Here is a 72,089-nt window from a genome sequence, read left to right on the forward strand (position 1 = left end):
CGCACTCGAGCACCGTTTGCGCGGTGAAGAATGACGCGTGCATGAAGCTAGCTCACTGCGCGGACGCTACCGCGCAAAACGCGCAAGGGCCTGTACGCGACGTTCTGCACACAAATCGCGCGGGATGATCGGAGCCGCGCCGGAGCGGCTAGCTTCAAAGAAGCGGTACATGTTCTCACCCGTACAGGCACGCTCACGCTCGCATCGCTCTCGGCGTATGTTTAGGTCATTCCTTCTACTGGACTTCTGCCCAAAGATTCGATATCTGTTTGGTATGGGCTATGCACTGTCGCGTGGTCTTTGGTTCTGCGAGAGAGCCGGGAATATTTTCCCCACTGTGAAACATAGCTGTGCGTGTTTAGCTAACATTTACCGTAGCAACCCATTCCTTCTTTTTCTCGACGGCACTCGTAAAGAGTCGCAAATTTTTACTTGCCAGTATAGTGTGTACTTCTATTTCGTGCGTAGTTATGTGCTGTGTGTGGCAGATTCTTAATCCGCGCAACCTCATTTTCTGTCCACATTCCCTTCTCACAGGTTACGTATGCAGTAAATTCCCAGATGCTAGTGTTCTACGCCAAAAGCACCTTGGCGTCGTGCAAGAGACACCCGTTGATATGTGGCTGATTCACTAGCAAGCTCGCATCTCTGTTGCCACTCTCCATCAAGTGGGATTTTCAACTATTTTTTGTGTTGCTCTGTGGTGTACTAGCTGCCGCATGGACGCTGTGAAGGCTTACTTTCGATTTGCTCTGGCGTTAAGTAGTAAAGGATGGGCTACCTTTTGAGGGGAGGCATTTACTTTTGTTTGTGAGAATATTTACCAGACTAACCAAGTGATACGTGGGTACTGTAAACAGCAGCACGAACAGAGGCGGACGACGAAATAGGTAGGAGCACACACGAGAGCAAGCTCTACTAAAAGTTTGCTTTTGATGACAAAATTATTAAACACACTGGTCAACTTGGCGAAGGTAAAAATCCGTGCATGCGTGGCAGAAACAGTCACGTGTGACAAGAAAAACATATGAAGCCATGTCATGTAGAATAAACGTGCGTGAAAAACGAGAACTATCGGTCAAATCTATTGAAAAAGCGAAAGATTTGTCCGATGAGTGATACTACCCAACGGGAAATACTCTTTTTAGTACAACTTTTCCCCACTAAGGACAACAGATAACTTGGTTATGCAATTGTTTCGTTTGTGATCAATAAATATTGCTTCTGGAACTCCTCTGGTGTTGCGGTATAGAGCAGAAAGAACGATTGTTTCATCACAAAGACCAGAACACAAGAGGACTTATGGAAGCATTATTTATTGATCACGAAGAAATATTCATAAGCAAGATTTCTGTGACCCTTAGTGGGAAAGAGTTGCTGCAGTACTTCTCGTTAATATCACTTACAGGAGAAACCTTTCACTTTTCATGTTTTTGTTAGTTTTTGACGCACATGTTTATTCTACAGGACGTATTCCGGTCCTTTTTTGTTGTGCCGGGCTGTGTATGCTGCGCATCCATGGCTTTTTCTTTGTGAAGTTGGCCAGTGTGTTTAAAATCTTCGTCTTCACGAATAAACTTCTACTTGAGTCAGCGTTCATGTGTGTTCCTACCTTAATTCATCCTTCTCGTCTCTGTTTGGGTGGTTGTGAAATATAAATGTACACCGAATTGGCGAAGTGTCCAAAGAATTGATACATGAAGTTATTTGCGCTGTTTATTTCAGGAAGAACGCTATAGGGTCTTCTCTTTGTTTTTGACATTGAGTACATTTTTCTAGTTCAATTTCAAGGAGTCTCCTGAGGAAGCCAATAAGAGTGATGGTAACTTCCTTTGTGTGTAAGATTTATGAATTTCATCCATTCAAGGCATGACATGGCACATGCCTGATTATAGGTTGCAAGCATTCGTAGTAAGATCTACTTTTTGGTTCTCATGACGCTTCTTTGTACTGCGCTGCATTCTCCAGGCACATGAACCTTTTTATGCTCTAAGTGCATGCGTTCTTTTTCTATATGTTGGAGCGAAAATTGTAAACTTAAATATGCATATATATCATTTTCCTTGTAATTTTTTTCAACATGGGTGATGTAGCTCCCTCTGTCTTTCAGTTACTGCTTTGTCCCAATTTTTATGCAACCTTTATGTATTTTATGCAGCAAAATTCTGGTGCTATTTTAATAACATTTTATCTGCGCAATTGAGGTAATTGGTGTTTCGTATATGCATTTATTGGCGTTTTTCACTGTCTCAGCAATCTGGCTGTCGAGTGATTGGAACCTTTTCTCATACTTTATGACTATTTCTGGGGTACTTGGTACTGAAAGTGCAGGTGACCATTTATTTGGCTGTTTGGAATTGTGTTAGCCATGTGTTACTACCAATTTTCTGTGCTAAATAATTATTTTTTCTCTTATCGTTCAAGGTATTAGCCTTTCCTTATCTCTTTATTGACTGAGGTAGTACTTAGTTGCTGGGTATAGGAAAAAAGGCCCCAAAAAGTGCTTTAATTAGCTTTGTGCAAGTCCAGAAAGATTACCTGAAAATGAGCTCACTAAATTGAAGAAATGCCACTAACGAACTCTTCTGTACCCCAAATTAACATAATCAAATGGTGTACTGTTTGTTCTTGACTTGTGCCAGGGAGATAAGCTGCTTACATTACACAAAAGCTTTACAAGTTTATTTCTGAAGAAAGCAATCCTGGCTTGTCAGAAACACGATTCAGGTGTTCATCATGCCCGACAACTTTCTAAATGATGTCTCGTCAAATAATAGCTAAGTTGAGTGATGTTATCTTATAAAATAATTGGGCAACATGAAAATATATATATCTCGAAGACAAAGCTCAGGCAAGTCTACTTTGGTACTTCATTAAGTTTTAATCGTGGTGAAAGACGTGTGCTAAAGGTTGTATATATTTACGTGAAGTCATTTGTTTCAAGTTGATTATTTTGCCTTCTCACAGTCAGCCGTAGCTCTTCCTGTGATGTGTTTGTGTGCGCAACATTTTAATGTAACATATTCAGATGTCTTTTGTGTATTCACATGCAAGCAGCTCCAAGTGTTCATGTGTTCAAAGTTGGTTGTTACAAGGGTATGCTTAAGCCCTGCCTTTTGAGTCGCTTTGCCTTCTAGTCACAAAGTTAAGTCGAAAGTGAAGAGCACAGTGATCGTTTTGATTGGATTCATATGTATAGGTTTTTTCAGATGTATTTTCACTGCTAGAGTGCTGTAGGTACTAGCCAATGTCTCAAGGTTCGATGTAGTGCTGCCTTATGTACTGTAATAATGTATCACGTGCACGCATCTTTAGTGTAAATAAAGGTACTTAAAGTTGATCAGTCTCTCCTTTGATTTTGTTTGTGTTTGGGAAAGTTACGAGCAGGCACCGGGGCATGCAAGTGTGAACAGCGAAGCAATTTCAATATATGAATAAAAATACACTAGCCCAACGAAACGTCAATCATATTTCAATGGCGACTTCTGAAATCTCAATGGTATCTCAATTGTGCCACAATATGCTTTTCAATGCTGTGGCAATAATAACTCAACAACAGGTCAACAGAACTACCACAACGTTAGTTCAACGCAGAATAAATGGTAACTCAACAACCATTCAACAAAACGAACACAACGGGCCGTATAAGCACAATGGACTTTCAATAGTAACTTAACAATTATTCAACGTTGAGGTACCCAATGGTGTTTCAATTCGATTTCACTGGCCAATATTCAAGAGTGCTCAACACTCAACCCAACAATTCTCCAACATACTCTCAATAATTCCTCAATAAAAAACTCAACATTGACCAACAATATTCCAATGCCTTTTCAATAATTTTTTTTGTACGGCCCACTACGACGTGCCTCATAATCAGATCGTAGTTTTGGCACGTAAAACCCTATAATTTCGTGTTCATGCCGTGATACACGTAAACTTTCTTAAAGATTGCATAGGTCTTTTTTTTTTCCTGTTCGCTTTGCGTTACAGACCATTCCCATTAAAATAGAAAATTTCCGCTCATGTGCGAACGCACATATACGTTTCCGGCGCGCGCCTCCGATGCCATACTTTATGACTTTATCCTGCCGCGCATGCAAGCTGGCTGTATGTCTCACTCCCAAGCACTAGCTGGGCTCGACGAAAACCGGTCGCCGGTTAGAGATAGTGCTAACTGGTAACGGGATATGTGCGTGTGATTGCGTTATAGCCAGTGGAGGTGATAACCTATTTGGCACGTAAATTAAGCTGCTCTTTTATACCCCCGTGGGTGTCGCTTTCTTTCCTGCCTGCTTGTTTTAAGCATCACTATTCCGATAGTACTCAGACACAGCGCGTCGACAACAAGCTGTTATTATTAGCGTCACATATTCTCCCTCTTTCTTACTTTTTCTTGGCCTGGGAGCGCGCGAAAAGCGTTGAGACCGGCTCATTAGGAAGTGCGAGGGCACTGATGTGCCGCGGCGACACCTTGGCCAAGACCGGAGGCTCTCGGCCACGTACGAGGCCAATCTGGCGCGCACCGCGGCCACTGCTCCACTTGGCGCAACTGACAGAGCCTCCACCTCCCATTCCTCGAAGGGTAGCGTGAGTGGCAGGGCGTGAAATCGCCGTGCACCGGTCAGTCAGCGTTATGAGAGATCGCTTCCTGAACGACGCCCGCTAAACGAGCGGCCGCCTAGCCGCTGCCATTGCCCATAATATATCGCTCTCCACTACTTTGTCACTCGTCTCGTCAAGCGATCCTTCCTCGAGCCGTCGGCACGCCTCGGAAATGCAGCACAGCGTGCGGCTTTCTTCTCGGGGGAAAAGCCGCTGCTGGTGACGGTATAGCGGTCTTGGCGGCTGGTTTAATGAGCCGGCGACCGTGTCCGGAGACGTAGGTCCGCGGTATCTTTCCAGGGCGATGCCTTGTTTCTCCGTCGGCCGGCCGGATTCCAACGCAAGCTGTCGTCGTGACGTCCTCGTCGTCGTCCGCCGGAGAAGCCGCGGGGCAGCGGCGCGTGCCGAGAGCGCCAGCGCAGCGCGGTGTAATTAGACGGGTTCCGTGCGCCGGCCGTTCGCTCGCTTGAGAGACGAACTGAAAAAGCGCAATCCATTATGACCACTGCCCGATAGAAATATCAAGGAAAGAGAAAAGCGCCGCTCGCGTCGTGTTTCCATACTTAGCCGCCCGCTCGACGCGATAATTTTTCCGCTTTCGCGTGGCCGGCCGGCGGCCGCGCTCGGCGATACGGGCACTGGGATCCGCGCCGTCCGTGCGGCGCGAGGGACGCTACCTAACCGCCCTTCCCCCCGTCGCCCTTCCTCAACCCTCGGGCTTAACTGAAGGAAAACGCATGTTGTATACCGTCGCCACAACCGAATAAATTGCGCCTTTCGCGTCGGCGGCAAGGTGGTAACACAAAGCACGGAAACGGTTGCACAACTTCATAGAGCCTGGGCGTGGGCACGCTTTCAAAGCGCACGTTTTTTTGGCGATGTTGTTTCCGTTGGGACGATCTGGGCAGCTGCCGCGCAAGGAACTCGGCTTTTCACTTCTTGATCACGCGCGGAATGCGAATACCGGCCGATGCTGCCGATAACGACTGCGTGGCCAACTGCTGAGGGCGACAGCAGCCTGGAAGCACCGTTCGTCAAACAACTCTAGGCGACGTTAGCGGAGGCGGCTGAATAGCAACCACTGATAGGGAGTTACTAGCTTTGCTTTTCGCTCCCTGTGTTTCCAATGAAATATCGAATACTGGTTCACAATACATCGGGGCACCTCGTTTACTTTTTATTAGCTATCTTCGTGGATGCTTGATTTTCCGAACTTGTGCTAATACTTATCATATTATTTTCTTTTGTTACTACTATGTGAATAGGAGTAGCCATCACAACACTAAGGGGCCTAAATCTCCTTATTTTCTTTTCAATGCAAAAATGGCTCAGCCAAATGCTCTTAACTTTCATTATGCCAAGTGGTATAGGCTTCAGCTCTCGGACGTAGTAATCCTGTAGGCCGCAATGTACTGCTTAGACGCAGATGAGGCGAAGTTTAATCGAAAGAGACATGGGGGCGCACTCAGAAACAGTACGCCATTTTCTCGCTAAAGAAAAACACGAGGCGTCCTTGAGGCAAACATTCAACAGAGAGTAAAGTTCACCATCGTGACAATTTGGGCTTGTTGGTATGCCACTACTAAGACGTTCGTAGCTCAAGTACATGTGGAAAAGAAATAATAGACAAAATAGAGCGCTATGGTCTTGCATTTCTCTCTTTTTTCCCATGTACTTGCGCTCTTAATCATTCAACAGACGCTGCGGAAATGAATGAAGCTTAAAATCGCAGCTGTGTTGGTCATAACAGGGCTTGTGGTCCGACAAGAATTCAGCGGCACTATGCGTTTTGTCCGTATTAATTGACTTATTCTGGATGATCAGAAATGTGTTTGTAGTGTGTTCCAAGCTTTACGTGGCATCTGCGAAGTCATTCCTATGTTTGAGTTTTGTACTGAGGCTGAATCCTAGCACAAGGGCTAGTGCTTTCTGACATCTCTTTCGCCTCGTACGTTGAAAGAGTACAACAACAAAGGCCACTGGGAGAACCTTACCCACCCACTCGTACCCTTCGACATCCGAACTCATTGCGATTGATCCCAAACAAACGAATGTTTTTACTGCTTCTCAGTAAAATAACAGAATTTTTCAGATGAATAAATGTTCATTGGATATTGGCTTCTCAGTCGTCACAACTTAACCACGTATCTTGCTTTACACGTGCATTCTAATAAGTGAGGATGTGCAAACTCCTGCGGACCCGAATGCACGAAGTTGTTTCAGCGGCAGCGCCTCACACGGTGCCATTAGCCATTCCGTCGTCGTTTTCATCACGACGCTCGCTCTGTTGAACCACGAACAAGTCAGGATTGATTCCTGCATGTCTTTGGAGACGGCGCTACACGCGAACTTGTCTTTCAAAACTTGTTGCGAGTTCGCCGAGCAGGTATGTTGACGTCAATCAAGCCTCTACCCTTCTCCATCTCGAAGCACGTTTGCTGGGCGAGAAAACCTACTTCTGTGGTTGAAATGTTCACAGACTGCAAGTAAGCACATGTCTTTCAGACGTCACTGGCTCTGTCAGAGCCGCCTCACGAAGCTTGTCTCAGGAAAGATCGACTTCGTCTCTTCGCTGACGAAATTTGAGGCCTCTGCCGGTATTGTTGCGCAAGTCCTCATGTGGACATATCGTTATGAAATAACGTACTCTTGTAGATGAAACGTCGAGCGTTTAACTCACGTAGATTTTTATCCTTAAGAACAGTTTGCCTTTGGCCGACCTTCTTCATTAATATTTTCGCCATGACTATTGGCTGGTCGTTGTTTTTGCCAACCGATGCTATGTACTAAATGCTTTGTGAACACAAGTTCACAGCCTAAGTGTAAGAAATGTTTGAACATACCACAGGAACTAACTTCAACTATACTAAACTTCGGTTGATTTTGCCGACATGAAGCTTTGCTTTTGTCAAACATTCCTTTACTTTGACTACAACCCACATAATCTGTACCTTAAACAATTATGTTCTAATAATAAACCGGCACCAACTCGTCCTTTGTTAAATATACCTAAATTCAAACATAATTGGGTCGAGAATTCCTTCAGCGATTAATGGTAAGTCTTCCAGATTCTTGTAGCGCAGACACAACGACACGGATATTGGCGCATCAAACACCACACAGCGCTAGGTACCGTGGTATCATCTAGCCCAGAGTTCTACTCTCCTGTAGTCCCACCTACACATTTCTGCGGGGCCCTGGTCTCAACGAGATACTTTAATTGTGCATGTTGTGTTTTTTTTTGTGTGTGTGTCAAATATCGTAAGTCATGTTTGTTTCATTTCATTTATCATCGTATCCTGGAGTAGCATGCTAGGCATGCCGCCAGGCAAACCTCTCCAGTTCTAATGCGAAGCATTCGTTTCCTCATTCCAGGCACTTTGCCTTGCGCTGGTAGGTTCCTGTTTCGCCTCCTTTCGGGCCCCTTCAATAAAAAAAGTGCGTGAGCGATGCTGGGATCTGTCTTCCGGCACAGCAACCTCATGCTCTAACCATTATGCCACCCTCGCACTCATTCTTCTTGTCATGCCACAGTCAACTATCTCTTTGGGACATCTGGCGCGTGCATCACGTGTCAGTGTCTCGCATTCTTCTCCCGTGACAACTAGCGCTTTGAGACGTGTTAGAGTGCACAGCATTCGAGATCGGCCAACATTCCTCAGTCATTTCCTCTTTGCAGCTAAGGAAGGCTACATATAAGCAGGTATGTTACGTTGTTCGACACAGGTTGAACAGGTTTTGACGTTTCTTCTTAGGAGTACAAATGGCATCGTAGTTTTAACAGAGAGATGAGATAGACATAGGGATAGGTATCCATACGACTGTGTAATGCGTAATCGTCGATGACGTCACCATACGTGTTTCTCGTATTACATCCTTCCAAAAAAATTATGGGGTTTTACGTGCCAAAACCACTTTCTGATTATGAGGCACGCCGTAGTGGAGGACTCCAGAAATTTCGACCACCTGGGGTTCTTTAACGTGCACCTAAATATAAGTACACGGGTGTTCTCACATTTCGCCCCCATCGAAATGCGGCCGCCGTGGCCGGGATTCGATCCCGCGACCTCGTGCTCAGCAGCCCAACACCATAGCCACTCAGCAACCACGGCGGGTTTACGTCCTTTCAGTTCCTATGTAGAACCAAACAATCCGCATATCGTACAAACTCGTGTCGAACGGCAGGAGCAGAAATCATGCCATCGCCATCCGATACGATCGTCGTCACTGTAGCCGTCGTCTTGCAGCTGTCGTCACACACACGATCGCCTCACATACAGAACTGGTCGCTTTACACGAACACGTTGTCCCACCTGTTAGCGCCTCGCGGAACCGCAAATGATACTGGATAGCCAGCTACTATGCTCCGACCTGACGTGGTGCGGTGGCTGATTTTGTAGCAGACGATGGCTCGGTCACACGATGGACGTCACACATGGCTGTCGGCGCCGGAGGGCGGGGCTTAGAGCCGGCGAGCTGTAGCTCATATTTTGGACAGAAATGTGCTCTTACAGCCCAATTTTTACACGAGTATAGCCATAATAGACCCTCTACTACGGTTTCTCACAGAAAACCGCTAATTGTTGGGTGACGTGTCGAGCCCCCTTTAATATGGTACATACTCTCGTAAATGGCTTTGCACTACGTGCGCTATGTGCATGCGGAAGTGCGACAACGCCTGTATAGGCTATAGCCCTTCGACGCCACCCTCAGCTATATATATGTATATATATATGATGGGACTCGCACTATCGGTAACCGCACATAAGAGGTGTCTCGCAGATACTTCAACTAATGAGCGCCAGTGATACGCCTGGTGTCTACTTTTTCCGCATGCGCAGTACTATATAGCTATTGCGGCCAACAGTAAACGAAGCTAGAGCAGAGCATGTTACTGAACGACTCGCTTTAACGCGGACCAACGTCCGTATCAGTGGAGGAAAGGCGCCGACAGGAGTGTGTATACAAAGCAGCCGAGGAAGCAGAGCGGGCGCATCTCCTATCGTCGTGCCGCCGCGGACGTGCGCGGCGAGACATTGTGTAACCTTCGAGGGATGACGCTACTCGACGTGCCGTGTTTTCCTTTCCTCCTGACAAGAGTGGGCTCCGCTTGCATGCGATAACCCACGGCGATGCTACACGCAGAGAAAGGGGTATCAGTGTGATCTCGTTTTAGAACGGATCCAAGGACGGATCTGCGGTTCACGAAATTTAGTGTACACTTTTTGCCTGCAGCTGTCTGCATGGGGAACAGCACGAGGAAGCGAGCGCAGGCCACCCGAAGCGGTGCAAGCGGGAAGCGATTGAGTCATGCCACGTTCGCCTATACCGACGACGCCGTGTCCGGTACCGAGGTCTATCGGGAGGCAAGTTTCAATCGTGTACCGCGTATTGAAGGCGGACCCATGCACGGTGTGCTGTACCAGCCGAAGCAAATTAGCGGCTTCCTTGGACATGTCAGTGTTTAATATGGACGCTGAAATACGGTTCGGACGAGGAAGTCGGTGACACGACACCGTAAAACACTCAGTGAAATGCGCGTGAGGCAATGGTAAATCGAACTTTCCTTTTGAGCGGATAAACTCGTTAGCGTGATTAGAGCGTGATTCTGCGGTGCACATCACAGTTATAGACTGCACCAGTCGAAGACAGCATGGGCAAAGAAAAAAAGCGTATGGACACAAGCAGACCGCTTAGTGGGCACGTTGCTCTCCTTTATGCTTAGCATATTCGCCGTTGTATATCTGAAGAACTGCGCGTTCCCGCGAAGGCTTCCGGTTAGCCTATTTGCGTCATGGTAGTAAACTTAATTCCGTAAGCTCTTCACGTAAACACCGTGTACGCTGACAGAAAAAAAAACTAATCTTTGAAATGTACTTGTTTTCGGGCGTATTATACATTATGGAGCTGCTCACATGTCATACAAAACGCGCGCATGGTTCGAGTAAGCAACTTGTTTTTATGCGTCGTTTGGGCTGATAGCTGGTATGCCTTTATGCATGTGGGTACGCTTATCTGTGCCTCTGTGTGTCGCAGGTGTTTTCTTTTCCTTTTTTTTGTGAGAGAACGGCCTAAAATGTGACAGTTCTTGGAGCTTAGTGAAACAGGCGCCCATGGCAATTAGAGCTCCACCCAGAAGAAGGTCAGGGGCTGCACAGGATTAAGGCGCACTGGTGGCGACGAGGCAGTTTAGGTTTTACTCTAAGCGCCGACGTACGGTGAGCAAATTGGAGCAAAGTGACCCGAATAAAAGAAACAATAATGCTTAAGAATTCCTGATTCTCGCAGTGCGTCTATAGCCATTCGTAGCGCTCGTAAAGCAGGCGGGCGCAAGAAAAGTGAGAGTGCTCGTGGTGTTTGTAGGCTAGCCCTGCTTCGAGAGTGAGCGTTCGTAAGCGTCATACGAAATGTTTTTCTCGCAGTTTACGACCGTCACTAGTACTTTTCGCACTACCACTGCAGCCACGTCGTATGCACACGTGTGCTCTCCCGCCTCCTTCCGCGCAACTGAACCAGCGCCGCTTAACAGTCGCTATATTTCCTCGCCGGCCCGTTATTTACGGTGGCACCTTCACCAAACGCCGAAGTGGGCGTCGCGCAGCGCTCAACGCGGTGACAAGTCGTCCGGACGACTTCGAGGGCGGGCGCCGCCCACAAAGATACGCTTCGCGTGCCTCCCAGCAGCAAGCGCCCGGAGTGAAAATGTAAGCGTGCACTGTTATCATCTAAGCGCACCGAGCGTACGATGCAACGCGCTCGCGATGCCGCCAGGAAGTCGTAGGACAGCGGATTCACGCACACACGTCAGCTGAAATGTCCCCTAGACATAAGTGTTTCGTTAGTTTTCCAACTCCATGCGAGCTCGTCGTCCTGCGGTCCCGCCGTTGACCGCTGTCGAGCGTCGCCCGGCGGCGTAACAAAGGGGACACGCCTTGCGCTGATCGCGGTTCCCGCGGTCGCCTTTGCACCCATCCTAGTTTCGCAATCTCTCGTCGTCCGACTATACAAACAGTTACCAAGATTCTTCGCGTTCTTTCTATGCCTTTCTTGCTTTTTTTTCGTTCTCTCACTCTCTTTCGCTTCGCTGCGCCACCTCTGGAAAGTATTCTTCATCAGTCACCTCGTTCCCATGCGACGAGCGACAGTGCGTATGCTGGCATGCCTACGTGGTTTGTTTGCAATTTCCATTGTGATTTGCTCGCTCAGTGGTGTCGTTTATTCTCATCTTTTCATTGTTTGCAAGCCTGGACGCAGAGAGGAGGCCAGCCGGAGTACGTTGGCCTCCTCAACGGCAAGATGAATAAAGCGAAAAATGAATACAAATAAAGGATATCAGCCTCAGTGGACCCCTGCGCGTGCACAAAAGACGGAATGAATTAAAACATCCCATTGGCAAGTAGAGTACTGTAGCAAAATTCTCTAACTTTATTTCGTGCTCAAAGCAACGACCCGCTGTGACGAAGGAAGCGCACCACACTGCTCTAAACTTTTCTTTTCTGTCTTCTGAACTGAGTTTTCCACCCGTGTTCTTAAATTTCCTTCTTTTGAAATGCTAGGTCTCTCTGATCGAATTTAAGGAAACCATCCAGTGCCGAGTAAATTTCTCGTCTCAAGTTACGTAATTAACACGGAATGATAATACGCAAAATAAATACAATATACTGGATAACGGGCTCCTACAGGCCATTCCTAGTGAAGATGACATGTGTTGTTTCTACTAAAAGAAAACCTTTATCCCCAGAATAGGCATGCTTTGCAAGCAGGGACATGCAATGCAGGTTAGCTGTTACCACGTTGGCGTGAGAGCATAAAGTGCCGTTTATTGTTTTGTCAAAAGTCAAGCGAGACTAAGGAAAGCTCATAATTAGAGAAGAAAATAAACCTCAGTAACAAGTTCAATGTCATGCCTTCTTTTAACTCAATAACGAATAGATTTTGCAAAACACGCCAAGCACAGCATTTTTCAACGCAAGTATTTCAGGTGAAAGCAGGCACACCCTATCCTGAGTTCAGATTATGTAAGTGGTCAGGCTTTTTTACATATATTTTTTCAACTAGGCTAAGTTAATATCTGCCACTAAGAATGGTGCGAACGTGGAATTCTGTCGTATCCTTTCATAAATTTCCACTGTGACATTGTAATTCCACATTCCTACGGAACCTGACACTGAAGAGTGAAACGCTCGTTAATTTGTGCACACTTAGACGAACTGAAGATCTGCTTAATAAATGTGAGTTCAGCTTAGTAAGCATTAAATAAAAAATTTTACTTTTGCTGAAGAAAAAAAAAAGGCCTCTAATCCACGCGGTGAAGGTGGTTGGACAGCGAACCTGTTAATAACTATAACGATTACCCATTGCGACGTAGGTTGAAATTATTCACCTGGCGTTATTCACATGCACTTTACCTAATTATTAGCCCAAGACGTTTCGACGGTCTGTAACTTGGCTTGCGCCACTACTTCGTGCACCTGCCTACAAAGAGTGCACCAGAGAGAAGAGAAATTCGCCGTGCCTCGTATGCACGCTGCTCTTCAGGAGTCCTCACTGTACGCGGCCTTCCCATAGTACTGCCGCAACACAGATCAGTTGGTAGGCGGGTCCTTCTTTTACGTAAGAAATGGCAGTTACGTCACTCCCTGCCTCGTATGCTACGGTCCAGCTGCCTTCACCGCGGCAGCTTGCGCAACCGTAATACCGGGAAACGTATGCGGGAAGCGCTACGTGCTTCGCATTGCGTATAGGGGCAGGAGCGCCTGATCATCAATTATGTGGTTCGGATGCGTTTTTTGAGCTTGTTCTTTATTGAAGCGTATGCCGTTCTGTATGTTGTACGCGTGAATCCAAAGAATGTACGCACTACTCGCTTAACTTCGCTGAGTGCTTGTAGCCTCTGCCTTTCGGGGATATGAGCCGTAGATGCTGATAGTGTTCTGTCGACGTTACGCCGCGAACAAATTCCGAGATCCTAGCCATAGACAGCATCGCTGTAAAATGCCCTTGTTGAATCTATGCTGGCACTGGTGATTCCGTGAAATGGGAAGTTGTCAGCGTGTGCGTAATTACAGCCTCATTTGTCGTAAACTGTATAGCAGGGTCGGTTTAACACAACGTCAAAATAAGCAACCCAACTTGGCGGCCACATGCTGTCTCGGCAAGCTTATGCAGCGCAAGCATGGACGTATAGTTCCTTTCCTTTAACAAATGGCCGTGCTTTAGGGCCTGTCACGAGTAAAGAATTAAGTATCGCTCCGTCATGCTTGGCAGACTTCAGTGTTTGAGCGAGTCTCTTAAAGTTGTTGATTTGTCTCTGTTAAAAACATTCCTATACATGGTCTTCGAAGTTAAAATAACAGTATTTCATTTAAAAAAAGTGGTGCTATATAACTAGGCAAAAATCTGCTTGCGCAGGCCGTTTATGCGCTTTGGTATATACAGTTTTCGCGAACAATTAGATTCATCAAATGCATAATTAATAAAAAACGTATAACTTTTTGCTATTTATGTATATGTTTATAGTCGAAACGTCAAGGCAATCTTATTTGAAGACAACTTCACTTTGTTTGATTCTCCTGAAGTGCTTCTGTTCCGGGTTGAATATTCATCTTCAAATTCAACGCTCGGTCAGCTAATTTCGCATTCAGGGGCACACGTCAATCAGTGAGGAAACGTCAAGGTGAGGCAAAGGGAGAAAAAGTCAGTCGTCGTTTTTGTTCGCCAGCCGATAGCAAGACTGTTATCAGCTTCGTCAGCTTGCAAGTGATATGCCACATGCAGTAAGGTAGGTCACGATGGGGGCTTGACGCTGTGTCAAGAGCCATGCTCCTGCATGCGAAATAGGCTGAATGAGTGTCAAATTTGACGGTGAATACCTCGGAACAGAAGTGTGCAAGGAGAATCAAACAAAGCGAAGTTGTATTCAAATAAGATTGCCTTAAAGTTTCAGATATGAACATACCTAACATATGAACATATATAAACAATAGCAATAGCAAGAAAATTAATGTAGGTGTTCTTGTTAATAATGAGTTTGGTGACTGATTTGTGTCGAAAATTGTGTCCGCCAAGAGAGGGAGTGGAAACAAAAGGTGAAAGGCAGAGAGGTTACGTAGATGAAGTGTCCGGTTGGCTACTCTGCACAGGGGGATGGGGTAAGGGCAGAAAATATACGAAAGCAAGAGAGGATATAAAAAAAAGGAACGCATCAGTTCGCACATTGTATAGTTTTTCAATGAGTCCCATTTCTGTTAAAAATGCACACTAACGCTTTTAAAGCAGTTGGGGCTGACGTCGGCGGGACCCAGGGTCCAAGAATTCTGGCTTTCGTGATGGGACGGTTGTCAATCTTCTGGAGCGTGGTGCTGAGGACTTTTCTCTGAGCATTGAAACGACGACAATCACACAGAAGGTGCGCTATCGGCCCTTTGCACCCGCAAACTTCACATTCTGTACTTGCGGCCATTCCGATGAGGTATAGAGTACGCATTAGTAAAAGCTACTCCAAGTGATAGACGACAATTATGAGAGTTACCTTCCGACGTGGTAAGCCATGTGGAAGGCGGAGCTTCAGATCAGGATCCATGGAACAAAGACGCTGGTTTTTGGAGTCTGCCGAATTACATTGGGTCAACGTCACCTCGCGAGCAAGAGCGCGGAGCTTTCTCGCTGCATCTGTTCTCGACATCGGGATAGCGACGCAATCGCCATTGCTATGTGAAGGCCGAGTGGCTGTGTCTGCTTGCTCGTTTCCAAGGATACCACAGTGACTTGGCAACCATTGAAATACGATACGACGTCATGTCCTTTTTCAACTGGACAATGGTAAATTTCGCGTGTGTCCTCTACAGGTCGTTCGTGGGATCCATGGACCCCACGAACGACCTGCATTACCTGCATTGCCTGCATTACCTGCATTACCTGCATTACCTGAATTATCTGCATTACGCCGTGCACGGCGTAATGCAGATAACAAACTCTGGAGCGCGACCTTGGAATCGCAGAAGATGGACAATTTCTGGGGAGTTTCTGATTGATCAATTGAATTGCTGCATGCAGAGCTGGAAAGTCGATAGCTGTCGTTGATGTTAAGTGTGTCGTCCTGAATTTCATCACTGTAGATATTGCTGGGACAAATACTGCAGCTGCTAAACCAGAGTGCATGACCCACCCAACACGTAGGCGGTCACTGTTGACTTCATGTAGTAGCAATAATGCTGTCCGCTTCAATGCTGCTGACGGCATTTGCGCCTCCTTCTTGATGCCTAGAATGGAAAGGCACATATACTCGAGGTGAATGTGATGCTCCATGAGTAGACAGGAAACGGCTAAAAACTTGTATCTGGCTTAGTTGTTGGCCGGCAAGCAAGATGGTGATTATCCTATCGACATGGCGAAAGTGCACTCTTAGAGCGTCGACTGTAATGTACGTTGCTATAGTGTGGTCACGCGCTATGGCAATTGTGGCTGCTACCCGCCGTGGTTGCTCAGTGGCTATAATGTTGGGCTGCTGAGCACGAGCTCGCGGGATCGAATCCCGGCCACGGCGGCCGAATTTCGATGGGGGCGAAATGCGAAAACACCCGTGTGCTTAGATTTAGGTGCACGTTAAAGAACTCCAGGTGGTCAAAATTTCCCGAGTCCTCCACTACGGCGTGCCTCATAATCAGAAAGTGGTTTTGGCACGTAAAACCCCAAATATTATTATTATTAATTGTGGCTGCTGCGGATGCATACTTAGGGAGGCCGAGGCAAGTCTGTAGAACTTGGGCTTGTATACTCTGGAGTGTGCGAAGGTTCGTTTTACGGGTGCTACCAAGCACAGGCAGGCTGTATCTTAGGAAGCCCATAAATAATGCATGGTATAGGGGTAGCATCGATTGCACAAATGCTCCCCAAGACTTTCCTACTTGTTGATTTATGTGTATAACATATGGAGTCATTGTTTTTCGTGTAAATGCGACTAATCGCCACTTTTCTTAGGATGGTCCTAGTCTGCCAAAGGGCCTGGACCACCAGTACGAGCAGGTTCTTCGAATCCAGCGTAGCTTTTTTATTTTTATTAAAGTTGCGGTTAGTTTAACTTTGAAGGCACTTGTGTTTATAACCATTAATCACGCTAAACATGCGAACACAAAGTATCACTTCAGGTTTACATCAAGCGAAATATAACTATTGGACTATTCAGTCGACGTTCGTTATTCTTTCGACTGTATAGTATTTAGTAGAATGGGTAACAGGCGCAATGTATTAATGATCTTACAGTGAACCGTAAGGATGTTCTGGTGAACTCTTTATTAAAAAAAACGACTGCTCGGGACGGGTGGCTAAAATATATTTATTGAGCTTGCACCGTTGTGCGTGCATGTCGCGATACAGGTGGAAACTAGGAACTAATGGCACAGCCAAATTGATCGCGTGTCAGAAATTCATTGATCTCAAATAGATAGTAAGAATCTTGTCGAGTTGTTCAGCAGCGTATCAAAAGACAACTGTCAACTTTCCTGAGGATGCGGTCGGATCCAGCCTGAGCCATCACAAGGCTACTCCTGCTATAGCTGGTTGAAATTCTGCTGTTAAGAGAACTACCTTAAAAAATGATTCTTACATTATGTAACCTGCTCGTTCGGGTCGGAACATGCTGTCACATGCAATATTCACACATAGGCCTTCACTCCGGAGTCCCTGGTGTTCTGGTCTTATGTTAAGCCAGCTGGTGCTCTCCGCTGAGGTCATAGTTCATGGCTTCACCACCAACCGCCGTATCCACCATAGCCGCTGTGGTATCCGAAGCCGTGGTAGCCGAGGTCATGGTGATATCCCGTGTGCAGATGGTGAACGCTGCATGTTTCAACAACGTTCTATATTGACACCGCCACACATAGTTTACATAAGGGCATGGCTTTCGCCACCTGCGGTTGCTATTCATGCAATGAGAAAGACATGGCTAAAGCTGATTGGTTGCTTGTTTGTTTGTTTCGAAAAGTATAACTTCTTCCCCCAGGATTGTAAACACGGGGGCTTAACACTATGTCATAGAGGTGCCTTCTTTCCAGGTTTTGTGATGGCTACAACAGACAGCCTCCTTTGGGATTGATGTTACCTGAGGGTATACCTTCTGGAAGTGCAAGTGTAAGCGGAGGTAGAGCACGACGGTTATCATCCACATAATTATTCCAATAGTGCCAAAGTTAAATATATACAGGGTCCTTTATATCCTATATAACGAGTCCACAACTACATAATTAATTAAAACTTCTGAATTTTAAAAAAAATATCATGATGTAGTACATGTGTACTTGAAGACAATCGTATATTGAAATACAACTCAATTTTATTTGTCACTCCTAAAGCGAATGTGTTCCAAAATATTCATTTTCAGAATTGACGCTCAATATGTTAATTCCGCATTCAGGGGCAGAAGTACCCACCCAAAGATTAACCGCCCTTGTCGCGCAGCTCAGGGTAGAGCTGATGATATAGCTACGTTTCTGCTCTCGGATGGCAAAAAAACACTAGTTTCCTCTGTTCCCCCGCAATCGGCTGCTTCAGAGGGGGCAGCGGGGAGGGGGGTCATTTTTGTATCGACACTACCGCCTCTGAATGCGAGATTGGCATACTTAGCATTTAATTTTATTATTAGCATCCCGGAACACAAACGCGCTAAATGTGCGGCAAAACGAATTCCTCTTTATTCTTTATTCCTTATTTCCCATTCTCTAGGATGGAGGAGGTCGAGGTAAAAGCCGCGTGCAAGCAGCTTGAGGAGCCCTCGATCCCTACACAAACAGCAACTATAAGAGGCATACGCATATGGTCACATAATGCTGGAGTACATTCACAGAGCATCACATAAATATAGAATATGGAATATGAATTACGATACAGAGAAAACAGAAATATATAGTACACAATTTAAGATCGTCTTATAGCTTCAAAACCAAATAATACAAAAATAGTTCTGGATCATTTGCACAGAGCAACAGAGCAATATGGATTGCAATACACTGGAAACCAATGTTTATAATGCAAACTTCAAGATGGTATTGTAGCTTCAAAATCAAACAATTCAAAAAAAAATTAAATTATGGGGTTTTACGTGCCAAAACCACTTTCTGATTATGAGGCACGCCGTAGTGGAGGGCTCCGGAAATTTTGACCACCTGGGGTTCTTTAACGTGCACCTAAATCTAAGTACACGGGTCAAACAATTCAGAAACACCTCAAATAATGTGGTCAGATTAATGCAGTGTTAAAATGTGTTAGCGAGTAGTGGAACATACTTACTGGGGGTGACGGTTCACGAGCAATTTAAATTCTGATTGAGTTTGGTTGTGAATTTCTACACCTCTATCGTGGAAACTGTTCAGAAGTTTTGGCAGGCGACGCCGAAGCATTTGATCACCATAATTAGTTCAAGACCGAGGAACTTTCCACATTTCTGTGTGACGAGTAAGTTGCGCAGGTTGACACTGTTCTAAATTAGCTATTTCAGCAGAACGTCTTGCAATGTCTGCAAAGATTAGATAAAATTTATTTAATAGCCTTTTGGTATGTATTTGTCAAATTGAAGGAAGGTGATACTTTGCAAAGACAGCTTCCGTGTGCTCTGTATATGGAAAGTTTTCAATAATACGCAAGATCTTTTTTTGTAGTAGTAACAGTTTGTTAATGTTCGATTCAGTTGTAGAACCTCATACAAAATGACAATACTATATATGGGAGGCGAATAATTCATTATATATTAATAGCTTTGTTGACGTAGGAAAAATATATCTATTTCGACTTAATAGGCCTACAGTGCGGCTAACTTTGTGAGCGACGAAGTTTTTAACTTCGTTGTCCCACATTAGATGGCAAAAAAATATACACCAAGAATCTTAATAGTACTATGTCAATCTGTGCTGAATTGAATGTCACACTTGTCTGGTAGAATACGTGTACTTTTAGTGTGGAAAATAACGGCTTTTGTTTTGGTGACACTAACTTGAAGGAAGTTCTGCATGGACCATGTGCTCAGTTTTCGAAGAATTACATTTGCTTGGCGAACTTGTTGCTCAAAATCCCCTTCTGCTTTCATATGCAGTTCATCGCCTTATTCTTTGGATGGCTATCCGCGCCTGCGCTTGCGGTTGGACCAACTGCTCCTGCATCGACGCCGTTACCGTTATCATCACCGCTCTTGATACCTTCGGCGACAGCGAGCGATTATGTCCAGTACGAACTTTGCCCTGGTGCCACCTTCCCATCATGGTCAAGCACGACATCAGCACTGCCACCGACAGTATCTTGCCGCGGGGATTTAAAGGACTTGCATCAGCTTTCCGCCTTCAGTGGGCACGGGAGAGCAGCGACGATGTGTTGCTCAAAATCCCCTTCTGCTTTCATATGCAGGATGGTGCAGCCCCGTCTCTTTATTGTAAACGTTCAAGCAACCGGTGTCTCCTGCTCTTCCCGTGCCCAAGTCTTGTTTGTGATACCTTGAATGACTGTATATTTGTTGTTAAACTTCTGATGCTAAGCGGTGACGTAGAACAAAACCCCGGTCCTCCCCAGCCTGACCCTAGCAAATCGCACGAGGAACTGCTTGATGCCATTACTGCCTTGTCAACAAAATTTGACAAGCGTCATACGGAAGTAATGGAATCTTTGGCCGAGTTAAAGGAAAACCAAGGGGCACTTACGCAAAAAGTCTCAGATCTTACAGAAAGATTGGTAACTTTAGAGTCTGTTGTTAAATCTATTGAAAATGCGTCGGCGCAAACTGAAATTAACCGCCTCGTTCATGAAACTGTTAGAAATAAAGATGCCGTACTCAACTCAAGGCTCGACGAATTGGAAGATCGGTCTCGAAGGGATAATTCATTATTTTATGGCATATCTGACAATGCTAGTGAGACGTGGGCGCAGTCCGAAGACTGTATTAAAGATCTGCTGTCGCGTCATCTAAGCTTGAACGTTACCGATAATATGATTGAACAGAGCGCACAGGCTGGGTTCCTTTGTGCAACTAAAGACTCGCCCAGTTATCGTCAAGTTTGCCTCTTTTAAAACCAAAGAGTTAGTTCTTTCTCAGAAAGCTAAGCTGAAAACAGCTGGCATCTCTGTAGGCGAAGACTTCTGCAGATCAACGCGCTTGTCACGAAAAAAAATTATTGAATACGGAAAATCTAGCGGCCAACCTTTTTCACTGCGCTTTAACAAACTTATCATCAACAAAAAGCGCTACATCTACTGCGCATCCACTAATAACGTTTGTGAAGTTGACTCCCCTCGTGAGTCACATGGTAATCGCAACCCACCTTTAAGCCCTACTGCCAATTCGTCTGCGTAGCTATCTTCCCGCCACGCAAATGATGTGTCTCTTCTTTTTAGCAATGTACGTAGTGTGCTCAACAAGCGAGCGGCACTCTCGGCTCATATTGATTCATGTTCCGCTGATATTGTTATTCTATCCGAAACATGGCTTTCTGCAAAAGTTCAAAGCAGTGAAATCTTTGACTGTGAAAAGGAATACGCTATTTATCAATATGACCGCGATGTTCGTATCGGTGGGGGTGTGTTGATCGCTGTTAACGAAGAGTTTCCTTCCTCAAGTGTCCCAATCGTGTCAGCTTTAGGAGTGGTGTGCGTGCGTATTACCATTGACAATAGGGATTGCATTTTTTGCGTATGTTACAGACCCCCAACTGCACCCTGTTCTTTCTGTGATGAACTTCATGATGTCTTAAATAATGTAGTTACGCGATACCCCACGTTGCCTTTTTTTCTGTTGGGAGATTTCAACCTTCCAAACATCTCATGGCACAGTGGTACCGCCACTATCACAAAACTTTCTTCGGAATGCGCACAGTTTCTTGGTGTTTGTTCCGATTTCAACCTCGCACAACTTGTTGATGAACCTACTCGTTTTACTGCAGTTTCCGCTAGTATCCTTGATCTCATTTTTACTACTACAGCTGATATGGTTTCCAAACTTAGTTATATCCCTGGTTTAAGTGAACACTTGATTATTCATTTCACTTTGCGCGCCCATGTTTCTACTAAAAAGAGCTTTAAGGTTGTTCGCGGTTACAAGCACGCCGATACGGCTTCTATCACGGCAGAAATGGAATCGTTCACAGTTGCTTACATCTCCGGTTTTGACGAACGCTCAGTTGAGGATAACTGGCAACTTTTCAAAAATAAACTACTATCTTTAATTGACAGTTATATACCTCAACGAAAGATACCCTCAAACACTAGATCGCCATGGTTCAACAACTCTCTTAAACGCCTGCGCAAAAAAAGAAACAGTTATTCCGCCGGGCCAAGCAAACAAATCTCCCCGCTCATTGGTCAACGTACCGTCAAGTGGAAACTTACATCCAAATGTCTAATAACGCTAAAACTACCTTCTTGAATGTTACACTGCCCTCGTTTCTTCAAACGAGTCCGCGCAAGTTTTGGAGTGTTGTTAATGGCACTAAAACAAACACTATACATTTAACCTACCCTGATGGCACCAGTGTTCCACCTAATCAATGTTGCAGCGTTTTGAATGAGGCGTTTGTCTCTTTCCTCAATGCCAATATTATCGTAAATTTACCGAGTGCACCAAGTTCAAACTTCCCTCTGATGGATCCCATAATAATTGACTGGGTTGGTATTAGCCGGCCAATCAATAATCTGCAGATTTCGTCTGCCAGTGGGCCTGATAGTATTAATTCAAATATATTGAAATGCACTGAGGTGTTTTCATCTGTTATTCTTTCTAAAATTTTTGCTCAGTCGTTGCAGTATTCTCCGCTGCCGCGTGACTGGAAGAAAGGAAAGGTGGTTGCAGTCCCAAAGTCAGGCAATGCGCATGCTCCGACCCGAAAATTACCGTCCCATTTCGTTGACAAGCATCTCATGCAAACTTTTGGAACACATCATTTACTCTCACCTTGTTGAATTTTTGGAAACCAATTCATTCTTTCATTCCTGTCAACATGGCTTCAGGAAAATGTACTCGTGCGAAACCCAACTAGCTTGCTTTACTAATGGTCTTTTTGCTGCATCTGACAATAACTTTGACGTTGACTGTATTTTCCTGGACTATGCTAAGGCCTTTGATACCGTAAAACACGATCTACTAAACCTTAAACTCGATAAGCTTAACATTGATCCTTTAGTATTAGCCTGGATTAAGGACTTCCTTTCAAATAGAACTCAGTACGTAACTGCCAATAACGCTTCCTCTGCTTTTTCGTCAGTTACATCAGGGGTCCCGCAGGGATCCGTCCTCGGGCCTCTGCTTTTTCTAATCTATATTAACGATCTCCCTGACTGCGTAAAATCGTCTTCAATTAACCTATTTGCTAATGACTGCGTAATATATCATAAGATTAGTGACCCCGCCGATTCCACTAAACTACAAGAAGACCTTAACAATTTATCTAAATGGTGCAATGCGTGGAACATGAAACTAAACGTAAATAAATGTAAATATATGCGCATATCACGCCGCTCTAACAGTACTCACACACGCATGTATTTTCTGAATGGCGCTCCTCTCAGTCAAGTTAATTTTTACAAGTATCTCGGCCTTTACATCACTCACGATCTATCATGGCACAAGCATGTTGAATTTATAACTTCTAACGCTAATCGCACGCTAGGCTATCTACGCAGAAACTTTTACGCCTTTCCTGCTTCTTTAAAACTCGCGCTCTACAAAACACTTGTTCGATCAAATTTAGAATGTGCCTCGGCCATCTGGGATCCCCCTCAAGTATCACTAACCCTCTCCCTCGAAGCCATTCAGAAACGCGCGTCCCGCTTTAGTCTATCTAATTACTCTCGTCATGCTAGCGTAACACTCATGAAGCAAACCCTTAACATACCGGAACTTTCAGTACGTCGTGCATACAGTCACCTCTGCCTTTTCCACAATATTTACCACAACCCGGTATTAAAAGAAAAACTTCTTACTCCTCTTTCCTACTTTTCATCCCGCAGCGATCACCTTCATAAAGTTTCCGTGCCATTTTGTCGCACGAACGCGTACTCTTTTTTACCTCGCACCTGCAATGACTGGAACCACCTCCCCACATCGGTCGCTACTATTATAGACTCATCGAGGTTCAAGACTGCTGTTTTCCATGCCATCTAACAAATATTTTATTCATTGATCTGCATTCTTTTTCTGTGTATATGTACCACTCTTTTCTGTAGCGCCTACGGGCCTTGAAAGTATTCAAATAAATAAATAAATAAATAAATAAATAAATAAATAAATAAATAAATAAACTAACTTGTTGGGACAAGCGAAGGATGAACATCTTGAAGGGGCAGCGCAATAAGACGGAGACAGAATGCAGGAACACACAGGACAGCGCTGTCATATGTGTTCCTGACTTCTGTCTCCGTCTTATTGCGTTGTCCCTTCAAGATGTTCTACCAGTACCAACTCGCCCAAATGTCGATCCTTCTACAGACGAAGGATATAAATATGCTATTATCGTCCGCGTACATTTATAAGCTTCGACTCTTCGTGGATATATGCAACATCATTCCCGTAGAGGCTGAAGAGCAACGAGCCTAGTAGGGTCGCTTGAGGGACGCCTGAAACTATTTCCTTTAAATGTAACTTTAGTTTAGTTATTAACAAAAACTGCTGTCTGTTTGTGAGGTAGGACTTGAAAAATTCTGGTGCGAGGCCCTTATACGGTATCTTTCAAGTTTCCGAAATAATATCTGGTGATTAATAAAATGGAAAGCCCGGGTAACGTCTACAAGTATGCCAAAGGTCAGAATAAGTTTGAGTTCAAAGTTACGGAGGATGAATTCTTTTTGGTCAAGAAGCGCAAGTTCCGTTGACAGGATTTTTTTAACCGTGCTGCAGTCTTTGAGAGGAGTTGGTATTTCGAAAGAAACGAGGACAACTTCTATGCAAGAACTTTTTCTAAACATTTGGAAAATATTGGGAGAATAGAAATCGGTCGGTAATTTCGTATGTCAAATGTATCACCCGTCTTATGCCGGGCTACAATCCTTGCAGTCTTCATTCGAGAAGGAAATGTTGCTGTGGAAATATACAAATTGTAAATATAGACTGAAATAGGAGCTATATCATGAATTACGTGTTTGATTTGTCGTGTTTGTAAGCCATCGGCGTCACAACTGGAGGTATTACGAAGGTCTTGGAATATTGAACGAACGTCTGCAGTGCTTCATGGATGTAAGAAAATTGCGTTTTGGTTGAAAGGCAAAGTACTTTTCAGTAGCTCTGACACCTGCATAAGGTCTCTGTGCACGAAATAATGATTGAACGCATTTACCATGTCCTGTGGAGTTGTTACATGTCCATCTATGGATCTTTTTCTATCTGCTCAACTGTTTCTTTCCGGCCAGCAATAGCATTTACCTTCTTCCATAGTTTATCACCGTTTCGTACACAGGATAAAACGTGTCTCAAAAAATAGGAATTCTTTGTTTTCTTTAATTCTTTCGACAATTTAATACGGGAAACCTTAAAATTCTTTCAAGTATACAGGTTCTCATGACTTGATTAACCAGCAGATCCTTTCTCGCTTTTTAATTTTTTCTTAATAATTCTTTAGTTAGCCACGGCTTTCTAATGCTCTTGTGGCACACCATTTCCTGAGAGACGAAGTGATTTCTGTATATTGCAAATTTTTTCTAAGATTTTATAAGCTACCTCAGCATTATCTTCAAGAAAAATTTTCGTCTTAGCACACCTGCTAGTTCCGACTGAAACATTTCCAAAATTAAAAAAAAAACTTCCTCTTCGAATATACTCGTTGATATATACTTGTGCGATGATCTTCAAGTAACTAATATAAACGTCACATATTGGGGAAATTTCAAAAGTTCCTTAACAGGTTTGTGTTAATTCTGTACTTGCGTACTCGGTCGCAAAAATTGTGTTCGCCGAAGCGCATAAACCAACTGTGCAAGCAGCATTTGTTTAGCTAGGCTAGCCTTTCTTTATTATTTTCATTTATTATTTTTATTGCGATGGCAGATATATGGACACTACAGGAGAATTTCTGCCGCTATGGTCGGCGTCGGCGTCAGCGTCAGCGTCACAGTGATGTTCGTTATAAAGTCTACGTTCAATAAGATCGCGGCCGCGCGCCGTATGCTGAATATAGGTGGGAAGGAAAGGTTGCGAGGGCGAGTCGAGAAGCATGGTGGTTTGATGCGGCCGCGTCTTCTCGCGCTGGCAAGGGAGGAAGGCGGGGAGGGGACGCGCCGACTTCTCGCGCGCGCAAGAGCGGGAACGGGGAGATGTGCGCGCGCTCTGAGGAGGGGAGGCAAGTAGCGCGCGTCTCCGCTTCTACTCCGGCCGCAGCGGCGGATGTGTGAAGTGATTTTTAAAGAGAAATGGAAGAGATAAGTGCAGTGCCGTAACTGTCTCTCACAGGAGGACACCTCAACAGCACTGCACGGGGAAGGGGGAATGGGGAGAAAAAGATGAAGGAGATAGAAACCGGAAGTAAAAAGGAGAGAGAGACCGGAATAGTAAAAAAAAAAGGACAATGTGGCTAACGTTTACGGGGCCTACAGCCGCGCTCTGAGGTGTGTTGCTTCACAGAATTCCATCAATGCCGAAAATGCACGCTTGGTGATGGAGCTGTGAGCATTGGGGAATAGTAGGCACTGCAGGGTGGTGGATGGCAGACGCTGCTGAGCGTGGCCGCGCGCGTTCGATCTCGGAGGTAATCTAGGGTGCGTTCGAAGGTTAGCCGACCCGAGTTAGCTGATGCCTTCGTTTGCGCTATGTTCTCGCGCCTAGCTCGCGTTGAAGCGAGAGGCATCCCGAAGGGGAACTCGCTCGCCGCTGCTGCCGCTCGTCACCACGCCATCGTTTTGACAGCGTGTCCGCGTTCATCGAGCATGATGTGTTCGTGCTTGCCTGGGCGCGCGTGACACCGTACTTGCTAATTTAGTTCGTACGCGAACGTTTCACCGCAGCTTATATAGCTGATAATAATAACCTTACTGCGTATAGCTGTCTAGTGATTTGCTATCGCAATCAATGCTTGGCTTTTCGGGCAAAGCTGTGATTATTTATTAAAATTTCTGATAGTTTAACTTTGCGGACATTGTATTTCTTTTTCCATTGCATGGCTGTGCTTGTCCATGGAAGAGGTCCCCGCACCAAAGTTTAAAGGCCCTAAGGCCCATCCGCGCGCAATCGCTACTGTTGCAAAGTTTGTGTGCTCAAACTTGAGTGACAATTAACGCGGCACTCCGACATAAACAAATGAAGAAAATATGCAGCTGGGCGAGTTGGTTCAAGTCTACGGGGTACAGACTAGCGCGACGTAGAAATGAATACTTAGTTTAGGAGTGAGTAGGAAAGAGCACGGTTAGTTCTCTCTCTGTTTTTCCCTACTCACTTCTACTAAGTCTTTATTTCCACGTCGCGGTAATATGCACCCCCTAGAAATAAAGAAAAGCCCTCCTCACTGTAAGCCTTTAGAGCGCCGTATGAAGAACTGCTGCACTCTCCAGAAACATTTACTGTCACTTGAGCAGTAACCTTCAAACTTATGGTGCGAGCGGAATGCGTGCTATGATTATTTATTTATTTATTTATTTATTTATTTATTTATTTACTTACTTAAGGTAAGCTCACAGGCTCCAGCCGGAGCATTGTGTGACGGGGGGTTCCCACAATATATATCTTCATAAGTGGAAGCATTACAAGGAATGGAAAGAGATAACGAGTATATGAGAGGTATATTAAGGTACATAAAACTAGTTGACGTTGCACCATAGTTAGCGGAGCGCAATATACACTATTGGAAGGAATGACGACATACACAATGTAGGGGAACATCATTTAGCACCGTCAAATTTTACAAAAATGATGCAAGGGCACATCTCTTGACATTGCCAACTACAGAAGTTAGCGAGAAGCGCGTGCATAATTAAGAGAAAATTAATTAAAGCGACTGGTCACGAAAAAATAGCAGTTACTTCATGACGAAACTTAACAGGGTCATGAATGTCACAACAGTATCAGGGAGACTATTACATAGTTCAATTGTTAGGAATAAGGCTGATGAATTGAAGGCGTTTGTGTTCCCAAAGATACGTTTGAAGGAGTGGTTGTTGTCCAAACGGCGAGATGTTCTTAACGGCTTGGAGAGAGGGAGGGCGGTTTGGTGCTGGCGGTTTGTTATTTTATAAAATAAGCAGAGTAGAGCAATCTTCCTGCGTAATTCTAAGCAGGATAAGAACAGAGATGGTTTAATATTAGTAACACTGGAACGACGGCTTGTCCTCTTTGGCGATGAAACGTGCGGCGCGATTTTGAACACGTTCATGAGCGTTGATTAGATAGTTTTGATGAGGTGACCAAATTGATGACGCGTATTCAAGTTGAGGACGTTCGAATGTTAGATATGCCAGTGATTTGGTCGAAGTAGGAGCGTCGTGAAGGTTTCGTTTAAGGTGGCCGAGGGTGCGTGATGCCTGTGCTGTGATTTTATCTGTCTGAGTTGTCCATGAAAGTTTGGGTGAAAGATGCACGCCACGGTACCTGTAAGACGTTGTGCCTGCTACGTGGAAGTTAATAGTGTAGTTAGATACTGAAGCTGATTTCTTGCGGGTGAAGGTCATTAGGTTACATTTATCGGTATTAGAAGACATTTGCCAGCGTCAGCAGCAATTATTTACGAGATCCAGGTCCTGTTGGAGAGCAAGATGATCAGCTGAAGAATAGATTTTATGGTAGATTACGCAATCGTCTGCGAAAAGTCGCATGTTAGAGGAGATAGCCGCTGGCAGATCATTAATGTAAATTAAAGATAACAAGGGACCCAAAACACTAGCCTGGGGGACGCTGGAGGTGACATCACTAAGAGCAGATGAGAAGGAATTGATGATGGTGTATTGTTTACGGAAGGAACGAAAATTTCTCACCCAGGATAAAATTAAGGAATCTAAATTAAGGGACGAAAGTTTAGATATTAGACGACAATGTGCAACTCGATTGAAAACTTTATAAAAGTCGATGAATATGCAGTCGATGTCTAGGTTATTATCCATGCGCATGAGTAAATCATTCGTAAATTCTAAGAGCTGTGTGTCACATGAGAAACCTTTTCTGAAACCGTATTGGTACAGGAAAAAAAAACACTATTAGCTTCTAGGTGCTGAGCGATGTTGGAACAATGACATGTTCAAGTAATTTACTTGGGACACTCGGTGAAGATATTGGACGATAATCACTAGCATTAGATGTCTTGCCCGATTTGGATATTGGTATGATTTTCCTGGTTTTCCATTCGTACGGTATTTCACTCGTTGATAATGATTGTTGAAAGACGTGGGCAACTAGAAGACTAGATACTGTGACTGTGTATTTAAGGATTTTAGTATTAATATCATCAATTCCTGCGCATGTTGATACTTTGAGGTTGTTAATGCTGTAATTCCAGCAGTAGTTGTGGCTATGGGATCTATGTATCTATAATCGACTTCTTCCTTAGATGGGATGCTGGAATGGTCTTCCTTTGTAAAAACACTACTAAAGTAAGTATTGAATAAAGCAGCGGAATCCTCCGGTTTAACGTTTGTGCTGTCATCATCCACCAGTGAAATGATCTCAACGGCAGTGTTGGTGGGAGAAATTGATTTCCAAAACTTTCTAGGGTTATTTTTAATAAGCGATTTAAGGTCACATGACCAGTGGCGTAGCTAGGCCGTCTGGCACCCGGGGCCCATAGGTCTTCAGTCACCTCCCCTCCCCCCACCCTCCCTGGTTGTAGTCAAGAAGGCAAGGATATCTGAGAAAATTTTCCGGGAAGGGGCGTTGATGTTTCAGCGCCAGCACAGCGGTCTTGGATACCGCGCAAGTTTTTGTTTAGGCTACATTTCAGGAACTTTTGCCCGGTCATAATAATAATAATAATAATAATAATAATAATAATAATAATAATAATAATAATAATAATAATAATAATCCTATTTTATGTCTACTGCAGGATGAAGGCCTCTGCCTGCGATCTCCAATTACCCTTGTCTTGTGCCAACCGATTCCAACTTGCGCCCGTGAATTTCTTAATTTCATCACCCCACCTAGTCTTCTGCCGTCCTCGACTGCGCTTCCCTTCTCTTGGCACCCATTTTGTAACCCTAATGGTCCACCGGTTGCCTAACCTACGCATTACATGACCTGCCCAGCTCCGTTTCGTTCTCTGACTGTCAATTAGAATATCGGCTATCCCTGTTTGACCTCTGATCCACACCACTCTCTTCCTGTCTCTTAACGGTATGCCTAACATTCTTCGTTCCATCGCTCTTTGCGCTGTCCTTAACTTGTTTTGGAGCTTCTTTGCCAATCTCAAAGTTTCTGCTTCATATGGCAGCACCGGTAGAATGCATTGATTGTGCACCTTTCTCTTTAATGATAATGGCAAGCTTCCAGTCAGGATCTGACAATGTCGGCCGAATGCGCTCCAACCCATTTTTATTCTTCTGTAGATTTCCTTCCCATGATCAGGGTCCCATGTGAGTAATTGACCTATGTAACCATACTCCTTCACACTCTAGAGGCTGACTGGCAATCCTGAACTCTTGGTCCCTTGCCCGGCTATTGGTCATTATCTTTGTCATCTGCATACTAATCTTCAATCCCACTATTATACTCTCTCTGTTAAGGACCTCAATCATTTGTTGTAACTCGTCCCCAGTGTTTCTGAACGGGACAATGTCATCTGCAAATCGAAGGTTGCCGAGATATTCGCCGTTGATCCTTACTCCTAAGCCTTCCCAGTTTAATAGCTTGAATACCTCTTCCAAGCACGCAGTGAATAGCATTTGAGAGATTGTGTCTCCTTGTCTTACCCCTCCCTTTATACGTATCTTCCTACTTTCCTTGTGGAGAATTAAGGTAGCTGTGGAATCTCTGTAATCCTTTCCAAGATATTTACGTAATCGTCCTGTACTCCTTGAATGTGTAATGTTTGTATGACTACCGGCATCTCTACTGAATCAAATGCCTTTTCGTAATCTATGAAAGCCACATAAAGAGGCTGATTGTACTCTGCGCATTTCTCGATTAGCTGATTGATGACATGGGTGTGATCCATTGTAGATTATCCCTACCTGAAACGATCCTGTTCCCTTGGTTGACTGAAGTCCAGTGTTGCCCTTATTATATTGGAGATTATCTGGGTGAATATTTTATATAATATTGGAAGTAAGCTAATGGGCCTATAATTGTTTCAATACTTTAACGTCTCCCTTCTTGTGGATTAGTATAATGTTTGCATTCTTCCAGTTTTCTGGGACCCTTGCAGTCGATAGACACTTCGTATAACGAGCCGCCAGTTTTTCAAGCATTATGTCTCCTCCATCTTTGATTAAATCGACTGTTATTCCATCTTCTCCTGCCGCTCTTCCTCGTTTCATGTCTTGCAAGGCCCTTCTGACCTCATCGCTAGTTATAGGGGGAGTTTCTGTATCCTGTTCATTGCTGTTTCTTATGGAAGTATCCTGACTCCTCTAGTTATTGTACAGGTCAGTATACAATTCTTCCACTTCTTTTACTATATCTTCGAGATTGCTGATGATATTACCCTGCCTATCTTTCAGTGCATACATCTTGGTTTGTCCGATGCCTAGTTTTCTTCTCACTGTTTTCAGGCTGCGTCCATTTTTTAGTGCTTCCTCAGTCTTTCTCACGTTATAATTTCGAATATCCTTATTTTCTCCTTGTTGATTACTTTAGACAGTTCCGCGGATTCTATCTTATCTCTTGAGTTGGATACTTTCATTCTTTGTCATTTCTTTATTAGGTCCTTTGTTAACTGGGAAAGCTTACCTACTGGCTGCCTTGGTGACTTACCTCCCACTTCAATTGCTGCTTCTGAAGCCAGCCTAGTTACGGTTTCATTCATTACCTCTATGTCATCTTCATCTCTCTGTTCTAAGGCAGCATACTTTTTTGCAAGTGCCAACCTGAATAGGTCTGCTTTTACCCTTACTGCGTCTACGTTGGTCTGTTTCTTCTTGACCAATTTTGTTCTTGCTCTCTTCAAATTGAGGTAAATCCTAGCCCTCACTTAACCTTGCCTAACACTTCTACATCCTGCACTATGCTGGGATCGGCAGAAAGTACGAAATCAATTTCATTTCTTGTTTCACCATTAAGGCTTTTCCAGGTCCACTTTTTGTTCCCACGCTTCCTGAAGTAGGTGTTCATTATTCTCAGCTTATTCCGTTCCGCGAATTCTACCATCTCTCCTCGAGTGTTCCTAGAATCCACGCCGTAGTTGCTAATTGATTGTTCACCAGTCTGCATTTTCCCCACTTTTGATTGAAATCACCCATGACTACAATATACTGAGTTTGCCTTACTTTATTTGCTGCTATTGGCAAACGTAATTATCCGAGATGCGGTACCGCCACAAGGTTGGGAACGGTATAGAGCATGCTTCGCGTCGATTCCTGGCGTCACCACGCAAAAAAAGGGAAAAAAAGAGAAGGCCACCATCAAACCCGTGCCGACGAAAGCTTCCGCTACTGTTGGTCTGCACTCGCAATGGACAGACGAGAGGGATCGGCGTCACTGGTGCATTATTTCATATTTCTTTCAGTACTGTCATACTGGGCCGCCCGCAGTGCCAAAGTACTGGAGGCTCTAGCACCCAAGACGATTTTGTTTAGAGAAGTTTTTGTTAATATGACTTTGGGTCCTCAATTCCCGCGTTGCAAGGTTTCCTCTATAAGTCTAATTAACCAGTTATTTATTATATCCAATTTTAAAGCCCGGACTGAACGGAAGAGGGATCCAAGAGACACATCGCTAGACTGTATGTTTAGTGACGCACGAGCATGAGCGCATCTCACGAGTGCCCCCCGCACATGAAACGTTCCGCTAAGGCGAGTAGTTGAGCGACCACTTAGCGAATTGAATTTTTTAGCCGACATATACGTTCAATTATTACCTAAGATGTTGATAAAGCTGCAGCCGACAATTATGCGGCACTACACATCTGGTACACTGGGTACATGCGCTCGGGCTGCTGGTTATGGGAGCGTTCTTTGCCATTTACGCCCAGTCAAGCCGGCGGAAAGAGGGGGATCTTCAGACATATATGACAACACCCCCCCCCCCCCCCCAACTGGCACCTGGCACCAGTGGCGTAGCTGGGTCACCTGGCACCCGGGGCCCTTAGCTCTTCTGTCACCCCCTTCCCCCCCCGGGTGTAGTCGAGGAAGGCGAGGATATCGACAATTTTCGGGTGTCTTCAGACGTATATGACACCCCCCCCCCTTTGCTGGCCCCGTGCACCCGGGGCCCGCGGCCCCCCGGCCCCCCCCTGTTGCTACGCCACTGCCTGGCACTCGGGGCCCACAGCCTCCCTCCCCCTTCCTCCCCCCCCCCCGTTAATACGCCACTGTGCTTGGCGGTGCGAAGAGCATGACAATACTCTTTTTCCACAGCCTAGTGTTTCATCCAAGACTGGGGCGTGTCCCTGAGCTTTGCCGCCTTGAAGAGCCATTCCTTTTTATTTTTCATTGCGCGTTTTCATTTCAACGTTTTCAGTTGCATCAATTTTAGTGCGATAACGCTATCGCAAAGCAATGGGGAAAAATAAAGTGAGCAATAGCGTATCATGCCGATAATAACACGTGCGAAATGGAGTGCAGAAGTCTGCAATGTGATATTGATCTCACGACTGGCTCAATAGATATAGAGGGAAAAAAGAAAGAAATGTATGGTTTACAGCTACATGGTGCGCCTCGTACATGGTGCAGAGAGAGAGAGAGAGAGCTATGATAGGAGTGGCAGGGAGCTCAACCAGACGAGCACCCTTTTTGCTACCCCACACTGGGTGTGGGGGAAAGGGCATGTTACAAAGATTCTAAAGCTCCTTATTCACTTTGATATCAAATCAGACATTTACTCAATGTTTGGCAGATGAAATCATTCACTTACCTTGGAGGAAGAGGACGGAAGAGAGAAAGGAAAAGTTGTGAGGTCAGCCAGACGTGCGCCCGGCTTGCTACCAAAGATCAGCGACGTCCCCGACCTTAACGAGGCGGCACATGAGGCTGCGCGCGCGCTTGCAGACCGCGCGGCTTCACCCGACCACTCGGAGGATAAGGACGCCCCCACTACATACAATGAAATCACTAAACACTACTACCTACAACGTAGACAGTATAGCACGCCCCACCGCACGCTCACTCGAGCTCAAGCGGTTACACCCAGAATGCTACAAACAGACACATACCCCACGCAAAACAGACTACACCATTACATTCCTGAGCTCTACGACAAGTCTTATTGCACCAATTGCAATACATTCCTTAACGTCTATCATTTACTCTGGCCGTGCTCGCAAGCTCACATAAACTCCGAACCAGACAAGCGCAAGTTTGAAAAAGCAATCCAGAGCGAAGAACTCGCTCCCCAACTCTGGGCGTTCCAGCAGGTCCACGACGCCGCCAGGAAACTCAACCTCCCGGTTCCGTCGTGGGAGACGCCCACTCCATGAGAGCCCAAAGCTCTCGTGGCTTGCAGGACCTGAATAAAGTTGGTTTCCTTCTTTCCTTCCGGCTTGCTATCCTACACGCAGGGACAGGGGGTTAAGGGATGTGCCTCCCTTCCTTTACTTGCCTAGCTTCACTGCCCAGTATATGTAAGTAAGAAGGATTAACAGTAAATATCGCGCCAGACTGCGGTTTGCTGGTAACAATGTCCTGTTCAGTAACGCTAGAGATGCTTAAAAAATAAGAATAATTGAGGAACTGAAGCGATAAAGTCTAAGGGTAGGCATGAACGGATTGTTACGCAGGAAACAAATGTTCTATAGCCTGGCCAGGGTACAGGGGTTCGTAATGGTAGCCAGCCACTTGATGTTGTGTAGGATGAAGTTTATCTAATATAGGATGGCACAGGAACCAGACTTCTTCAGACGGAAATCTTCAGGAGGAAATCTTCAGACGAATAAAAATGTATTCAAGCGCATATTGCAGACAATGCAGAGGCAATAACAGGCAAAACATGAATGACCGTTTACTGTTATCACTGAGAAAGGAAGGGGCAAGATAGACAGAGAGAGAGAGAGAGAGACATGTGCGCGACATACTGATAGAAGGAGAGAGAGAAAAAGGCAGGCATCTTAACCGCAACAGCGAATATAGTTGGCTAACCTACGCTGGAAGAAGGGTAATTTTGAAGAAAATTGTGCTATATAAGCCCAAACAGCACGTCTAAACAAGGGCAAAAAAAGAAACGTGAACACAGATTCGACTGCCCTGTTTCAGCTTATCTTGAAGGTGGGACAACTAGCCCTCATCAAAATGATGTTGATGATGAGTGTATACCCCAGTACTATATGTCGGAACGAAACTTGGAGAAGAATTACGGATTGCGCAACGAGCGACGAAACGAAATATAATAGGTGTAACGTTAACAGACAGGAGGACGGCGGTATGGATTAGAGAGCAAGTTCGGGTAGCTAGAGCTGGTGCTGTAATTGAGATTAAGAAGTGAAGTTAGATATGTCATGTAACGCATACAGCAGATAAATGTTGGCGTATGAGAGTAACAAAATGGGTACTGAGGGAGACAGATAAATGTTTATGAAAAACATCTTTCGCAGATGTTTGCTTGCTCTTCGGTTCATCACAGGTGGTTACTAAACCTACGCGAATAACACAACACTCGTCAAATATCCTAGAGCTCGTCTTGACGTCACACCCCGATAAGATGCCTCCTCTTACGTATGTCTGTGGTCTTAGCGATCACACCGTCATCCATGCCACGTTTTGTTCCAATATACCTCAAAAATAAAATATAAAATAAAGTACTAACGCTATATTGTCACGCTCTAACACAAGAATAGGTGACAGTAGGATCAGCCAGTCCTCCAAAGAACTGCGAAGTGATTTTTTTTTCTTTTTTTGTTCCCGCCGACAGAACCCTTTCTTTTTTTTTGCCTCGTGTGCATGCTCGTATGTGTGCTAGCGCGTTTCCCCCCTTTTTTTTATGTGCTACCTAATGCGCGTACCTTTCGTGTACGTCTTGTGTTTGAGCATCAAGTCGATGCTTCATAGGGAGGGGGAATAATGCCACCTGGTGTTTTGAGCCAGCGAACATTCAGCATTGCGTGCCCAGCAAAACGGCGAAGAAGACGACAAAGTCGAACATCCCGCGCCAGCTGGAGAACCGTCGCTCAGTGCTTGGCATTTTTCATCTCTGGCTGATCCTACTGTCACCTATTCTTGTGTTAGAGCGTGACAAACTGGTGGAGGTGCGGGGATATGATAAAGCCGATTATTCAAGTATTAATCGTAAACTTTCTGTCTTTCACGAGGAACTTGCCCTTACATATCAGGGCGGTCGATCGAGAGTAACAGGGCGCTTTTCAAAACAGAAATGCTGCGTTTAATAGGTCTTTACATTCCGACTATCACCATAAATGAAAGAGCGCGTTCCCCCAGGTGCAACACTACTTTAAAGCCCTTAGACAATAAGAAAGAAGCGATTATTTCGCGTTGCCAAATCTTCAGGTTCTCTTCCTGCCTGGGAAAAGTATAACGAAGCCACTAAACAATACAACTCATTAAAAGCACACGCAAAACGTGATTTCTTTTCTACTGCCGTCCCAAACATGCTGCACTCTAACCCGTGGCGTTCTTGGAAAACAATAACACCTGAAAATAATAGCTCTATTATTCTATGTGATAATTGTGGTTCACCCATTTCTGAATCAGATGTTCCTGATGCCTTCAACCTTGAATTTTGTTCAATGTGTACAAAACAACCTACCAATGAACTTCCAGGTTTACCATTTCTCGGTTTTCCACCAATGGAAGGTATTGAATTTAGGCCAGAAGGCATCGTTAAGGTTAGAGATGGCCTGAAGTGCTTATCATCCTATGGGATAGACGGTATTAATGCCAACGTGTTAAAAAATACGAAGTATGTGTTTAGTTCGATCCTCTGTATCATCCTTCAGCAATCACTTGACACGGGCACTGTTCCGAGAGACTATAAAATAGGGAAGGTCACTCCAGCCTTCAAGAAAGGTGATTGGTCTTCCCCACGTAACTACCGTCCCATTTCACTCACCAGCGTATGCTCCAAAATCATGAAACACGTTACCTACTCTCATGTTACTAACTTCCTAACTTCAGTGAAGTTCTTTCGCCCTAATAAGCATGGCTTCCTGAAAGATCACTCTTGCGAAACGCAGTTAGCTTTATTTATCCATGATATTCACATAAACCTTGACTGTAACACTCCAACTGACATCCTGTTCTTTAGATTTCTAAACGGCTTTCGATAAAGTTCCACATTCTCGTCTTTTGCTAAAATTATCACGCCTAAACATCCATCCACTTGTTCTTAACTGGATCCCTTGTTTTTTAACTAACCGAAAACAGTTCGTACATGCTAACTACCTTACATCTTCCGTTTCCTCCGCTCTGTCTGGTGTACCTCAGGGCACTGTCCTTGGGCCACTCCTATTTTTATTCTACATTAATGACCTGCCATTCACTGTAACCTCTGTAATACGTCTTTTCGCTGATGGTTGCATCCTGCACCGCCCTATCAATAACGTCGCTGATGTCTCTTCCCTTCAAGAGGATCTATTTCATATTCAAGACTGGTGTGCTACATGACTCATGTCCTTGAACATTAGTAATACCTGCGTGACACGGGCACATTTGGAAAGCCTTCCAGTCAACGGCCTTTGAAACGTCACAACTCTATCGACTCAAAGGAGTTGTCGCGCTGCTACACGGCACTTTTGAAAGGTCGTTGAGTGGTTCAGGCGTTTCTCGCAAAATTGTGTGGCGCTGCGGATCTTTATTTTCGTTTTCATGTCACGAAAACTTAAACAACATTAAAACCATTTAAAAGTACCATAATTTCTTTTATGTTTGTTTATACATTAAAAAAATGTGTTTATACATTGCCATACATATATGTTTAGTTTTTAAGTTGTTGAGTAGCGAAACTGCGGCAACGTTTGCGCCGCTCGATGCGGCTGCCGTTTTGGTGTGTGTTCGCACATGTCAAGTGGCAAAAACACTTTATTGAATAATGAATAACACTCATATATAGTATTTTTAGAGCATTTGGTTTGATTTGTTCTTTCTAACCGTGAGTACGAGCACACTGAACGAGAGGCATGTTCGCGCAGTAACTCGGTAATACCACCACAAGGCAGCACTACTTTCCTGCTGTAATTCTTTGTCCGAACTGCTCGAGACAGGAATGGCGTTCCGAGACAAACTGCCCTCATCCGCGATACAGCGCGCTTTAGGTCTGCCATGGAGAGTTCCAACTCATCTTTCTAATGTCATCATCATCATCATCATCATCATCATCATCATTCCCGTCTGTTACGTGCCAACCCACCATGTAATGTCCTATTGGGACCCTGGGGGTATCAATAAATAAATAAATAAATAAATAAATAAATAAATAAATAAATAAATAAATAAATAAATAAAATTACCAATCGGAGAAACTCATACTTCAAGGACAGCGAAACTATATGCGGGAGTTCTATCACCCTTCGAATTTAAAACAGTGCTTCTTGGGGGGCGCCAGGGGCAAAGGCCTCGACGCCATCCTCGCACATATCCGGGGTGTGACGGCGGGGCCGATGATGATGAGCTGAGATCCCCTAGACTAACAGGAGGCAGGATCCCCGGCAGACACGCCTGGACGTCAAAGTCGACGCCAATGAGTCGTTGACGGGACGCAGACCGCGCGGGAACACGAAGGCTGAAGTTCTTGGTAGCGCTGTCAGATGGGAAGACGACGTAGCACCCGAAAGTGCCGTGTCCCACAGCTACATACTCATCAACCTGTCATCACCCAGTACCTTGCCCTCTGTGATCCCCCCCCCCCCCCTCCACTACCCTGTGTCAATGTGTGAGGGGATTTGTTTTAGAATAATGGTCTTTCCCAGACAAGGGATTCTGTTGTTCGGCACCGTAAACAAAGTCGTTGCACTCGACGCAGAAATGAACACGACGAGTGCCAAGGCGAACAACCATGAAAACCAAGATAGCCGTCACTACGGTGCCATGACCATAGTCGGATGCGCTGCTCTCAGTTCTGGCTCTTGGATTTATTATGGACGCGTGGATCGACTGTCACACACGGCCAAGTCGAGAACCTTGCTTGGACTCTTCATCGCTGTATGGATACGTAGTACCTGTCCTCCGTACTCCCTATAAATGACAGCAGTCCAACCTCACACCTCGAGAAACTTCTCGCCTAAGCAATGTCACTCCCGGGAAAGATGGAACAATACCTCCTTCCGCACTTTTACGAGCACATCGGGAAGCTTCAGTTACACGGTACAGAAATTCATAGCTTACACAGCGCTGCTCAAGGTACAAAAATTAAACAAATTAGGTTGTTTTCACCACTCCATGGGGCCTTTCAACATGACAGCCGTGGTGGCGCCAGTGCGAGTGATCTACACACGTGATACTAACTGCACTGGCACCGGCACCGGTACTGGCACGGCGTACGATACGTGGTGCTCGTAGTGATGACCGTGGTGGTAGCCGTGGTGGTGCCCATGGTGGTGGCTGTAGAGACCATGCAAGCCGTGTAGCAGGCCCAGGCCGCCCAGCAAGTGTCCGCCGGCGCCAATGCCGTACGCACCGGCCAGCACAGCCATCTTGTGCAGCTTCTTGCCCACACACGCAGGGACTGCAGCCAGCAGCGCGAGCAGCACCAGCAGCGGCGGCACGGCCACGAGGCGGCGGCGGTGGCTCGAGGAACGGCCAGCACTCATCTTCAAGAAAAGGTGCGCAAGAGCGGCGGGTTAAACGACAGCCGCAACAGACGTTCTCGCGCGCTTCCCCGCGTCTGCGCGCCTACGCGAAGCAAGGCCTTCTGGGCACCTCCTTCTGGGCCCGTGTTTAAAAAACTTTGCTCACCAAAGTGCGGCCCGTGATAAGTCATCGCCGCGAAGATCATCACGTAATCGCCCTGATCACTATCCTGAATAGCGGGTGCACGAACATCGGCCGACGAGGAAATGCTACGCACGAGAAGTCTTACGCACACGAGCTATGTGGCCGAATTCACAAAGTTTTTCGCTCGTCGGTGCCCTTTGTCATCGGCCGACCTCCATTGCTAATGAGATTTCTACGTGCATATTGCATGTTTCTTTTGGACGATGCACGCTGGAGCCCCGACGAAGAAGACGAACTATTCCCGAGTCTCGAGCTGTCGGCTGAACCAGCACCAACTAGACTTGGCTGAACTGGCCAGCCCTGCAGTTGCTTTTGTAAATATGCTTTGTAAATAGTCTTTAGTGTTCGATCTATCGTAGCCGTAACAATGTCCAGCATCGCGATTGGCTGAAAGTTTCTCTTACGAATAATTCCAGTGTAAGAGAGAGAGAGAATATATAAGGAAGACAGGGATGTTAGCCAGTCAAGAGTCTGGTTGGCTACCCTACGCTGGGGGAAGGGAGAAGGGGAAGAGAGAGACGGGAGAAAGAGAGGGTATAGAGACGTATGCACGGACAGTATTTGAGTCAAAGCCCCTCGTGCAAACCAGACGTTCTGAGAAAGCACAAAAGTGCCTTCACTGCCTTCTGAGCCGATGATCTAGAACGGTGCTCTAGTGCTGTCTGCTCCCTCAGAGGACGATCATCTAATTTCCTCAATGTGTTGGATCTAGTGTAAGAGTTTCTTTTAAAGTACGGGCCTTGTTGAAGTAAGTAGCGATGCTCTGGGATCGAATTCACAAAGCTTTTTCTTGGCGAGAACGGTTTCTCGTTCGCCGGCCGACCGCGTTCATTAATGATGTTTGCTAGAATAATAAACCGGCACCTGTTCTTATGACCCCCCCCCCCCCCCTGATCTAGCCTACACAAATCACTTCTTGACTACCGACTCAGGGCCCGTATTCGCTATCATGAGTAGCAGTGGTCTCAACACAAGCCAATAAGGAAACGCCCTAACGTCGGAGAAGCTTTGTCATTACGGCCGCAGGGCTGTATTTGCAAACAGTTTGTACGCTTGAGAAGTCTAAGAATAGGTGCCGGCTAATCGTTATAATTAACATGATGTTAGAGCGGGCGACCGGCCAATGACAAGGAGCGTTAGCTACTAAAAGCTTTGTGAATTCGATTTTCGAAGTGGGCAGTTAGCCATTGTCCAGGGCCTTTTCTATCATATCGTTAGCAATAGAGATTGGTTGGCTCTACTTGCGAACAGGGGTGCTGTGCAGGATGCCCCGAGTTTCTCGCTCGCCTGAGTTTGCTCGACGGGCTGTCAGTGAACAAAGCGCGGAACACATGAAAGCTGCGGACATTAAAATGTAAAGTCACGTATGTCATCGCAGAAGCGCATCCTGCGCACCCCGCTTCCCGGTTTCAAACACAGAAGTCTGTGCAATGTTACGCGACAGCGCCGCTTATTGTTATCAACGCAAATCGCAATACCTCAATACCGTGACTTTAGGCGCAACCTGCTTGCCACGTCTTCCTTGAGCGCGTCGCGGGCGTGATCACCTGCTTCAGACGTTATCTGGCCATACGCTGTTCCCTCGCGGTACAACGCGAAATGTAATAACCTTCAAATTATTTTAAAGCCTATTCAGTGCACATCTACCACATCTTGGGATGCTTATAAACTACCATAAAGTGTATAATAATAATACATCAAAAACATTTATTTTGTGGCTTACTTGCACTTCCACTGGGTGGAATCATAAACAAATGAACGACGGCAGCAACGGTTTGACCATCTGACTCCATTTTCGGCCACCCATGGATGAAGGAACGCCCAAGTGATGATAACTCAAGAGTGAATTAAATTAATGAAACTGGCAGCGTATGTGCCCAGGGTTGAATTTTATGTTTTGATACCATTTGCTCATTCATCTGAGGGCATTGCCAGTCTTCCTGCATAGCACCCCCGGTCTTGCAGGCGAAATACTTTATGAATGCCATTCATGGAACCAAAGCTTTCATTCGTGAGCTTTTCGTGACTGGCCGGCTGCCTTCGCTAATACATGTTTCACTGTCGCGATTGTATTGCACGTATTCTTTTGATGCACTTAAGCGTGCAAACTTCTTTGAGCGCATGGGCCCAGTGTTCGTACTTTTAAGGGTTGTTTCCCTCCAGTTCTGTTCATTTTCCATCATCCATCCTGCCGAGTGGCCAATCCCGGCGATAGTAGGAGCGCGGCTTTGTGCGAGCCGATGACGAATGACATAAAGAATCAAAAATGAAAAGAACCATTAAAGTATGCGGCCCCTGGATGCTCGTATTTTTCGATGTTCTTCAATGGAACGTGTTCCTCGTTTTGTCGAGCTCCCTACATTTCCTTCCCTTTACAAATTTCTGTGTTCGAGTGGCCTATTAGAGAGACTCTAGTTCTCATGGATGTTTCCAACCTCGTATATTTATTTTTCGTGCCTTTGCTTTTTCTCTCCGCTATTCTTTGCGTCTTTCATTTCCCCTTACCCTTTCCCCAGTGAAGGGAAGCAAACCAGAATCTCTTCCGGCTAACCTCCCTGCCTTTCCGACCCCATTTATATCTCTCTCTAACTCTCTTAGTTAAAGCGTTCTTTAAGTGGCGTTAATTCACGGTCATGAGCATATTGCACACTGACAGTAATTTGCTTTCATACATCCCTCATAGCTACCAGGTGCCCTACTGTGCGAATTTATCAAGCTGGATGTTTTGTTCTCCATCGCAACCCAAGGCTCATACCGTCTTGAAGGAGCACGAGTGCGTAGTGATTCCTATGTGCTTTATTCAAATCTGATTGTCGGATTCATAATACTTCAAGCATGGGCCTAAACTAGGAACTGCTTGAACGTGAAATCTCAGCACAAAGCGTCCTCGTGAAACTGTTTAGAATATGCTATTATCTATACTAGAACAGCAACCTCTTTCCTGCGCGCGACACACTGTGGCAGGTATTTCACATACAATTGTCCTGCAACAAGTTCGCGGTATGTTAAATAAGTATCGAGGTTTTCGCGTGCGCCTTCCACTTGCGAAAAACCCTATGATGTGTTGGTCCAAATGTCGTTAAGCAGGAACTTCGGATCTATAGTGCGTTTTATGGGGTCGCGCAATATTGCTTGCGCTGGAGGAATAACGAGCAGACTTTTATCAATCGCTAGGACCTTCTTCAAATTCCACTTCCGCGTTCCATTAAGCTTGGTTCTCATTTTCAAGCTTGTAACACGGACCATGCCGTCCCGCTTCTACGAATGTAAAAAAAAAGAAAGAAACAAAAAAACCGGATGAATTCATAGGGCACTAGAACTCGTTTCGTCCCTGAAACCCCGTCGATTCGGAGCAGGTTTATTTATTTATTTATTTATTATTATTTTTTGTGTCTGCTTGCTTGTTCACCGCGGCGCAACTGTGTTGTTGTTGACACAGAGAAACGAGGAGAATAGACAATGATTTCGCGCTGCCGGCGTGCCCCGACATCGACGGGAAATATATTATATATATATATTATCATGCGGATCCCACGCATTTTGAGAATTCGTGTTAGCGAAGCTTTCTGTGCTGTTTGCGTTGATTGACGATAATTGGCGGTGAAGTTTATGGCGATTGTTTAAGTTGTTCCGAGCTTAGAGCAATACGCGAGCGGTGAGGTGATTCTTAACGTTACCATGCGGGCACCCACTCGTGTTTGCTTTCGCATTTAACAGAGCGCACAGAGAGGTGTGTTTGCTTGAGGCGTTGTTGTGCGCCATTGTTCGCAGCGAGCGAGGTTAGCACAGTCATCGCCTTACACGACGCATCGCGTCCTGGCAGGAGTGTTGATTGACTGGCTGGCCGCTCGCGTAGTGTCGTCTTAACACTGCGGTGATTTAATGTGGCTTTGCGACTGCACGCCTTGCGTTATATGCACGCGGACGAACTTGTAAGGTTTTCTCTTTCTTTTTTTTTCTTCAGAAATAGCAGAAATGCACCATACCGTACATTGAATTTACGTTTATTTGATTTGTTTGCAGCTGTTGCCATGTCTAGTAGTAGCGTCGTAGCGTTTTTTTTTTTATTGAAGAGATTCCAAACGATATAAATATGCTTTCTGACGTCGCCTTTCCCCTTTCCCATACTTCTCCCACGTATGCAAGTTGCCACGAGCGAAAAGTGGTAACGTTGTTATTCACTTGTTTAGTGACAGTGTCGGTGGCTGAATGGGTAGGGCTTCTGGCTCTAACCATGCTCTGCCTCCTCACTCTACCTCCTCGCTGGACTGTTGCGCATGAGTACGAAGGTAAGCGTTGCAGCTTTTGCACCGCTTTTGCGGGAGGCTGGCGCGTAATTACAACCCAGAGGACATTGTGGTGACGCCTATAGGGCACTCTCGTTGAAAAATTTAATAGACCCCAAACGAGGCACGCTTACTCACGTCGTCCTTCCCCTCTTCCGCGCTCCCGCCATGCAGATTACACACGCTCTCAACCACCCCCCGACGGGGCGTGCAAGACACCAGCCGCAGCTGCGCCAGTGAAAAAGTCGAAGGAAGAAGTAAAGAAAGAGTCGCTTTAATTCGCGTACAAATTAATGGAACGCGCACGGAGACGGCGCTGGGACCCAGCGACCACAAACCGCCGGGTTAGCAGAACGCTTCCTCCGACACCACGGAGACCCGCTGCGACCTCGATGTCGACTCGATGAGTCGTTGCGGCGTCGGCGGCGTGCCCTACCCAGACGAGGGCACGCCTATCTCTATCTCTATCTTGTAGCGATATCCCGGCGCGCCTTCTGAGCGCCGAGCGTGAAAGTGGTACTAAGTGCGACATTACCGGCAGGCATCTTTGTGCTCAGCGAACCGCGCGCCGAGGAGCCCGGGAGAGGCGCATGCAGGAACCGTTGCACCGATCTTTGCTGCACGACTCCACCCGGGTCGGCGTGCGGTGCACCCCACTGCGCGTTGCACGGCTGCGGCGACCGGAAGCTTGCACGACGCACCAGCGATCGCGCATGGGCGCGTCAGTGGCCTCCGAGCACATAACTATCGCCGCCCGCGCAGAGGGTAACGCCGCGCTGTGGCACGTGCTGCTGTTTTGCGAGGCGTCTGTGCGTGTGTGTGTGGGCGCGCGCGCGGGAAAAGAAACTGCGCCCCAGGGAACGGGTGCATAGCACGATTCTCATCGCGATTTGCGCCCAGCTAACGGATGCACGGCCGCCTCTTTTCCACGGCAAAAGAGATGTCTCCAGATCAGACTAAAACTCACGCGGTCATTTAAAGATCGCGGAGAGTGCAAGCGCAGAGGTATATTATTATTATTATTATTATTATTATTATTATTATTATTATTATTATTATTATTATTATTATTATTATTATTATTCGAACGAATGAACGTTAAAAACTACATTTGCACCATATCACATCGTCCCCGTCCATAATAATAATAATAATGGAGCCAGAGATGTAGAAATTACGGCACTGCGCATGCGAGAGTGCCTAGCCTCGAGCGCGGCCTGCAGGGGCGTTCTGTGGTCGACTTGAGTACACAGTGTTTCCGCTTGTTCACTCTAGTTCCCTACACTAGGACACTTCTGATGGTCCATTCCAATAATATTTTCCTTGCAAACTTTTGATGCGTGGTTCTAAACTCTGGAGCGACAGTTCAGGAGACTAATAAAAGCATAAACGTGAAAAGAGGATCGACCATTTCACTAAAATGGGCCGCATTACAAAGCTTTTGGTTCGTAAGTGCTGTTCAGCATTGGCTGATCGCCTTTGCTAATATGTCCTACAGCACTATTGGCTGGCACGAACGCTTTTAGCGCAAGTACGTTTTTGTGAATACGGGACCAGAGGAATATTTGCGGCACTGCAAGAAGAATATAAGAAATCCTCGCAACATATAAATTCTAAGACATTTACCTTGATTTTATTCCGTTAAAGCTTGCTTGATCACGACAAGTAGTACATAGTAAAACACCCAATTTTCGCATTTACAAACTGAAACGCCCAGAAGTAGCATGAGGACTGAACTAACACTGAAGTCGAGATTCTGCTGGCGCCGTTTGCTCCGTGAAATGCTTACCAAAAGTAGGTTGTTTGACGCCGATTATAAGAGACAGTAACTTACTGAGACTGTCAGTTGTCGTTGGTATACAGAAAGCCAGTGACCAACAGTTATCCACATTTAATGCTGCAAATTCAACTCAGATCAGTTATTTACATATTTATGTTGCTTCAGGAACAGTTACGACGGGTTCGTTTTGCAAAGCTCGACATGGATACTCGGCCCAATTTTTGGGGCTACATATGCTTCTGAGACCTTATCGTCGGAGCAAAAAAAAGTTGAAGTTCTATTAAGAACGCGGGACAGACTAAAATTCCACTAATTCACTGAGGTGTTCAAAATCAAGCACATTGATAGGATTCTTGGGGGGTCTTCTTGATGCGGAGATGCTTTATGGACTGACAAAGTGAATAGTTATGTTTGTACTTAAACCAAGAGGGTTCAGAACATCGCACTGCACAAAATACTTTATTTTCCTCTTTAGGAAGCTCAAGCTCGGTTCTATTGCCTATAATATAACGTAGATACTCTAACTGGCACTGTAAAGTACTCATTCGTGGTTTCGATTCAAAGCTGTAGTGAAAGGACTGGTCCACGAGCAATAAGTACCTAACCACGATGATGGCAGTTTGTTGCTGTGGCGAGATGTGTGTGCCGAACCGTCGTATGAAGGCTGCTGCCTTATATAAACTATTCCGTCACCTTGAATGGCTTGGCTCTCGGTCTTAAAACGAACCTTTATAGTATATAAATGTATGGGAACGAAGACATCGTATTTTTCTGCAGCCAATGCACCAATTTTAATCAGGTACGTTCAATTTAGAAGAAAACGTTAAAAGCTAGTTATTGGAGGCAGTGAATTTTCAATTTATGCCATCAATTTTAGTTAGAAAAATTCTTCGAAATTGCAATATTTGAAAACTCAAGTATCAAGTTTACAACTCTGACGCGACAATGAAAAAACGATATCACAGTTCTGTAAACTGAACCTCATACATATAAAATGAACAGATTTGATTTATTGTACACCCACTCTGAAATATTCTGCTAATATTTGTGGGTACGATTATTGCAAAACCCTCGTAAACACTATAACAATATCACGTAAGCCATCAATTGGTACACAAAATTTGTCTGCTTTACTCTAACAGATGCAATTTATAGACCTGCGATACCTGGTGGTGGTGGTGGTGGTGGTGGTGGTGGACTGTAGCAACACGCGGGTTTACCCTGGCGATCAAAGCCAGCAATTTCTCCGCCCGAGCGTGTCTTAACTGCGGTGTTTCATCACATGTCCATCAAACCAGTCTATCTTAAGAATGCAATAAGGAGACGTAAACTTCTTTGCGGGTTATAACTGATCATTATGGGAACACAAGGTGTTGCAGGCACGCATGCGGAAGCTCCTTTCTTTTTTTGCAGATTCTCCGGAAGAGCGTCTCTTTCATCTTGGCATTTCAGGCACGACCGCAGGAAATGTTCAATGTCTCCTGTCTCGTCACATGCCGTATAGTTCGGAGAATTTATACGCCCTGTCTTAAATGACCATGCTGGTGCTCGAGCAGATCCTATCGATATTCGACACAGAAGTGAGGCTACCTCTTGACGAAATCTCTTGATTTCGCAGGGCATATATGTTGTGGAACCCAAAGTGACCCAAAGTGATTTCGAAAGACAGCCTTTTTAACTTGTTTAGTCTTTGGGGCCTAGACGTTGGGAGGATGATAGAGCACTACGTAAGTAAGAACATCAGCTTTTTGCTGCCAACAATGCCAATGTGGGAGGGAATCCGTTGAAACTGTACTGTGAAGCCTTTGTTGCCGAGTTCTTTCACGAAGGCTAGTAATTTGCGTGGGAACTTGATGGACGGTAGGCCACGGTATAGTGGTTGCAACGCGGCATTTGAGTCCATAAGGAGGACCACACTTTGTGGAGACAATGTCTTTAGTTTACGTGGAGCAGCAGCTATTTCCACGCCTTCAACGACTCTCGACGAAGCTATACAGTACAGACGGCCAGACCACGTATATCTTAGAGAGGGGATATAGAACTCAGCTGCGCAGCGGTCTTCGTCTGCTATGACAGAGCCATCTGTGTATACTTGCAGGTGATTCGAGTAAGTCGTGTTCAAATGTTTCAGGACTAGTGACTTCGCTTCGGCAGATGGAATGCAGCTCTTTGACTGCATCAACAACGAGTAAACGAGTAAAGAGAGAATGCCAGCGACCATTTTCCTGTCAACACTGGTGGATTTCGAACCACCGACCGAAGATCCTGTCCTGTGACGTATTGGAACAGGTACAGGGGTGGTCTAAGCGAACCTTCTGGAGACCTATTCGCGGATCTGCTACGTAGTAAAAGATTAGCTACGCAACTGAGTCACGCCCTCTGCGTATTCGGGCTTATCAGACTCTCACGACCCAGCTACTACGTTTCAGTGAGTCTTTAAGACGTGTAGGTAACATTCCACGCTCACATTTTTAGCAGCACTGAACACGCTTCCAGTTTAGAATTACGCTTCTCGAGACAGAAGGAAATAGAAGACCCGTCCTGGACATTCGGAGATACTACATGCAACTTGAGTGTACTACGATATCTGTTTTTGGTGCCTAGTCATGGATTTGTAAACTTCGTGCTTCTATTTTTTTAGCTTACAATATTTCGCAACTTTTATAGAAATTTCCCGAGGTCCTAAATCGCAATTCTACTTCCTAGAGTTTACCTTTCTCCCTCAAATGCAACGAAGTTCATTCGAATAGGTCCTGCGGTTTTCTCATAAAAGCAGTTCTGCATTTTACGTGTATTTGAATAGGGAAATCGGACTCGGCCCCGTCCTAAAGCCTCTCATTAAACACAAATGTTTATTGGAGGCGATTACTGTTTATGTATTGGTGAACAATATACTATATGTGACAGCCATGAACAACGCTTTTTCTAAGCGGCTGTTGTTTAGAACGGAAACAGTAGTAGCAAGTTAGTTCATGAAAAACGGGCGCCTCAGTCTTCCTTTTACGCATTAATATAGTGCGTACATTTCACTAAAACAACTCACCAGACCAATAGAAGTTCGATGCAAGGCTTTGCAGACAATTTCCTTCTTATTATGCTCATTTACAACACACCAAATGGCAAGGTTGTTGTTCCGTGTAAAATGCAGTGTCTGCCGTAACTATAAGTGACAAAGGAAATCTTCACGTTTTGAGCAACATAGCGTTAAAATTTTTACACGCTGAATGTGTGGACATTCTTTTTCAGCATAATTTATCAACATACACGCATCACCTCTACATTACAATAACAGTAAACGTTTTCCACTCTACACAGCTTCCAATATCTAAGCATGAAATCTGCACTGCGTTTTTTTAAATCTTTCTTTTCGTTGAACCACTTGGCTGGCGTTAGTACTTGAACCACTTGACATGGTAGATGATGCTGCCACCTAAACTGCACGCTACAAATAGCAATTAATTTAATTAATCTGGGCCGGTATACCCAAAAATGCTCGCAAGAGCATTTCCAGCATATGCGAGCCAATCGGATGCTGCACGTACAAATGCTGGCCGGCCAATGGCAAAAGGCACTTACGAACAAAAAGCTCTGTGAATGCGGCTCCTTTCAGCTGCGTTCTACCTTACTGCTTATATCTTCCATGCTAGAGCTTTTGAAATTCGAAGCTACTGTACGCATAAGCTGTGACGTTTCCTCACGTCAATGATAATTCTGACTATATTAATTGCTTTAAACAACAAGGCCAGGTTTGGGCACATAGCTGTTGGAAGACAAGGTCGACAGCGTTGCCGCCTTATCTAAAAGTACGGAACATTGTTTGCTCTACCTGCCGTGGTTGCTTAGTGGCTAAGGTGTTGGGCGCCTAAGCACGAAGTCGTGGGATCGCATCCTGGCCGCGGCGGCCGCATTTCTACGGGGACGAAATGCGAAAACACCCGTGTACTTCGATTTAGGTGCACGTCAAAGAACCCCAGGTGGTACAAATTTCCGGAGTCCCCCACTAAGACGTGCGTCATAATCAGATCGTGGTACTGGCACGTAATACCCAATATGTTTTTTTTATTTGTAGCACTTCAGTGGCCTTGTCATGAAGAGGCGCTGGCATAGCGTCAGAAAACGCTAAGCCGCATGTGGAGCGAAGTCGCTCCCAATAGAGCCTTCGGAGTGTCCTCGCGCCTCGAGCATCGCGTAAAAGCCAATGCAGAAAATAAAGCAGAGCTTACGTTTTTATTCGTAATTACCTTAAATAACATTTACATATCAATCGGGAATAGCTGGAAACTTGTTCTGGTTTCTCACTTTCGATCCGACAGACAGGTGAGGGGCTAGAATGGCAAAAGCAAGACGGCAGATCTGCCGCTCTGCGATCTGCCGCGTATATACTAAACTATACCCTCAATCCTTGACCATAGCGCGGTTCCTTTATGAATGGGATAGCGCCAGCGGCAGACCACTCGATGCTATAACAGCAAAAGTTGCTCAAACGCCACCTGATGGTTAGACAGTTTTAGCAGAGCGTTTGCTTGCGCTCCGCTCCGCACACGTTTTACGCGCGCCGGTGGCTGCATAGAATGCATTGATTTCGCTTATCTAACAAGCGCGTCTCCCAGAGACGCCACTGACGTGCTCTCAGCTTGGCGGTAAAACGATTACGAAAGCAACTACACGCCCCCTGACGCACCGCTAAATCAGGTTCCCAGCGGAGCGTGGTCAGCGGCCCACGTTCCGCTGCCGCTAAGTGTGCTGTGCGCACGCGCGTCAGTGTTCCCGGTAGCGCTTTGATGAGCGGCTGCGTGCCAATTGTTGTGATGGGCCGGTCTGAGCGGAGCGGACCGTAAACGCTCTGCTAAAACTTTCTGTAGTCTGAAGCCCCGTTAAACCTTCCCTTAGCGTGACGGCGTAGCCAAGCGCCAGCAGGCACGAGATAGCATCTGTAAACAACAAACTGATGTACCTTGAGATGTGCGACCGCCGAGCCGAGAGAGATCCTATCAAGCCTGCAGGCAGACCCAGGATATCTAACTCACGCTCGAGCCTATATACTGCATTAACAGCTCGAGGGTCCATGGCCGCGACGTAAAGAGGAAACGCACGCATCCCTCCATGTTATCTATAGAGGCCGTTCTTTGTATAGATAATGAACCGAGCGCGGTGAGGGCAATAAAATAAAATAAACGATAAACGTGTTGCTCTCGGTTACGTCCAGCACAGCAGACCGACTGCCGGGACAGTGCTGGCTCGAGCCGCATCGGGATGCAGTGAACAGGAGACGGCGTGTAGTCTGCCGTGTACCGCTCTCTTTGGTGTAGCGTATCAACTGCTGTGCATTCGAGTCGCGGGCTTCTTTTGACAAGAGGAGCAACTCCCGTATTCCTAAAGGTTCAACGCTATCTTCTTGCTCGACTCCGGAACTTTTCGAAAATTTTGAAGGCGAAAAATAAAGAAGCACGAAATCTTTTTCTGGGAAACAATCAAAACGTCGGAAAGATATACTAAACTATTTTAGCATTGCGAAGACAAAGATGAAAGATGTTTCGACCGGTTAGGGTGATGGCTGACATTGTATAACAATCACTTCACATTTTATTCGCTCAGACATTTTTGGTAAACTTTGGGCTCTTTTACGAAAGGGAGGCCTGCACGCTTGTATTAGTTGAGCTTTACGGCGTGGTTTTTCGGAGTATAGTGTTTGACGTGGACACTCGTGTGGCAGGCTTGCCATGGGTAAAGCCAGGTGAAACGTTTGGGTGTATTAAGATGTACTGAATTGTAGCAAAAGACGCGCTGTAAATGTGGATTCTGTTCTGGCACCAGTTTATGGCCGCACAATTTAAGGTGCCCAGATTGTCCGCCTGACGTTAAATTTTACGAATCAAATTATCCTTATGTAGCATAATCTTCAAAATATCTGTCTGAGTCCGTCAGCTCAAGCAATGCAGCCAGACAACCCGCCAGCGGAAAACTATAGAGTATAGTGCCGGAGGACACGTTGCTGGGCTGTTGGTGCACTTATGGATGTAATGCAGCACACCGACGCAACTGCGATGCAGAACATACGCCTATCACGTGTTTCTGTGGGTCTTTCATCGTGATTGTGGCCTTAAACTGCCTGAATGCGTGCAGGAAACTTCGGAGTCAAGCGAAGCAAGGAGCTTGTATAAAGCTTTTTCTTGACAGAATCAGATGGAAAGACAAGCTAAGCTGCTCCCTTTATAGGGAACAGCTACTGGCAAGGCTTTTTCTAACTATTCAGGTCAATTTCTGTGCAACCACGGTGAAAACTAATTAGGGTAGCGCTCTTGCTTTGACTCCTACAAACGTAATTATAGCGCATGCTATTGAAAAATGTCGCAAAGCTTTGTCCCTCACTCAGCTCCTGTGCACTTAAACACGGTGTAACGACAAGGGCTAAGTCTGTTCCGCGTCCCGAACGTGTACACCAGGCAAGGCGTCTAACTTGGCCGTCGATGCCAGATTTTGCAGAATATCGGTAAATAAGAACTGTACGTGGACTTACCTCCCTCTCGGTTTTCTTGCGTAAAACATCGAGTTCTGAATGCGTCCTGCGACAAACGATCGATGCTTGTCGCGGTTGCTGCTCATGGGAACAAATTTAATAGCGTAGATGCAGCATGCGACCGGATGCCGAAAAAATGTATACTCACCAAAGGGACACCAACCTCAATTTTACACCATTTACTTCCAATGTGCTTCATGTTATCGAATAAATTTCGACCCCTATGTTTTTTTTTTCACTTTCTATATACAAAGAAAAAACAACGAAAGAAAAAGCTGACAATAAACACTTTCCCTAAAATTCTAGGGCCAAACCCACAAATATAATCGTTCGTAAGTGCTCCTTGCCAATTGGCCGGTTGCCTTCACTAATATGTCCAACATAAGAAAGGCTTGCATTTAATTCTTACGAACAATTCTGGCGTAAGTATTTATGAATACAGGCCTTTTTTTCAGAGTCCCCGCATCTCTAACCTTTAGCGTCTGCTCGAAGTCACTGGACTAAGGACATGTTTTGAATACCACTGTATAGCACCTCTTGTCCGAGTCCAAATATCGCCTATACAAAGCTAAGAAACTCTTCGCCATTAAACAAAAAAAAGTGGCAGTTTCGCCCCGAAGGCGAAGCATCGATTGCAATAGAAAATCAGTGGAGAGCTATACGAAGTAAGGATAGTAGTTTTATCGGCCGTATAAACTTGTAAACATAGGCAAACCAACTATGCTAACAAGCATGGTGTCACGCGCGCACAAGCAAACATGAACACATCTCCCTCTATGACAGCGGAAACTCACTGTCAAAATGCTACAGTGAGGAAACGCGGCAGTAGCAGCGAGCGCATTGACCGTCGTGCTGCCGCTCGCATCAGCGCGAAGTATGCTGAGAAACAGCGCAGCGCGGACTCTGTACCCGTCGCAAATGGCTTTCAAGATACAGCGGCGCAGCTCACTAGCTCACTAGCCCGGGCCGCCCTGAGTAAAACGCCCTCCCCCCCCCCCCGCCGCCCCCTCCTTCCCATGCCCCCGAAGCCTTGCGCGCGACGGAAGGCGGCGGGCTTCATCCCCGCTTTTGTCCGTTGCGTGCGCGATTGAGCTGCGCTCGCCAGCTCACCATCGCACGCTTTCCCTCGCACACACAGCATGCGGCGCGAGGCTTCCATTTCATCGCCCTGGAACTTTATACGGAACGTCACGGCGACGGCGACGGCAAAAATGCTCCTGGAGCGTCCACATAATTGCTATCGCAATAAAAAAGTATCTGATTCTATGAAGACTTCCATCGCTATCTTCATTCCGCCAGCATGGAATAACATTGAACAAAAATAAATAGGGGATTTAGGGTGCGTCCGCACGTGGTACATTTCTGCACATGGCCGGATACTCACTATCCGATTCGCCCTCCTATGCATGCTTACGAAGAGAGTCAGTGTATTCCAATCTCACTTTCAAAGATTGACGCCACTGTAGGCAACTTTGTCGGCTCACCCATTCAATATTATTAGAGAAGTGGAATCGCTCAAGTTTCACACGACTTTGCACTCTAAACCCGTCGCTACTGCTTCGCCCAGTCGGCCGAGCCCACGTAAAGGATCGAGGGATGTTAATGCTGTATGCGAGACATTTTATACGCAGCAGTCTTCTCGCCAAGGAAGCAGGCGACGCGTATCTTTCCCGGATGTATAGGCGCTTAGTACTCCTTTATTTTTAGAGAGCGCAACTATAGTTAGATGGGTTACATGGACGCTGCGCGCTCAAGTAGGAACAAATGGTTAAGTCTTCCTCAACAGTCGAACAAGCCGCTTAGCAATGGCGCAGCTTTTTTCGTTTTATTTATTTTATTTTCCTTTTCTTTTTCGTCTTTAACTCATCTGCCTATAAATCTAGCGCATTCTAAGTTCTCTCTCTCGCTCCTTCAACCACTTGGCTTTCCTTTTGCCGAGGGAAGGAAGTATTTGAGTGTGCGGCGTGTGGACGTGTTTCCTCGCGTTGAAGGAAGTTTTCCCACGACAGGGGCCATTCATTTGGCGGCGCGCGATGGCATATTCGTAGCGCTGGCGGGGAACCTGAAGTGCAGGTGTCGTATTTAGCGTTTCAACTTTGAAAACCGACGAATGCGCATTACATGTGCCGTGTCAAGCTGCTATAGGGAGTGTCAAATGAAAATTTCTAACTGCGACGAACGTTCCTTTAGGGGTTACAGTTTTTGAAGAGGGTGGTTCTGGTTACCGCGCGTAAACCCAGAACTTAGTATATGCACGGCCTGCCCTAAAGAAATTCTTTGTTTTCGGCTCAGGCCATTGCAAAAGCACTGTCGTCTACACTAGCAAAATTTGAGTAAGCGACGGCACACTTCTTAACAAGGCAACGGAAAGCCATGGCCAGAGACTGAAGATGTCCGGGCAGTTGAATGCACACATCGCGACAGATGTGATCAACACAGCTCCTTCCTTACTTATAGAGCCCGTTTAGCAAACACATAGCAAAACACTATTAAACAGCGGAAAACAAAAAGTAATCAAGTGTGCGTTTTTGATGGGCCATTCGGCGAATAATCCGAAGGCTCGAATGCTGGATGTTCTGCAGGTACCTGCGTTTACCCTATCGCATTGCGGCAGTTCTTACGACACAGTGCTATTATCGTCACCACTGGTCCAGAAGTAAGTCAGCTTGACAGTGTGGCGATGTCCGCAAGCGGCAGCTTCCTGTGCTGCATACTACATGCTATGAGCGACCGGCCTGTCCCAAGAGCAAATACGCGTACGTAGTCAATGCAGTATCGCTAAAGCACCGTTCTCGAAAAAAGGCCGGCGTCTTTTTTCAAACGCATACTTGCGAGCCACTTTTGTATCGGCGTACATAATTTTGGGATCAGTCCGCTGACCTGTGCGTATACCTGCACGCCAATGTATCTTGCTTTGTGAACTGCACCGACAGCATCTCGAGCCTATGAGGCAGTCCGCTTCGCTTTTTGACGTTAGCGAACTTTCGGCAGTTCCCTCAAAGTGCTATCTATATAGCTCTTGGATAAAAACCTCGGAGCCCTGTGAGTACCCCACAGAACACGGACTGAAATAGCTGAGTGCGGCCTATGTCTTCTCGTCAGATTGAACCCGGTCAGTCCTCGGGACTACCTGCAAATGTTGGGTGCGTATGGTTTACCATATGCCATGCAATAGGTGTCCGCCTAAAGGCAAGTAGCTACTGCGTCCGCTGCACGAGCTGCAGCTCCACTTGACAGACATGTACACGCATAAGCAAACACATTGTATGACGCCGAGTGTCCAGCGGGCCTCCTGCACGCCTCCTGACGATGCTTAACAGTTGGCCTACGCACGCATTGTACATTGGGTACATTGTCTAAAGAATACGAATAGGAGACAACCCTTAAGCATGCACTTAAAAAATGACTCCAGGGCGAGCAAATGCTCGTGACACTTAAGGCGTGCGTAAAGTTACACTCTATTTCAATAAGGACGGTTTCATGTGGACAGTACACTGTATATACAGGGTGGCCCAACTATCACGCACCAAGATTTAAAAAAAATATGCAAATGCCACGTAGCTGGGCAGAATCAAGGTGATGTTGTTTGTCGTCGCTTGTAGATATTCAGACGATTTTTTTACGTTCCGCCTAATTACATAATTAGTCTTAATTAATCAACTTCTCAAATATTATAATTAGATGAAAAGTGTCAACGAGAAAATTGTAGACCAGCATGAAAAACTCCCGATACAGTTTTCTGCTGTTCAATACGTGCTACATAAAAGTTCTTCCGAGCGTGAAAGAAACCCGCGAATACAGGCAAAATCGCCGCGCGACTGGCCGCTCGAGGCACTTTGCGTGTACTCGCGGGCTTCCTTCACACTCGGAAAAACACTTTTATGTAACAGATATTGAGCAACAGAAAGCTGTATAGAGAGTTTTTCATGTTGCTCTACAATTTCCTTGTTCACACTCTTTATTTAATTATAATATTTGAGAAGCTTATGAAACAATTAAGACTAATTATGTAATTAGGCGGAATGCAAAATATAATCAGAGTATCTTCAAGCGATGGCAAACAGCATTACCTTGGTTCCGTCCACCTACGTGGCATTTGCACATTTTTAAACCTTGGCGCAGGATAGTTGGGATGCCCTGCATACCTATGTACCAGTTCCAGATTATGGTTAATGCGAAATTGTCTTGCGGAGCCGCTGCAGTTCACTAATGCACCTGCACTAATAAAGCGTGTACACCGTCGTGTACAACTGACGATTCCTAACATGGCAAGTCCAGTTAAGAGACCATAACAGCTATCGCAGTAAAATCGACATTTAAGACACTATCTATAGATGTACTGCTGTGTGCCACTCGCGGTTGTTCTATCAGTCAAACGTATTCGCTTTTTGGCATAATAATAATGTTTGGGGCTTTACGTGCCAAAACCACTTCCTGATTATGAGGCACGCCGTAGTGGAGGACTCCGGAAATTTTGACCACCTGGGGTTCTTTAACGTGCACCTAAATCTAAGCACACGGGTGTTTTCGCATTTTGCCCCCATCGAAATGCGGCCGCCGTGGCCGGGATTCGATCCCGCGACCTCGTGCTCAGCAGCCCAACACCATAGCCACTGAGCAACCACGGCGGGTACTTTTTGGCATTCAGCTCTACTTTAGTGACCCTATATATGCCGGACAGCCTCTCCAGGTGGCATCTCTTTTCAACTCATCGACGTATGCCTTCACTTGAGAGGCGATCGCATGTCGGTGCGGTCGCCTCACAAGCACGATTCAAGACACAAATTTCCGCGGTGATTCAGGCCCACGTACCTCTTACCGAGGAATGCCTCGCACCAGTCCGAAATCACTTGCAGGTCCCTGCCGAGTCGAGCTAAGCAGCCTTGTTGCACCGTCACACAGTGAACTCTCGCGCAGATCTACAACTCGAGCGCGATGCCGCCCACTTTATGTGCGGTCACGGTCATGTTGCGCGGTCAGCAGAGCGTTTTGCCACGCGACCGTGATGTATGGGCCGATTTGAGTCCGGATGCTGTGACCACACGGTAAATAATCGTTCCTTGCTCGGCCTGTGTTCCCTCGTTGCAAGTTTACACGCTCGACGATGCACGCGCTCAGCCAGGGAATAGAGGAAGCGGGAAGGATGTGGAGGCATAACAGACAAGTCAGCGAAAGTTTCTCAATTCGTTATTTTTTCTCTTCCTGGTGCCGCTCCCTCAGCTCGGGCACGGGATCAAAGAGCGCTGGTGTCTTGCGACTGCGCGGACCCGGTCCACCCGGTGCCGCACGCGCCAGACGGAACTGAAAAAAAAAAAAAGATTTCTCGGCACGTGAAGAGGAGTTGTTCTCGCGATCACGGCGCCACCCGCTCAGGTGCCCTCGGAACGCTTTAAAAGCGGCTCCGGCGAGCCCCGAAACAAGAGTTCGCCCTGCCCGCGCGCGGCGCCAGCGGGTTGCCCGACGTTGTCCGCCACGCGTTCACCGATGCTGGCGCCACGAGGAAAGGGTTACATCGTTCGTTATGGTACGTGCATGTGGCCGAGTCCGGAATTCGATCTGCTTGAGCTGCACCTGCGCTATAGATAGTCGAGGGCTAACCCATTTGAGGCCCGCTCCACTGATCGTACACTGAGCGAGGCGCAGGAGGAAGCAAGTAATCGCCGCCGCGCGATCCTTTCAACGATTGCGCAGCTAATGTGTCGCTTTGCAGCAGCTGCGGACGCCGCCACCGCTTCCTGAGCGCGCGGCACGCATTCCTGTGCGTGCGCGCCGCAGTGTCTGTTTCTGCATGTGCATGTGCACGATGGCGCATGCGCGCAGAAACGGTACGTGTTTACCGCAAACACAAACGTGACCGCTGGGCCGACCGTATGTGCCCTTCCTTCCGGAGGGCGCCCCGATCAGGGAAGATTTTCGTTCAGATGGCCCTTCCCCTGACCGGAAGAGCGGCGGGTCAAGCGACGGTGTTCAGTGAGACTGCTCGTCCGCTATACATGTGCCCTTTGACCATTCCGTGAACGGTGGGCTACGGGCGCACTCCTGCTCACCCTTTCTCGCCCGAAGCCAAGCCGCACTGTCATCATCCATCACGCAGGCCGCGCCGTTACCTCGCGTCAAGCGGCGGTGGGGCCATGCAAAAGCAGGCGTGCGTCGTGTTTTTAGACGCTAGCGACTTCATTCTGTTCCGTCCGACAGAAACGCGTACGCATGAAAGAAAAACAAGCCGGAACTATCTGCAAACTTGTTCGCAGCTTCTACTAAGAAATTGAAGTTACATATAGCAATCATTTTTCATGCGTACGAAAACTGACAGCACAAAGGCTTTGCATTATGTGTGCGTTGTGTGATTTATTCGTCAGGATATTAAGACAATGATCAATGAGTGATCCAATGAGCTGGTCATCTAATATATATATTCGTCTGCTATGCGATCAACTGACCTAGGCTACAGGTAACTCATGATGAAAGCAGGTGCCCTTATACTTTGTTGCGCACTGCAGGAAAAAAACAACGACCTAGGCACCACGGAGAAAAGAAAAATCGGTATTTGTGTTAGAGAGAATGAACTTAATACTTCAGTTGTAATTCACAAAATAAAAAGTTTTCCACGAGACCTTCCGACTTCACTCCCTGCGTTTTATCACTAGCTGAAGATGACGGAAGTTAGCTGGCTGCTTTGTACACAGCACACTAAATTCAAATCTAACGATCAACGAACGTAACATGTGCGCGTCAATCATATAGCGACAGCGCCCCCATATTGTTAAATCATATGCCTAGCTAAGTCCGCTATAGGACTACGACCTCTCCCGATCTCCAATTACCCCTGTTTTGCGTCAGCTCATGTAGTACACTTTGCCCCCATATTTTGTAATCTCATCTTGTCATGTAATTCCCTGCCACTATCCACTGCGTTTCCCTATCATATACCACATATTCTGTAACTTTAGTATGCTTTTCCGAGCCTTACGCGACGTGCCCGACCCCATTATTGATTTCAACTGCAATATCCACATTGATCCCTAAACAATACGGCGGTCCTTCTATCTATTTTACTTGCGATAGCAAGTTATTCGTTGTGTTTGCACTGGTCCTTGAAGCCTCCTCCTGTCTGAAGCCTTTTGTGTGCCATGTGTGCCTCCGAGACCTGTAATCACTTAGAAATATTACGTGGGATCGCAAGTTGTCCTTATTGTTTGCATTGGTTCATGTCTTGTCTGAAGGCTTTTAAATGTCGTAATCCAATCATGCAATAAACGAAAAAGGAAGAAACGCAAAGTCTGCAGCAACATCTCGGAGGTAGCAGCCGTCAGCCGACGGGCACATGCTAGATAGCGCCACAATACCGCGCAGCAGCAAATACAGATGCTTCACCAAGGTACGTGCTATCTGCGCCTTCCTGGCGCAGATACCACGCGCTTCAGTGGCACCGTGTCCAAGAGAGACCTGAAATTGCCATCGCAAGTCCTTTCTATTGCAGTTTCGTGTGAGGAGTCTTTAGATTTTCTTTGTTCATTGTTTTTCGCCGTTTCTGTGTGCTAATTTTTTTATTCTTTCGTTTCTTTTCTCTCTGTTTCCCTCTCTCTCTCTTTCTTTTCTTTTTTCTCCTTTTTGTTAGCCTCCTACTGGCTGAATAGTCATTATCGTTAAAACACCTTTCCTTAACTGGGAGTGTGTGCCGAATTCGCTGCAATTATTCTGCAAATCTCGGTCGCCTAATCCGGTTCTTCCATGATCACTGGGCCTAGAGAGATGTACTCGTTCACTGCTTCAAGAGCAATACATATATGATCAATGCGCGATTAGACACTCGTACGTGCTGGTACAAGAGATATTCTGTGGTGCCACTCAAGCTCCGAAAACCCGAAGCGGGGTTGCACGGAGCGAAAGACGCGATGTTGGCGGTCGCCTTAAAGTCTTCGGTTGTTTTTTGTGTGACATAGGGCGATGATGTCATAAGGACTATCAATGTCCAATGGCGGCGCCGTGGCTGTCGCAGTGTCGTCCAGAAGCTCTGTGGCGTCATTCTCTCTGTTCAGTGCGAGAAAAAAAATGTAGCTAATAGGCTTTAGTTATCTACATCCAGAAAAGCTGAAATACAAGCGCCCGAGAGGAAACATCTTCTTAATGCTGCAAATCTCGCCACGTCTTTCACATTTCAAGAAACCACCGAGAAAATTTCAGCAACTACTATGACTGATAGATTTGTTGTGTTTAAAGTCCCAAAGCAGCAGTGAGTCTATGAGAGACGCCGTAGTGGATGGATTAATACTGACCGCTTTCAACGCAGACCGAAATTGAAGTATAGCACTGAGTGTTTTTTGCATTTCACTCCCATCAAAATGCGACTGGAAATCGAACCCGCGACACCGCGCTCCGCATCAGAACGCCCTAGCCACCGAGGCATCACGGTGGGCTAGAGCGTCTACAGTGCTTCGCCGAGATGGCAAGCAGGAACTAGGATACTGTGCGATAACATGGCAACCCGCCGTGATTGATTAGTGGCTATGTTGTTGGGCTGCTAAGCACGAGGTCGCGGGATCGAATCTTGGTCATGGCGGTCGCATTGAAATGGGGGCGAAATGCGAAAAAAACCCGTGGGTACATAAATTTAGGTGCACGTTAAAGAACCCCAGATGATCTCAATTTCCGAAGTCCCCCCACTATGGCGTCCCTCATAATCAGAAAGTGGTTTTGGCACGTAAAACCCCATAATTTAATTTACTGAGAAGGCAGTCATCGTTAAGCGTATTACGTTTAACTCGTAAAAATATCTGCGTGGTTTCGTGTCGAACCCAAATCCCGCACCGACTCTCCATCGTCTCGTGCTTGGGTCCAGCCCCCCGTCGGACAAAGACCACATAAACCAGAGAAACAGAGATTAGCACCAAGTATTAAACTGGAAAAAGTAAAGCTAAGAAAACGGCAAATGTGCGTGCAGTGCAAGGGTGCGGAGCCAAACTGAAGCGTCAAGCTGGCGTGGCTGAACTACTCAAGCGTGGAGGGAGTTGAAAATTGCATGGGCAACTTTTGTTCATTATTACAGCCTCACATATGTCCTCGGCGTGGCCGAATTGGGGTTGATAGCACTGAATGCAACGTATTCTTGCAAAAAATTGGGGAAATAACATGTATTTACCATACCTTTAGTTCTTTCCACAATGTCCCCCAGGTTTTTCAGGTTCAAGGAGGGTAAATGGAGGGGGAATTCAACGTTCGGTTGCTGAACATCATACCACTTAATCGCGTAAGACAGTGCAGTTCCTTAGAATGTTTTTTTTTTAATTAATAAATGGAAAGTATGACTCTTTAGGGCAGACTATACCGAAGTTCCAAGCACAGTCGGGAAAAAAAAAATAAAGACAAAAGATAAATGATAACACTGCATACGCTATAGGCAGACGTCACAAGCACACAAGTACAATATCAAGATGGGCATCAGCATCGGATGCACGGTCTATTTATTTAGTACAGTCCCACACGACATTGGGAGAATCCCACACCACGTTGAACATCCCAGCAATGGGAAAGATCAAATCGACCATGCACTACTACCTAGAGGCAAATTTTCTGACGCTTCAGCAAACACGCCAGTTCCAGGAAAGCTACACATTCGTCTTCACCGACGGGTCTGTACGAAAAAAAAAAAAAGGAGCTGGATTGCGCCCTTTAATATCCCAGCATATAAAGTAGACAGGAGTTATCAGCTAGCTCGCAAGACGTCTTCCACAGTGGCAGGGCTGTTCAGAATATTACACGCCCCAATATTCACTGCCCGATGTGATCGCCGTTGACACTGGATGATATACGGGATGATCATTTTAAGTTTTATATAATTTTTAAAATATCACCCGTGGCAGATAGCATAATTCTTGTCCTTGAGCTGGATTATCCGAAGAGGCAGACATTATTGGCACGAGAAATAGTAACACATGCTCAACTAATTTACAAAAAATAACTAATTAAGTTCACAATTATTTACTCTATGGCATATATTGCGATTTATGAATTGTAGGCAGCGAATTTGCAAGACTTCCACTTTAAATTAATTTCGAGGATGACACCAGTTTCGAAGTATTAGTTCCCAAAGTGTGGGACGAAATTCATGGGCGTTCCAGTTAATTTTGTGCTTCAATGCATAAAAGAGCGTTTTTGTTGAAAAGTAATGGAACAACAGGGCAGTTTTACGGCAAGTTTGATGGCGCACATCTCTAAACTGGCGTCATCCTGGAAATTCATTCCAAGTGGATACACCTTGCAAACTCACCGGCTACAATTCTTAAGTTGCAATATGTGCCGTAAAATAATTAATTCAGCATATAATTAGCCATTTCTGTTAATTATTTGAATTTTTGTTTTAATTTCTCGTGCTTGTCCGTCTCTCTGAATAAACCAGCTCAAGAACTATAATTATGTTATCTCCAACGGGCTAATTTTAAAAATTCTGTAGAACTTAAAATGATCGCCCTGTATTCCGAGTTCGAAGGGGCCCTTTAATCTATAAAATACTTTTTATCTCATGCTGATCATTCCATCGTGTACTAAATTATGAGAAAAATTGCCCATTGCTTCTCTAACTGGTCACGAGGTCAGTTTTCAGCGGCTACAGAGCTACATCTACCGAGTGTTTCAGCGAACACTTTCAAATTTTTTCAAAGGTTGCCTGTTGCCGACAGCACAATTCTAGTTCATGAGCTGGTCTGCTCGAAGAGACGGACATTACTTGCACAAAAAAATTGAGATACATAATCAACTAATTAAGAAAAATCACTAATGAAGTATTTAATTCCTTAGCTTATGGTCCACATTGCAACATAGAACTTCTAGCCGGGGAGTTCGCAAGGCGGATCCACTTGGAACGAATTCTCAGGATGACACTAGTTTCGAGATATTATTTCCCAAAGTTTGCAGAGAAATGGAACGGCATCCCAGTTACTCTCTTACTAAAACATCGTTTTATGCATTCAAGTACAAAAGTTCGGCAGAGACACTTAAGACTGCTTACGTGTGGGAATGTTAAAGAATTGTAGTCATTTTGGGGACATGTTTTCGCTTAGGTATTTATCCGTATGTCGTCATGCACGTTGTAAACTTGCACGGCATTCCTTTTTGTGTTCCCTTGCTTCGTCCTCTGCGGCGTGCTTCCGTGGGCGACCCCGTGTCACAGATGCCGCTGAAGTAGACGCTTCGCAGTGCATTCCAGTAGACACAGCACCAATAAATTTCGAAGAGCAAGTGACAAGTGGCAGGCAGTGACGGGGGCAGTCACGTGACTTGTGCAATGACGCACGCACTAAGCACAACTTTAGTCGACCATAACCACGGCGTCGGTGAAGCATGCTCGTCTCGCCCACCGGATGCCCGGGCTCGATTCTCACCCAGACCAAAATTTACCTAATTGTCTTTTCAATTGCATAAATTGACTGTGTTTCCAGAAACCTGCCTGACAAATTTGACGTCAATCCGAGCATTCTTTGACCTGTTTTTACTCGTCGCGCCGTCGGCCACTTTCGGTACCATCTTTCGGTCACGCCGCCGACGACAACGTTGGATTTTCGCGTAATGGGGCAATATATAAGGTAACTGGAACGCCAATGCATTTCTCCGCAAAGTTCGGGAATTAATATCACGAAACGGGTGTCATACCGTGAATTCGTTCCAAGTGGATCGCCTTGCGAACTACAAGGATAGAATTTGTCAATTCCAATATGTACCATAAACTAATTAGTGAATTTTTGATAATTAGTCGATTATGGATTTCAATTTCTTGCACAAGTAGTGTCCGCCGCTTCGGGTGGACCACCTCGTAAACTAGAATTGTTCTGTCTGCCACAGGCAACCTTTAAGAATTTTGAAAGGGTTTGCTGTACCACCCTGTATATCGTAGGAAATGATGCAGTAGGAATATTAGCTACTGCAGGTCACGCGCTAAGTATATACTGACTCCTGTCACAACTTCCGTATCAGACACCAAATTGTTCTTCGCACTCTGCGGCACGAACGTTGCAAGGGTGTATAGTTCCATGAACAGGCAAAATCTTCGCTCTTGTACGGCGTTGATCCATTCCTGCGGTTCTCACCAAAATAGAAGATAGACCACACGTTGGTCACAGTTATTCGTCTATGTTTAGACATTACCTTCACACTTCACTTGTTGTGTCATATAAAAAAATACAGTTTTCAGATTGTAGTTTCTCTGGCAACCCTGACGCTTCAGTGGAGCATAATTACATATAATGTCCTCAATATGACGAGCAGCAGGTCAACACTGACAGACGTCCTCTCATAGTGAGCAATGTACATGGAACAGGGTCAGGCCCTGATAAGCAGAGGTGTGCCGTCAGCGCCGCTTGCGAGATTTAGTGGACAGTAATCTCATGTACTGCTTATTAGTGACATTACCTGATTTATGCGCTCTGCACTGTTATTCTCCTCTATTTAAAAACACTTTTGTATCGCAATGCTGTTGTCCTTTCCACTGTCAGGTTTATCAGCAAAGATGGATGCTACATGTATGCATGCATGAAAGGACTTGTCTGGACTTCACCCACCCCCTCCCCCCCCCCCACACCTTCCCCCCACACCATCTAGTGCGATGTGTGACGGTGCCAGGTACCGATCAAACCGTGATTCCGCTGCTGGTGCTTCTATAGTGACACTGAGTGTAGGCTTGTGACTTGTGTTTGTGTGTGCGTGCTCGTTATTATGTTATTATATTCTTCTTGCTTTTTTTTACAGCGAAAGCTGTATATAACTAACCTTCCGTCGTTTTTTCGTCGTCCGGCAACAGAAACGGACTTATCGATTTCTAACAAACCCATAGGGGTGCAGTGCGGTGGCGCAGATGTCAAAATGCGGAACAGATTAGAACGCTCGCCGTGAACAACAGCGTGACGTCAAGGTTATCGCAGTATATAAGCGGTAGAGGTATCGGCGCTAAAAACAGCTGCGTTATCGATGGGGCAGACACATAAACAATTCGTACACCTGAAGAACAACATGTGTACGAGGAGCGCCGAGGAGGTGCCCGGGCTCGTGATTGTCGTTCTCGTTCAGCATCGCGGGAACGTTCTTCATCGGTGGTCGTTTCGCTCCGGCGCCGTTTACATTTTCGTTGTTGTTCCCTCCGGCGCCCCTTTAAAGGTTTCCGTACTCACCCATTCAGTGTGTATCAAGTCACAAGTTTCTGAGCGTGACAATGGAGAGACTAGTGACGCGGACACGCCAAGTTCAAATATTTGAAGAAAAAATGACAACCAGTCCACTCTGTGAAGATGGAATGGCAGCGAAAGCACTCTGCTTTTCATTTGAGAGCTTCGACTGTCGTCAGCTTTCGCTGCCATTCCATCTTCATAGAGTGGAATGGTCGTCTTTTTTTTTTCGTCTTTATTCTTGCCTGAGTAGTGTTACTTAAGGTCTTGAGATAGTCATTCCTGAAGAGCTTCCCCCTTTTTCTTCATTTAATGCTTTGAAAAAAAAAACTGCACGACTCTGACCAAATTTAAGTGATATTCAAGCTTGCTCATGAACTTCAGTAGAGAAGATACCACAAAACCAATACTCAAAGATCCAAAGTTGCACAGAAACATGATAATCGGTATGAACAGTGGCGTAGCTAGGACGTCTGGCACCCGGGGCCCGTAGGTCTTCTGTCAACCCCCCGGGTTGTAGCCGGCGGAAAGAGGGGTGTCTTCAGACGTATATGACCCCCCCCCCCCCCGTAGGTCTTCTGGCCCCCCCTGTTGCTACGCCACTGGGTATGAATAACACTCAACTGCCACTCAGACGCAGTCGACGAGGTTTATGTCCACTAATAAGTCGCGAAGGGCCCTAACAGCATGCCTCTGCCTATCAGGGCACGAGTACGGTCCAAGTACTTACAGCTCAATTAAAGATGCCCTTTAAGATGTAACCGCAACAATAACAAAAGTTGCTGTTCTTGTTGTTGTGAAGACGAACACTTTTAGTTTAACATCTTTCACCCAACAAAGAAGTTACCACTGCCGCTTTTAACGCATGCTATAGTCTGCCTAATTATCGAGCCATAGAGTTCAATGTCTCGTTTAAGGGGACCAACCTTGTCTTCAAGCACCAGATTGCTAGCCGAGAACGAGGCGCCCATGACTTGGCGAGGTGAGCGATCCGCGCTAGTAGCACCAAGTGCAGGTAAGCTTTCCCAGGTCGCGCCGAGTTCAAGGGCTACGAACGCCGCTATCGGGCGCGTCTCTAACGGGCCGCATAGCAGAAGAGGAAAAGCACAGAAAAAAATATGTGCGCGGTTACAGCCGCGTTACCCCAATCCGGTTTAGAGACAACAGGAAGCTTTTATCACAGCGGACCTTTCCTGGACAGTTACGTCCGCCCGTATACACGTGCATACGCACGCAATCGCCGTCTAGACAGGAACCAGATCAAGCGTTTTCCGTGACGCGGTGGCTGGCCGGGTTCGCACTTTTCCTGGACGAGATTTTCCTCTTAGCAGGATTTCGCCAGCCCCTTTCTTGCCGCAGCGAGGGGAGGCGGGGTGCCGGCACAGCGGCCGACGCGGACCACGCTTCTCCGGAACCGTGGCACGCGGCGCGCAGGCATCCGCTGGAAATTACGAGGTATTACGGCACGCGACGAATCGATGTTTACACGCGTCTTCCACGCGCAGCGAATGCCCACGAAGCGATCAGCGCTGCTATACCGGGAGCAAAGTATACGCCGTGTCCGGCCGGCCGGCACAATTCGTGGCGTAACAGCTGAGAAGCGACGCTCGCGCACCGGAAGCGCCGACACAGACGGAAGCCACCAGCGTGAGTGCGACAATACACTGGCGAAACAGTCGCACAGCATCGTGATAGCCGGGATGTTGCAGGCAATGCTGCATGCGATAGAAGCAAATTGGCACTGCAGTGAGCAACAAGGAGAAGACGGCAACGTAGAATCGGGTTGCCTCTAAATTGCAGCCTACAGAGGGTGCGCCTCGCGAGCTCGAGCTTTGTACGCAGGCTCGACGTGCGTTGGTCTGTGAGGCAATAACCAGCATTTACTAAATTAGCAACATTCAGGTTATCGTCACCGTTACCTCAGGCGTGTAACCTTAGCCTCTTAAGATATCCGCCAAGTTACCTCCTCCACTCCGAGAGCTCGGGTGCTGCTATCCAGATACATGTAAAAGGAGAATACGTTTTTCTCCGCAACCACTGCACCAAATTTGACGAGGTTTGTTGCATTAAAGAAGAAACTTAAAATCTAGTGACTGTTGGTTTCGAATTTTCGATTTAGGTCATCAATATTTTATTATAATTAGCAAAAATCGAAAATTTTCAGACAACGAAACTATCAAGTTAACAACTCTGTAATTCAGCAAGGACAGACGATATCATAATTTTGTGAATTGCATCTAATAAAACATCTAAAGCGGACAAAATTGACATGTTACCCATGAATCTGAAAAAAATTTAGTAATATGGAAATATAGCTTTTGCAGAACCCTTGTACAGAACGTAACAAATTCACATAAGTTATGAATTAACAAATTGAAGTTGTCTGCTTTCAATGATCTAATGTATGCCGTTTACAGAACCGCGACTTCGTGCGTCTATTCTTTTCGAACTTGTAAATTCTTTAAAATTCTTTTAACAAAATTGAGACCCTAAATGGAAATTCCGCTTCCAACAGTCATTAGAATTTAACTTTCTCTCTCAAATGCAGCAGATCTCATTAAAATCGGTCCAGGGGTTATCTCAGAAAAGCGTTTTTTGCGTTTTACATGTATTTGAATAGGCCGCGTCGGAGTTGGGCCCGGGCGAAAGCTTCCTCTTAATAAGCGGTCATTCTACATATACACATGCATGCATGACTTCAAATTCAAATGACGATGTCTGCCAGATTCTTAGTATAAAATGCGACTTCTAGAATAAAAAGCTCGCATCTTCAATGGACAAAACTAATTTTAGTTTTATGTGCACATGAAGAAACTTGAGCGTACTACTTCACTCCCATGTAATGAGCGACCCATCCTGTATATTTACTTGACTTCGCTTTCGGTGCTACTACCCTATATGACGTAATCTTTGTGCGCTTGCGTTCGTGGCTATATCATTCTTTGTGAAATTTTCGTCTTTCTTGTCCTATTTTATTAATGCGAAAGCATCATATGTCCCATGAGACAGAAAAATCGGCGTCATCAGGCGATGGTCGTAAAAAGAAAATATGTTCGACGGCGCAAAGAGTAAGAACAGGTAAAAAAATGCTCCGATTGACGTCAAATTTCTCAGGGAGGTTCCTATGAACAAAGTAAATCAAAGACTTTGAAAATAAAATTTGGCGCACTTGGGTCTAGATGAGAATGAAACCCGGGCCTCCGAGGTGCGAGACGCTTCCCCGACGCCGCGGCGGCTCCACGGTCCTGGCTGACTAAAGGTGTGCCTAGTGTGTGCGTCATTGCACACGTCACGTCGCATGTGGCTGCGACGTTAGAGTTAAGGTGACTCAAGGTGGAGTAAAGGGAATTAAGGTGAAGTGAATGAAAGGTAAGTAAAGTGGATGAATGTTGATTAAAGTGGATAAAGGTGGATTAAGGTGGATTAAAGTGGGTTAAGGTGCATTAAGGTTGGTACAAATTAGTGCAATGTGGATTATGGTGGATTAAGGTGGGTTAAGGTTGGTACAAATTAGGAACAAGGTGGATTAAAGTGGATCAAGGTGGATTAAGGTGGACTATGGTTGCTAACAATTAGAGCAAGGTGGATTAAGGTATAGTTGTGAAGGACACGTGACGATGTATGACGTCACGTATCAAGGACGTAACCAATCAATTAGAGCAGTCAAAATGGTTTCGCTATGAAATCACGTATAAGGATACTTAAGTGATTGTCATTTTTTTCCTTGAGCAACTAATTTGCGAATCTTACCTAACCTACCTTGCCATGTTTTTACACCTAAAAAGAAAAAAATAGGTTCATATAATTTTTTGCTGTCGGAGTTGTCAGCATGTGTATAAAATAAACACTGACTGAAAATTATTTACGCTGTTAACTTTCTCGAGCTACGCTGCATATTTGATGGCTTAATTCGCTTTATCGATGTTTGTATACAACGAGCATGCTTGTATTTGCTTTGGGTAACAGAGTGATCAGTTTGCCGCGTAATGTTCAAAAAAGAAAGAAATAAAGACTAAGAACGCGGTTGGACTGAGAAAAACGAATTTGCACGTCGTGGAGAATGTTGCATCAATCCTTTGCAAAACATAAAGGCTCCCGCCATCTCCCCGTACCGCTACAGAGTCAGGCAACTAGAGCCAGGCAACACTGCAGCCTCTCTTCGAAAAAAAATTGATAAAGCATAGAAGATTGAAGGCTACCAGTGTGTCGGATGTACCTAATGTAACCAGCTGAAGCCTACCATTTGCCATGGCGTATAGATGTAGCGATTGGTATTTAAATTGTCTTTCCATCACAAATTCATGGCTAAAACGCCAGTATACGTAAGTTAGGAGTGCATGAGTGCATTTGACTGGTGGATTGGTGTGGTTGGTTTACTCCTGAGTGACCCCTTGCCGCCATATAGGCGTCATGACGCTGGGAAGCCTTATAGAGCGAGGACTGTCGTACTCAGTCTTTTTTTTTTACTCCATGAGACCTGCAAGGGCTACACGAAAAAAAAAGTGATACACTACTCACGAAGAAAATTCTGTGCCACATGACCCAGAACCAATTGCCGTCGCGCTTGCTGAGTGGTCTGAAACCCTCTGAATCGAACATTACGTCTCAAGCTTCTCAGTTGCACTTTACGAGTTGTAGGGTATAGCCGTACTGAAAGGCTCTTACTTATGAAAAGCAGGTATGCATCTGGGGAAAATAGCCACTACATGACATCACGTAAACAAAAAGAAATGCTACCTGGTATCAAGTCAATGGGCATGTGGCTTGAAGATGAGCCTACTGACCACCACGCCAAGAACGCATTGTGCAAGCGAGCATGTAATACATGGGCGCTGATAAAGTGTTGCACCGGCCTCATCTCGTGCACCACACCACAGCGTATTGTAGGGCACTCTGTGGTGCACAGCGTTGACGGAGACGTGGTGACTGCGTCGTTTGCTCACGTCCACTGCAGTGTGCTTTTCTCTTGGCCCCACCAGTGTTCGCATTGCGCTACACATGCGTTCTAAAGTCAGGATTAAAGGCGCACTCAATAAAGGTCACCTCACGGAGCGCTCGGAACTTTGCACAGGAAAATTCAAAATACAAGCATATACATTGAAATCCGTAACGGCACAATGGCGCTGTGCTTTGGGAGCGGGATATATATAAAAAAAAGGCACAGTTTGGCCTTCATTTTCTCCGCTAGTAATGAAGCTTTCAAAGAACACGTTACTTGTCTAAGCTGCTTTATTGTCGCCATTTATTGCCCCTTGAAACCCCATTTATCTCTCTTAGAAAAGACTCGCACTATGCTGTGCGAGTCCCTTATACACTTTTAGGCGTATACCATAATATCCCGAGATATCGCCCACCTAAGATCAAGAGAAAATAGAGTGAAAATATGACATGGGCTACCTTTCGGTGTGGTGGGTAACTTTCAGGTGGGTAACTTTCAATTTCTTGAAGTCGGTAGCATAGTCATTGGTGGGTTAACTTTCGGGGGTGGGGCATCTCTCGGGATTTTACAGTAGTGACAAGTGAATAAATGGTCACGTTAATAATAATCATAAAGAACTTCCAAATGCATAATGCATATAGTCTCTGGGAATTCCGGAAACTCGCGTGCACTTTATTGCCCCGCTTTGCGTCTCTTTTTCCATTTTTTTTTCTTCGTTTCCTTACGTTATAGATGCCTTTGCGTGACTGTATTCTTGAATTATTTTGTTTTAACCGTTTGGCCACGGTGACATTGTTCTCTAAAAGTGGTAATAGATATGTTTCCAGAGCAGATCTTCCATTGGCTTATTTCCTTCTTCGTAACCACAATTTCGGAAACCCCGCGAGCGTTTCTCCTCGACTGCGCGGAAAGAAAAGAGAGCATGACGAGTGCAGCAACGAGTGCGCGGCCTATTGTTTCCTTTCGAAGGGCGTACGCGAGTGCTTTTCCTTCTTGTCTTCGTTTACATCAACGGTTGAAATGGCGTCTCAAACAACAAATAAATGGCGTCTCAAACAACAAATAAATGAAATGAAATGAAAATAGCGCTGCGCGATTTTCAATCGCCTCGAGAAATCTATTTACGATAGGATGCACTGAATCGAGGCCGGCTCCTGCAGTTTCAGGCGTGGCCCTCGTGAGGTCCCGAAGCACGGAGATTACGAAACTGCCAGCCCGATTAGGAACCGATTCGGGTGGCACGGCGATTGCTTCGACGCATCTACACGAAGAGGCCAGTAGAACGCTTGAGCGTGTTAGCCAGGCGCTGCTGTACCTGCTGTTGCCGCCTTACAAGGTACCTTCTGCGCGCTCAAGGCGTGGTATAGCTAGAGCAGTTGACCGGGGTGATGTGTAACGGCATCGCGGTTAGTGTACGCCTGCGGATGATGCAGGCAGGTAAACAGCCCATGGACGACTGCGACAATTATATCGAGCTTACCGCCGTTCCCTTAGAGCGTTTTAGCGTATGTCACTATAGAAATGTACGCGCTTTAACATAGCCTTATCGCATACGCTGGGCGCAACTGGCACCCGGTAGGGTGGTAATGGAAACTACAGCGTTAACGCTATGCTAAGAGCTTCTAGAGTTAGTATATCCTTTTTTTTTCTTTTTTTACCGCATTGCGTTACCTTTAGTTCCGTTGTCAGGAGCCACCTGCATATGCACGGTGCGCAGCTGGCATCTGGCAGGGGCAGGAAAAAACGTTCTAGGAACGCGGTGCTAAAACGTTCTGCAACTGGCACCTCGACGAGGAGACAGCATATATGCAACGGAAGAGTGGTAACGCGAGGTTAGAACTAC

At 45.7% G+C, this 72,089-nt stretch overlaps 1 protein-coding gene across 2 annotated transcripts; it reads right to left on the bottom strand.

The window, feature by feature from the left end:
- Positions 1-16,957: 16,957 nt before the first annotated feature.
- LOC135897975 (uncharacterized) lies at positions 16,958-57,809 on the bottom strand. 2 transcript variants are annotated; one of them, XM_065426685.2, is made up of 3 exons: positions 56,969-57,809; positions 39,085-39,389; positions 16,958-17,442 (listed from the first exon to the last, which is right to left on the bottom strand). In XM_065426685.2, exons 2-3 carry the CDS (start codon positions 39,387-39,389, stop codon positions 17,349-17,351), a joined length of 399 nt encoding a protein of 132 aa, XP_065282757.1. In that variant the 5' UTR covers positions 56,969-57,809; the 3' UTR covers positions 16,958-17,348. The 2 variants fall into 2 exon arrangements, with proteins under 2 accessions (XP_065282757.1, XP_070390234.1); XM_070534133.1 differs by having other exon boundaries at positions 39,074-39,389.
- Between the last annotated feature and the right edge of the window lie 14,280 nt (positions 57,810-72,089).

This window comes from Dermacentor albipictus, chromosome 1 (genome assembly GCF_038994185.2).
Source record: "Dermacentor albipictus isolate Rhodes 1998 colony chromosome 1, USDA_Dalb.pri_finalv2, whole genome shotgun sequence".
NCBI classification, from domain to species: Eukaryota; Metazoa; Arthropoda; class Arachnida; order Ixodida; family Ixodidae; genus Dermacentor; species Dermacentor albipictus.

Excerpts from the sequence above, each read along its gene's own strand:
- LOC135897975 (XM_070534133.1), bottom strand. The coding sequence starts at position 39,389 with ATGAGTGCTGGCCGTTCCTCGAGCCACCGCCGCCGCCTCGTGGCCGTG. Across the intron at positions 17,443-39,073 it reads GCCAGTGCAGTTAGTATCAC|CGTTCACCATCTGCACACGG; the intron begins GTGTGTAGATCA and ends TGAAACATGCAG.